The following is a 71,258-nucleotide window of genomic DNA, read 5'->3' as shown; positions in this document are numbered from 1 at the left end:
TGAATGGATATATTGAATGAGGGACGTGTTTCCCAGTGAAGTCTTCATAAAGGGACATCTAAGACTGCTGAGACATCCCATCTTTCTGAATATAAATCCAGGAGCTGTTGAATGCAGTCTTTTCACATGAGTTGTGGGCAACTCACTTCAGTGTTTATGGGAAGTGAGGCTATTGAAAGCAGCACTCTTATTGTCCAACTAGCCTGCCCACCGCACATTGTTCCCATTGTCCTCCCTCACTTCCTTCTTTCTTTCCTTCCATCTTTACCCTTTACTTGAATGCTGATTATGTGCAACCCATTATTTTAGGTTCTGGAGTGTCAAAGATAACTGTGTATTGACAGAGTCTTTTATGTTTATATCTTGGTGCTTTGACATCAGGAGCCTTGCTGACTCTGGAGGGACTGCCCCTCCCAAGTCTAGCCAATCCCTAGAGATAGTGAACAGTGCAACTGCTTGTGCACTTTTCAAATACAAACCCACACCCACAACCACATCCTTTATGGAGCTCTCACATTCTGGGCCACTGTCCACCTGCCCTAATCACCTCAAGGCCAGGTACCAGACAACCAGGGACAATTCCTATACTCCAAAGTCCAACAAAATTATTCAGACTTATTAATCCTAAACTTGCTTCCCCTCCCTGCTCACCTGTCCTTCCTGAGGAAATCACAATGAAGGCTCTTGCTGGTCTGCTGTTCCTTTCCCATGTGTACCCCAGAGTGTAGAGTGCCTTCTTGGGAACTGTGAGTTACTAGCTTTTCAATGGCGATCATCTCCTGATTTTTTCTATTAATATACTATATTTCAAAACAGAATGATACTCAATCCTGCCGTAAGGGAATTTACAGTTTAGTGGGGAGTGGGAAGCCTTAAAATGGTAAAGCAAGTAACATTCTATTTCATGATCTGAGCCCTACTTATGCAGGTGTGTTCACTTTGTGAAATCTCAGCCAGCAGTCACCATCTGCACACTTCTCTGTAGGCATGTTATACTCCAATGAACATTTTATTAAAAAGCAAAACATAAAATGATGGTTGGTTGAGACCCATCAAGACAATATCATAAGCTAAATAAACAAGATGTATCCTCAGCTTCTCACAACAGAATTGTTGGCTAATTATAGAGTTCTCCGTGACAAGATCTATACCAGTATTACCTCATGACGTCGGTCATTATCCTGACACTATTTACCCAGAAATCAGACCTGTGTACAGATAGCCTAAGAAAAGACTTATTCCTATTTATTCTTATTTCCATTTTTTATTATTTAAAGATGACTTCTAGTCAGTTTCCCTTCTTCCTCTTAGGCATTTAGAAAGAATAGGCAATAGGATAAAGAGATAGAAACATATCCCCTTGAACTGTTAGTAATTTGTTGGTTTTTCCATCTAAAGTCTGAAAGTGTAGTGTGTGACCAATTAAATAAAGATCATTTCAAAGCAGAAATCCTACATACATATTACCTTACAGAAGAAAAACTGGTCATTGTTCATAGTGGAGTAGGAGAAAATTAATGTAGAAAAGGTGTGTTCTTGGCTTGGAACTCTTCCGGCCCTCATTGCTAGGGAGAAGCAAACACAAATCCCAGAATGAGCATTGGCATCTCTCTGCTCAGCCCTCAAGAGTGCACACAACAGGGCAAGCCCTTCATCTCACTGGTCTCATGTGACTCTCCACCCTGTGTATTGGTTAGGTGACTTTCTCAAATGTGTGCAGCCAGTAGAAGCTGATGGGACTGGACTGGACTTAGTGTCTTCTGGCTCCAAGTCAGAGTTCTCATCATTCCTTGGGAGACACGAGTAATCAGAGATGAGCCCATTTATGTAGAGAGGGGATTCTGTGCATAGGACATCCCAAGAAAACTTGGGTTTCTGTAGCCCAGTGTTTTGGTACTATTAAGTCCCTCTTACAAAGGGGTTTTGATATTGTCAGGAGGTCTACACTACCGACATTCAGGGACAACACAGGCTAGAAACCCTATTCCTCTTCCTCCTAGTTCCTGTAGAAAAACAGTTTACGATGCAGTGAAGCTCTGTCTATGCCCTGCCTACTTCCATTACGGCAAGCCATCTTAAATCAAGTACATCTTCAATCCATGTTGTGTAGTTTAACCCCCCCCCCCCACCAACTATTCTAAATTAGGGACCTTGATGAACTTCTCCGAAATGACTATGAAGAGATCCCTCTGGGTTGGAAAAGAGAAGCTCTGAGTGCAGCTTTTGAGAGGGAAGTCAGGATTTCTTCTTGCTGGACCAGCCTTGAGGAGTCGGAGAAGAGGCAGCTGGCAGGCCTGGGCAGGTCTCCTGGCTCTCCAGCGTGTACCTCACCCATGGCCAACAGGGTTTGCTCATTTGCTTTTCACATTTCCTTGAACTTCAGGCACCCTTTGGATGAGGAAAGGTCCAGTGGAACTTCAAGAGATCAGACTGGAGAGGGTACAAAGACAGAGGGAGACACAGCAGCTGGTTAGAAGCCCTTCTCTCTGGCCTGGGGCTCTGTTGAGGGTAGGGGGAGCTGGAAGCTGACCCTGGGGAGCACAGGGACCAGGGAGCAAAGGCACAAAGGCAAGAGATGCATCTTCAGTCTCTGCTCTGTCACTGGCATGCTGCAGCCTCACCTGCCTCATCAGGGAAAGGGCTTAATAATAGAACTTGGTGGGGCACCTGGGTGGCTCAGCTGGTTAAGTGACCCACTCTTGGTTTCAGCTCAGGTCATGATCTCATGGTTCATGAGATCAAACCCCGTGTTGGGCTCTGTGCTGACAGTGTGGAGCCTGCTTGGGAGTCTGTCTCCCTCTCTCTCTGCCCCTCCCCTGCTGGTGCTTTCTCTCTCTCTCTTTCTAAATAAACAAACAAACATTTAAAAAAATAATATAACTTGGGCAGCCTGCTTTGCAGAGTGTTTGTGAGGTGGCCCAAATGAGTCAGCAAGTGACCTTTACGAACACTGTCAATCAAGGACAGATAAATTAGTGTGAGCAAAGACGATGGTGGTGATGATAATTTCAACCCCCAGCCTGATGTGAGGGACAAAGAGCACCAGCAAAACACACACACAAAACCACTGCAGAGATGAAAGCTGGTGGCTGTGGCTTCACCAGCCCAGTGCTATGCTTGGTCCAGGGGCAGAGCTCTGGTGCCAGAGCTGCGGGTCAGAGCAGGGAATGTGTACCTGATCCCCCCACCTTCTCCTTCTCCTAGAGTAACCACAATTCATAGATTTGGAAGCGATTAAGGAAAACTTGAGGGGGAAGTTTTGAAGGCCCAGCCCAATTAATTCCATTTAAAATGTCATCCATTTATTGTAACATTTCACAATTCTTTAAAGTATAGGAGGTGATTTCACAAATACTATATCAGTAATCCTGATTTTATCCCCATTTTACAGATGAAGAAATCGAGGCTGAGATCAAGTAAATGAATTCTCATGACACAGCTAGTAAGTTGCAGCAATTTACACTCGGGGTTTCAGACTTTTAGGTTCTGTGTTCCTGGAAACCCAAGTTCAAGGAATTACAGAGCTAAAGAAAGACATGGGAAAGAGGGCAGAGAAAGGGAAAAGGGGAGGGGGGAGGAGAGGAGTAAGAAGGGGAAGAAGGGAGGAAGGGAAGCACAGAAGTAGGAAAGGAAAAAGAAAAGGAAAGAAAGAAAGCAAAAGTCTTTTGAGTGAGCAGAGAGCACAGTTCACGCAATACACACAGGAAAAGGAACACTTGCGTCTGTGTCCCGACAGGTCTGCTGCGTGGTACTCGCACAGTGTCCACTGTGTCCCTGAGTCGTCACACACAGACCGCTGCTGGAACTCTCCGCTCTTCGATTTCTGCTGAAACCCCCATCCCATCCCGTTGTCTCTGCTGGAGGCTCCTTGGTTTGTTTGCTTGCAGATTCACTGAGCGGAGCCTCTACCGATGAGCCTCTGAGCCTCTGGACCCACAACTGGCCTTGCCTTGCCCCCTCCGCCCCCCACCGCGGGCCAGAGCAGGTGTCAGGGATGCCTGGCGGATATAGGGCGCCCGCCTTGGCTCTCCGGCTCAGCCCTCCGAGCCCTGGGCTTTGGCGATGCTTGAGGTCTACACGGAGTTCTGGAGGACCGAAGGTCGCAGTGACCAGAAAGGCAGAGGGGTCACAGGGACCTGCATCCCTTAGCACCGCCTGCACCAGGGCACCTTCCCATAAAGTTACCCAGGTGAATCAATACGTGCGTACAAATTAAGATGTGAAGGTATGGAGCGAACAAAAGAGCTCAGGTTCCGGTGAGCAGATAGCTCACACGCGGAGGGCGGCGCCCGTGCTAGCCATGCGGCAGTTAATGCCCAGGTTCTGGGGAACTTGGTCTCCCGCGCTCCCTCCAGACAAAATGCAAGAACTTAAACGACTGGAAACAACAATCACAACTTGTATCTCTCTGTGCCCGCCCTTACTGTTTTCTCCAATTTTGCCAAAGGTATCAGGAATCCAATTTGACCGCTCTGCGCTACCTGGGGCCCCCGCCTCTTCCTAACCTGGTGCCTGGGCGCTGCCCCACCGCGTGCGCGCTCAGCTCCAGGTGGCAGCGCGCCAGAGGCTGGGGGGCGGGAGTGGGAACGCCCTCGGCCGGCAAGGGGGCGCTGTCCACTAGAGGCCGCTGACCCGGCGGAGCACAGTCTGCGCCCAGCAGCGGTGGTGGGCTTACAAAGGGTGGAAGCCGAATTCTTCCAGAGTCCACGACTGCAGCTCAAGTACCCCAGATGAGATCCCTTCTCCTTACCCCCTTTCCCCAACGAGCTGCCCTCCCCGAGCCTGGCGCTGCCCTAGCTCCCCACGGCTCTTAGAGTATTCTGGCCTGGGGATTTTTTCTTGAGGTATTTCTGGCAGAGGGGTCCAACACGGGAAATGACCTAGGCTTCCCGGGGTAGGGAAGTCCGCCTAGACCGTGGACACATTCTCTCCGCACCCCGCCTTCTCCCCCGCTCCCTGCTCTGTCTCTGGCGCCAGCCAGCCCCGGCGCTCCACCTTGGGTTCCACGATGCTCTCCCGGCTGCTGGTCACCCACTTTCCAGCCAGCACCGCGCCCTGCTCCCTTTGCTGACCACACTGGCCGTGAGAGTAGCTGGTGGAGCACATGGGCCTAGCTTGCTGCTCCTGGATTCTGCCCAAAAAAGAGAGGCCCGTTCTGGGACAAAAATTATCCTGGGCTTTATAGGTTAAAACCAGGACTTAAACACGGAGAAGTTGAATTTCTCTATCCACTTGCCTTGGGGTTCGTGGGGCCCGTCCAGGAGCACGCGTGGCACACAAGACACCTGTGAATTCAGTGCTCACTAGGACATTGAATTTGGTCCTAGAATTTACAGGGCTTTACGTTTAGAGTTATATTAACATCAAGCATCATGTAGAACTTAACTTTTCACATATATTATCTCACCAAATCTTCACAACAACCCTGTTAGTTCAAGTCTTATCATCGTCCTCATTTTAGATTTAGGAAAAAGGGCCTAGAGAGATACCTGACTTGCCAAGAGTCACACATTAAGTGATCAAACACTGAATACAGGTCCTGACTCAGACCTCAAGGTCCTCCCACTGTCCTCCCACGACAATGCTACCTCCTTTCAGGGTCACCTCTGCTAAGCCCTGAACAGGGATAGGGCTCTGTAAATATTTGTAGATTGAATTCCAGGATCTGATCAAGCTTTATGATTGCCGCATTTTATACAGTAGGGTGTGTCTAAGCCTTATTTACTCATTCACTTATTCATTCACTTATTCGGCAGTTCCTGAGTGCCTACTGTGGGCAGGAGCTGAAGTAAGAGCCAGCAGAATGGCCCTGCCCACACGAAGCTGGGTATGGAAAGAGCTGTCCTCTGGGGCAGGGGGCAGGCATCTGGCATCTTGGAGAGGCTGCCAAGCTCCCACACTTCAACCCTCGGAGTTGAGCTCAAGCCCAGAACCAGTGGCCTATCTCTGGGGTGTCAAGAGAAGAACTCAGAAAGTCATAAGGGAACGCGGGAGGGGAGGGCCAGGACAACCATTCTAAGGAGCAGGACGGAGAAAAGAGAAAATACAACCAGAAGAAAATTCCCTGAGGGAAGAGCTAGAGAGGAGGGGGCTGGAGACCTTGCGGACATCGGAGACAAGGGTGTTGTGAGACTAAGGGTGTTAAAGAAGAGACCTTAGTGGCGGAGTGAATAAAGGGGAACTGAGAACGCAGACAAGCCCTCGGGACAGCCAGGGAGTCTCGGGGCGTCGAGGAGGTCCTTGATGAGCGCTGCATAGAATCCCATGCAGAGTGCAGACCCAACCCTGGCCAGTCTCTGGCCGCCAAAGCTGGCTGGGGGCGAGGTTGGTGAAGCCTGGGTCATTTTAGAAAAAGAGTAGAAATGTTCTCTCAAGAACAGTTCACGGGCTGCTCTGGGAGGATTCATGGTCAATGTCTCTCGCGCCTGGCCCTGACCAGCGAAACCTGTTTGGCTTCGGTTCTTCCTGGGATTCCAGGCGCCAGAGGAGTTGGTGGAGCCTGGCTCCGGGAGGCCGTCGAGAGTCGGGACAAGGGGCTGGAGTCTGGCTCCCGGTCCGGGGCGAGGTGACTGCGGGGGGCGCCAGCCTCCCGTCTCTGCGACACCTGCACCTGGAGCGGGCGGGACGAGAGGCGTTCCTGGGGGCGTCCAGGCAAGGATTCCCAGGAGGGACTCTGGAGGCAGAGGGGCGGGCCGGGGAGGGCGCCGGGAAGTGGCCCTCCCTCCCATCTCCCCCTCCTGGCAGGTCGGAGCGGGGACGCGGTGGCCCTGGACGCTGGGAGTGGGCCCGCGCCGAGACGGAGGGAGGGGCCGCGCCGCCTTCGAGAGTCATTGGAGGACGCGACCGCCCGAAGCTGATAAATAAGGGGACAGGCCGCGGCTGCCAGCCAAGTTGGACGCCCGACCCGTGCGAGGGCCAGGTCAGCGCCTGCCCGGCGAGGCGAAACGAGGGGACCCCCGTGCGGCCATGGCCTCGCTTTTGGGAGCTTACCCGTGGCCCGAGGGGCTCGAGTGCCCGGCCCTGGAAGCCGAGCTGTCGGATGGGCTGTCTCCACCAGCCGCCCCCCGCCCTCCGGGGGACAAGGGCTCGGAGAGCCGCATCCGGAGGCCCATGAACGCTTTCATGGTGTGGGCCAAGGACGAGAGGAAACGTCTGGCCGTGCAGAACCCGGACCTGCATAACGCCGAGCTCAGCAAGATGCTGGGTGAGTAAGCAAGCCGGCAGGCGGGGCGCCCCGGGAGGTCGGCAGGCTTGGGGGCTCGGGAAGGGGCGGGCCGGGGGCTCGCGGCTGCGGGCAGGGCGGGGGGCCCTCGAGCTTGCGGAGCGTGGGTAGGAGCCCGCGAGAGGGTATGCGCGGGGAGCGCGGGCGCTGTCTGTGCGGGCGAGGTTGGGCATCTGTGCGAGCGTGGGTGTGCGCGCAGTGCCCGGGATTCAGAGCAGGGACACCTCGACGAGGCCCAAAGTGAAACCGCGCGGCCCACTAGGGTGGGCCAGGAAGCCCACTGGCGGTAACAGGAGCAGAATTTGGGGTCCCAGGGAATAGCGGAGACCCGCGCGCACGGACGAGTTGGAACCGAAACGCAGAGGAGGCCGGGTGGAACCGGTGTTTGCTGGGAATGCCGAAGCGGGAAACCCACCATCCCCTTCACTTTACCACTGGCACAATCACGGAAGGTGGTTGTAACTATTATTAACGAATATTCGTGAAGAGAGAGCTTGTGGGAACGCAGCCCTTCTTTAACTTAATTTTTAAACCAAGAGCGAAAAGTACGCAGAGACTCGATTCGATCGTGTATTTCTCAATCGCAGGAGCGTAGATAATTTGATTGGGATGCTCAGGGCCGCCAGCGAGGTCTGTCCCGGGGGCCGCCAATTTCCCAGGGCTGCTGCGCAGTCCCAGCAGGGGCAGTCGGACTGGGGACAGGGACACGCCAGACCGGGGGAGCCCAGAGAAAGGATGTTAGGTCACATCCGAAAAACCGGAGTTCCAGTCGGGTTTCGTCAGGGCTTCTTCTCTCCCACGTCTGGAGCTGAGCACTTTCAGCGCCGCTCTGCCGCTCTACTCCTAACCTTTTTGCCTTTGGATTTATTTTTATTCATTTTAAGTGGTGGAAACCTTTCAAAGCATTTCATAGGCACAGTGGGCGCCAGGACCTGAGAGAAGGGACAGTAGGGGTCACCGTAGGCTGCCCTGCCCCTCCCCAACCCCACCCTGCCCAGAACTGAGCCTTTTTTTCCTTTTCCCTCTAGAGCTCAGAACTGTGGCGGTGAGGGCTGACACCCATCTTCCTGCCGGCTAAACCTGCTGGTCCGCAGAGAGGGTCCCTCCTGCAGTCCAGGCGTCCATTCAAAGCAGCTGGTTTCAAAAAGCCTGCTACCCATGGCCCAGCCCCCTGGCTAGATGTGTCAGTGTCTCCATGAGCCGCTTTCTTCATAAAAATATTTAAAATTATATTTCATGCTCCGGTGGCATAAAGACAAACATATTAATATACACAACAGTAAAGTATTTATCTAAAAGTTCATTTGTTTCTTCAGATTTCTTTTTTTTAAGTTTATTTATTTTAAGAGAGAGACACACACACACAGTGTGAGTGGGGGAGGGGCAGAGAGGGGGGAGACAGAGAGAGTCCCAAGCAGGTTCCCCACTGTCAGAGCAGAGCCAGATACTGGGCTTGACCTCCAGAACTGATACTGAACTCGAACTCAGGAACCATGAGACCATGACCTGAGCTGAAATCAAGGGTCCGACACTTAACTGATCGAGCCACCCAGGCACCCCTTTTTCTCCAGGTTTCTAAAGAAATGAAAACACTTTTTTTTGTGGACCTCTCCACATTTTTTCAGTGAGCCCAGGCACTGTGCCTCTTGCTGAAGTGAAGCTCTTGTGACCACGACAGAGTGAGGTTTCTGTTGCAGCCCAGGCCAGAGGTGGGAGAGGAACTCAGGCTGGGGAACCTTCTGCGACCCAGGCTGCCTGCTCCCAGGGAAAGGGCAGGCAGAAAGACCTGCCTGACAAATGCCTCTAGCGAGCTGATGCCTGTTGGCAATTTGCATTTAGACTTCCAGAGGTTATAGTTCATTTTGCAGGAAAGACACTGATTCCTTCCTGCTTAACCACACAGTCCCTGGTCCTGGGCAAGAGGAACCAACATATTTTTAAAATGCAGACTTTCTACACTTGTTAATAAGGGGGTGGCAGGATGATCTACTTCTACTCTATGATCTTGCCCAGCCCTTTCCTTTCTGACCTAGGAAAGAGTCCCAACTCTTTTGACTGTAAGTTTTCCCAACTTCAACATTAAAAATGTCACCCAGTAGCACTGGTATTTTCAGTATACTATGAATGAGAAGGAACATAAAGACAGTTTTACATTTAGTGGTATTTACAGTGAATATTTTATTAATACTATGACATCCATGTATACTTAGAAACTAGAGTCCCATTTTATATTCAGTCCACAGACAGGGTGTGGGGTGTGCCTGGATCTTGGGCCTCTTGCAACAACTTTGCAGTCTCAGCCACAGGCTGTGAACTGCTGACCAACCCCAAATCCAGAGTTCCTCACACTTTGCAAGTTGCCCTTTTAAGTGACAGCTAATTATATTAATTGACGACTCTGTCACAATAGTTATAAACTTTCATCCCAGTGGTAGAGTGCCTTTAATAATTGTCCTCCTCCAGCGCCCTTTGAGGGCCAGGCATCCAGAGTCAGCCAGTGCGGGTACCCAGGCAGCAGTTACACACACCTCTGCACTGGGCCCTGTGCAGAGGGCTTGGGGCAGGACATGTGGCCCCTTTCCTTACAGGGCTTGGGGATGGGGATGCTTACCCTCTGGACCAGTAGGTCTCAAACTTTAGGATACATCAGAGTCATGTGGGGAACTTTTAAATTTGCAGAATCCCAAGTCCGCCCTAGGAGGTAACAATCTAAGGGGTCCAGAAATGACTTTCAGAAAACCAGCAGCCAGAGGGATATTCAATGAATATAGACAGATGAGAGAGGTGCTAAAACAATTTACAAAAAGATACAAAAGGGAATAAGGATGAATAGAAAATACAAGTGAAACCAGCATTTTAGCATCCGTGGGATACAAGCATGGGATGCTTCTTAGAGAGTTTTGCATTGGATAGTATCGCAGTACATTTTATAGTGTGAAAAATAAAGTCCCAGGGAAGTTAAAGAATTTGCTTCTGCAAAGAGAATCAAAGACTGAGCAGCTGCCCCCTGCCATAGTGCAAGGGTACTAAGTAGGTGGCAGGAGGCCTTGACATGAGTGTGTGCTGGCACACCTGTGTGCCTTTGCATGCATGTGTGTGTGTGTGTGTGTGCCTGTGCATACAGGTGTGTGCATGCACTGTGTGTGTGTGTGCATACAGGGGGGTGCATGTGCCTGTGCATGCATGTATATGTGCATGTTGCAGGTAGATGCTAGCATTCTGGCCATGGTCTTTATATGGCAGAGTCATAACTGACCTTCAGATATGAGGGATAATGGTCTGTTACCCTAAGTGGGATCCTGTAATTTACTTACATATGTGAAACGATTGACTGAGCCTGAGTTCCTTCACAAGAAGACCTGTGAAATTTATGCCATAAATGAATATAGCATTATTTCCTGAGAGGCAGCGATAATCAGCAAAGGCAGAGAGTTTTCATTAAAATGCACAAATGATTTGTGGACTTGGTCCACGAAGGGTAAAAAAGAGCCCAAATCAATGTAGTCGTTATATATTTTTATCCTGTGTCTGACCCGGGGTCTGGTGGGCCCTTCACCGTGAATCCCACATCGCGCACATTCATAGGAGAGGTGATGTGTTGGCGGCCGCGGTTGACCTGAGTGGTTTTGTAGGATGCAAGCGGGAGAGACTGGCTTGGCCTCACAGTGCTAGGGTGCTAGCAATGGGGTACGAGGGGCGCGGTGTCCTCTGTGTCCTTTGTGGAGTGGGGGAACCCGCGGGTGGGATGAGGGCCAGAGGCTGAGGGCATGTGTGAGTGTGGATGCTGGGAGGCACGAGTGCCTGGGACAAGGGCACCGGCCTCCCCAAGCCGCACGGATGCTGAAAGTGGCCTTCTCTGACCTATGTGAGCAGGAAAGTCGTGGAAGGCGCTGACGCTGTCCCAGAAGAGGCCCTACGTGGACGAGGCGGAGCGGCTGCGCCTGCAGCACATGCAGGACTACCCCAACTACAAGTACCGCCCTCGCAGGAAGAAGCAGGCCAAGCGCCTCTGCAAGCGCGTGGACGCAGGCTTCCTCCTGAGCTCCCTCTCCCGAGATCAGAACGCTCTGCCCGAGAAGCGGGGCGGCGGCCGGGGGGCGCTAGGAGAGAAGGAGGACAGCGGTGAGTACTCCGCGGGCTCCGCCCTGCCCGGCCTGCGGGGCTGCTACCACGAAGGGCCGGCTGGCGGCGGCGGCACCCCGGGCAGCGTGGACACCTACCCCTACGGGCTGCCCACGCCCCCGGAAATGTCGCCCCTGGACGTGCTGGAGCCGGAGCAGACCTTCTTCTCCTCTCCCTGCCAGGAGGAGCATGCGCACTCCCGCCGCATCCCCCACCTGCCGGGGCCCCCTTACTCACCGGAGTACGCCCCCAACCCCCTCCACTGCGGTCACCCCCTGGGCTCCCTGGCCCTTGGCCAGTCCCCAGGCGTCTCTATGATGTCCACTGTACCCGCCTGCCCCCCGTCTCCTGCCTATTACTCCCCTACCACCTACCACCCTCTCCACTCCAACCTCCACGCCCACCTGGGCCAGCTCTCCCCTCCTCCCGAGCACCCCGGTTTTGATGCCCTGGATCAGCTGAGCCAGGTGGAACTCCTGGGGGACATGGATCGCAATGAGTTCGACCAGTACTTGAACACTCCTGGCCACCCAGACTCTGCTGCGGGGGCCGTGGCTCTCAATGGGCATGCCCCGGTCTCCCAGGTGACATCGACAGGCCCCACAGAGACCAGCCTTATCTCCGTACTGGCTGATGCCACGGCCACGTACTACAACAGCTACAGCGTGTCATAGAGCCCGGGGCAGCCAGCCCAGCCCTGCCCCGCCGCAGCCCTCTCCTTCCCGCGCACTGAGCAGAGCCGATGGCGCCGCGCTAGCAGCTTTCCTCCAGCCGCCGGGTGTGCAGGTCTGACCCGTCCTCGGGGCAGAACGGGGCTCTGCGGATCTGAGCGCCCCTTCACTCCCGGCAGCCTGCATTTTGAGGGTATTCCTTCAAATGGGTTCTCATTGACTGCACCCGGGGAATAAGGCAAGTTAGTTGCTGAAAGATGGTTTCCCGGTAGATTTTCCTTTCCTTCTCCAGGTCCCCGTCACGGAAACAAATGTGTGAAACCCCAGCGGCTTTCATACATCTCCAGCTTCTGACACAGCCGCATGGGGCACAGCCGTCCTGATCTATGGGTCCTCCCGGTGAGGAGATCCCTGAGCTGGGATCCAGGCGACCCCCGCTCCAGTCCCAGTTCTGCCTGGGAGGGTTGGTTCCCACTCGTCTCTCTTCCCCTTCCAACCCCTCCCCCCACCCCCACCCCCCAATCTAGGAAGCGGGGCACAGACTTGATATCTAAGGCCGCTTCCGCTCCAAGGTTTTCTGATCTAGGATTGTTTCAAGGCTAATTAAAAGGAAAACGAAGTTTGACTTAATAAGTTCATTGACGGCCAACCTGGTGATAATTCTGTGTGCATAGCCCAAGAACACGTGGCTTTCTGTGCTTGCACTGCCTTTCAAAATGATCACAGTCTTTCAAAAAGACTCCTCCAACTTGAGAAACAACACCCATCTTGATTTGGAAAATTAACCACTAGGGTTGCCTGCGTCACCGAGAATAGGATTGAATTCAAGCTATTGTTTTTTAAACATATTTTGAAAGATAAATTATTTTTTATTACACACACATTTCAAGAGAATATACACAGCCTGAATATATAGTGTTTGTGGGACACACACAACACACACACTTTCATGCACACCCTTAAATGCATGTCTGTGCAGCCTAAATCAGATACTCTTGTTGATGTTGGCAACTTCTTGTCAACTCCCTGTTCCTAATGACCCAAAGAGCTGGGAACCTACAGAGCAATGTCACTTACCTCTAATCTAGATATGTTGATTTCTTGAGCAAAATTTCATTATACTCTCCCCCTCTGCAGGTGCAAAAGGAATTTCCTTCTCTCTGTCTCTGAGTCCCCCTCTTCCTTTCCTGGATTTATTTTTCTCTTCTTCACCGTTCTTCCTCCACCCCTGAATTGGCCATGAATTCAAAGATCCCCTGATTTAAAAATCCTAAGCATGATTCCTATGGCTGCAGTGGGAGTTTGGTCTCCTCACCAGCCAGCTGGTTCTTGGTAACACCTTCAGCCAACACTTCAAAACAACTTCCTTCACTATACTTACTTCCCAAAGAACAGAAACGCACTGTGATCCAGAAAATGTTTCTGAGCCCTGACCCCACCCCAAAAACATTTTCATCCTTTTCTCAAAACTCCTTTGAAGGAACATAACTAGCAACAAGCAAAAAGGCAGTTGTCTGTCTTTTAATTGCAGCATATTATTATTGCCTGTATGAAATATGTAAGTGTTTTATATATTCTCCTATTTTCAGCTTATATTTTATACTGTTGAGAGATCCTTTGTTTTCTTCCAAGGAGTCCTACTGTAAAATTACTTATAAGATATAATTAATCTTTATGCTATTGCTGTATATACATTTGGTAATAAATAGTAAATCATTGACAATATGATTGGCTGATGCAGTCCAGAATGTATATTAATAATCTTGTAAAACATTATCACAGACGTTAAGCTAAACTGTTCCCCCCCTCCCTTTTTTTTTAGTAAGAACTACACATGCTTTGGAACGGTTGTAGATATTGATCTGTCTAAAATATTTAATTTAAATAAATGTTTTTGTACCATGACCATGCTATCATTTGAAATAGAGTTTTGTGAACAGAAAAGGTTTTCAAGGGAGGCATAGATATTATGCCCAGTTCTACTTTATAGTATCGGTCAAAATATTTTCTACATCAAGGTTTTTTAAAAAAATTATCTTGTAGGGGTGGTTTATTTTATTTTATGAATTATGGTGAAGAGATAAAGCCTAATTTGACATGTTGGAAACAATATTGTTATGATTCACTTCGAAAGAAAAGGATAGTTCATAACCTACCTGCAGAATAATTTTCTCCTCAGGATGACTTCACACTTGTAAAGTGGAATGAGGTGATTATCAGGCGCTCTCAAGATAGGACGTGAGTTCTGCCCAATTACTTGCTTCCTTAAGGCTGCTACATTTTTTCCTTCTTCAAAATAATCTAGAAAAATACCTAGTCTTCCCTCTTTCCTATGCATTTATCGATGTGGCATAACAAGACACCACAGCCTCCCCCAAACCCAGTGGAATGTTGTGGAGAAGGCAGAGAAGCACTCAGATTGGTAATTAGAGGATGCAACATCTTGTGAGGTTTAGGATTAAAATCCCAGCCAAGAAGTGCCTGGAAAAAAACGGATGATTACTCAGTCCCCTTGCGGGTCACCATGCCTGGCTCCTCTCCGTGGGGAAGCAGTTGTAACTTGTTCAACTCAAGGGCAGCCTCGTATTCTCCCAGGCTCTCTGGGCCAAGAAGTGGGTTCTGGGAGGGCCCAAATGGGCATATGTTTGTCCTTCAATTCCGATCATAATCTATAGTCATTACTTTAATAGCACTTTATAGCTGTAGGGAGATTAATGGCAGGTTTTATGAGCTAATTCTCATCCACAATCTCAGGTGAGGCCCTGTCACCCATCCACCCCTTTGTGCAGCCCGGGACACTGAGGCCCAGTGGGAGGGGGTGCAGTTTAGCTCACCCCGCTCAGTTAGGGGAGGCTGGGGTTCCAGCACTTCATAGATACCTTTGTTCATTGGCAGCATTGCCAAATGGTCTCATAGCTAGAGGCTTCATGCCTTTTTTAGCGCTTCACCATGGCATGGAATTACATGTAGTCCAGTTCATGCCTCTCACAGCCCAGGGAAAGAGAGAATGAACAAAGAGGAAGTATGGGGTCAGAGTTAGATGAGGCCCGAATTCATTGCCATCCAGGCCCAGTCACTGTGGCTGGACGACAGTGGCAGTCTGCAGGGTCATCAGCTGGCTGGAGGACTCCTCGGGCAGTGTCTGCACAGAACATCGGCCCTCAGCATTGCCAAATGGGCATATTTCATTCCAGGACTTACGGTGGGGGGTGGGGGAGTTGTCCCTGCCTCTGGGAGGGCAGGAAACAGGCAGGCAACAGGACTGCTCTTTCACTTTGGCTCAGCTATGAGCGAAACAGTTGTGCCCAGAAGCCAGGAGTACTTTAGAGTTTTAGCTGCTCATTCTGAGAACCCACCTGCCCCCAGTAACAAGAGCACTTTTTCTTTGCCTGATGAGAATTGATGGGTATGCACGGTTGTCCATTTTTTTCCCCAAAATATAGATGTTACTATTTCACTCTTCCTTAAGATACTTCAGTACCTGCTCATCTCCCATGGCGCCCAGGGTGAGCACAGAAGTGGGGTCATGTGAATGCAATGAGGATCATGCTTCCGGGCTTCTCACTTATCAGCCCTGGTAATGTATTCACATCCCCTGCCCCCTCGCCTTTCCAACTGTGTGAGCTTCAGGATCCACAACACCTGGCTTGGCCCCATGCAAGTGCCCCTATGGCTAACCTTCTTCCTCTTTCCAGAAGCCTTTCACAGCATCCCCCGCATCCCCCACCATGGTGTACCTGCTGCACGAAAAGCCTATTGTTCTCTGAAATATTTTCCTTTCTGATACTTCTGTGTTTATCCCAGTGGTCTTCCCCAACGGGGGAGACCCTCACTCCCATCACCTGTCTGCTGTCCAAATTCAGCTTACATGTCCCCAGCCCTGCCTGGCAGAGGGGCCAGTCACTGCCCTCATTGAGCAGGCCTTGGTTACAGCACTTAGTGCCTGGCAATGGAATCATCCACCCATATGCATCTTCCCCAGCATGGTAGACACATAGTAGCTGCTCAACAGTAACATGAATGGATAAATGCATAAGCATCTGAGATGTTCCAGTTAATCTTGGTGATAAAGATCTGAAAGCTCCTGGTCCCTAATTTTCCTGCCCATCTCCCTGGACACCAATACCCTGGAGTCTTTGTGTGTGTAGTTCTCAAGGCTCTGAGGCTGGATATGATGCATCCATGGCTATTCACTCTTATCTGCTAGAATGTAGCCTGTAGTAAACAGGTTAGGAATGGGCACAAGGGCACCAGAGGGGAATCTCTTCTCCCATCCCATTCTAGAGCACTGAAAAGAGCTGAGGACAGATGGTTTGTCACATTTGTAATTTGCCTACTTTCCTTTTGAAAATTATGCACTTTGTTTCATCTCAAGGAAAGGGCTTTGGAAGGAAGGGAGTGGGAGGGAGGGAGAGGAAGAGGAAGGAAGAAAAGAGATCTATGTACCTACCTACCTACCTACCTATCTACCTACCTACTTATCCACCTGTCATCTTTTTAATATATCCATCCAACCATCCATCCATCCACTTATCCACCCACCCCACATACCCATTTATCATCTTTACATCCATCCATCCATCCATCCATCTTTGTCTGCCCATCTATCATCTATCTTCTATTGATACTGAAATTCTCAAAAGAGACAGTCTTTGTAGAAAATTTAGAGAAGAAAAGATCATCTATTATCCACAACTTTGAGACATTACTGGTAAATTTTTAGATATGTCCATCCAGTCTTTAAATTTTTTTTTGTCTAGTTCTACATGTACATATATCTTTCATAATAGACGTTTTTATTCATTAATATTAAGTAAACATTTTCCTATGATATTAAGCTTAATTTTTCTGCAAAAGCTTGTTTTTTTTTCCAGTTGAAAAGTCAATATGGAACATTTTTGAAAAGCAGAAAAATTGATCACTCCATGACTTTGACGTAACTATTTCTTGAATATATTCATTTTGGTATACAGAACTCCCCAGTCTTGTATTTATGTGTTCAAAATTGTGCCTCATGTGATCATAGTGTAGATATAGATACCACTAGCATTTGGCTTTATTCTCTCAAAATCCTGTTATAGAATTTTTGCCATATTGATATTTGTCTTGGTATTATTATTTCTGATGATGGCTCAGTACTTCAGAGCATTGATGTAGCTTAATTTATTTGACTGCCTCCTTGCTATTAGATTTTCTATTTTTTTCCATTATAAATAACACTGCAGTGAACATTTACTTGTTCATGTCTTTGACTACATTTCCAGCAGGGTATCACCAGGTAGACAAATGAACAAGTTTATAGCTTTTTCCTTCAAACTGCTTGTTTGTTGGTTTTCTCAAAGAGCCTCAACTGGTAGCGAAGGCACAAAATGACTCCATTCAATTCCCAAATGAACTGACTCTTTCTTAGCAAGAAGAATTAAAACCCCTGAAGACTACATATGACTGACACTACTTGTCATGGTAACTTTGTCTTCCTGAGGACCTATTTTGTGCTCACTGCTGGTTTCCATTGGCAAATTGTGAGGGTTCCTTTCCCCAGACACCACAATGGATGGCATGCCCTTCTCTATCAAGTTACGATGTAGGGGAACAGATTATTCTATCAGCAAGGCAGCTGGGTTGGTTCCAGAGTCCTTCAGATCACCATCAGCACTGCTGGCTGCATTCAGAGGGCACTCAGAGTTCTGGACCTGGGGGAAGAGTCTGATCTTACCCCATCACTGGATTTTAATTGAGACTTGAGTAAATCCCTGGACCTGTTCTCTCGTCTAAGGAGCTGGTGAATTTGTAGGCACTTGAGAAATTGTAAACTTTATATGCATGTACAGGATACCTATTATCTATTTTATTTTTTTATTATTATTTTTAATGTTTATTTATTTCTGAGACAGAGACAGAGCATGAGTGGGGGAGGGGCAGAAAGAGAAGGAGACACAGAATCCCAAGCAGGCTCCAGGCTCTGAGCTGTCAGCACAGAGCCCGACGCGGGGCTCGAACTCACGGACCGCGAGATGGTGACCTGCGCTGAAGTTGAACACTTAACTGACTGAACCACCCAGGTGCCCCTATTTTAGATTTCTTTAAACAATTCAGATTTTTTTTTTAGGCTGGTACTAGTTTGAAAACTCTGGATCCATGTGATTGTCATACTGGGGTTTGCTTGTGTGGGAGAAATAAGGGGAAAGGACCCCCATAACATGCCTAGGAGGATCACAGATGACTCACTCAGTTTCCTTGTCTGGACACTCTTGGCGGAGAGCTTCCATTTGATCTGAGAGTCCTCTAGAAAAAGGCATCTTTCTCTCTGGAAGCTAGTCTAACAGCATCTACCATCAGAAAGTTCTTTCTCCTACCTCACCTAAATCCTTCTTGCTGCAGTCCAAGTCTGTGTGGGCTTGGCGTCACCTGTGGAGAGGGACACATTTGTCCCTGTCTTGCCCAGCTAGTCCTCATCCTGCAGGCTGGTGGCCACACTCTTTCACTTGTTGTGGGGCTGTATCTGAGGCCTGGGTAGGGTGTGGTTTCCTCCAGGTCCTCTCTGAGGTCTGCATTCCCCTTAATCAGAGAGTGAATGTTGTAGGGACGTGGGAGGGGCAGGAGGAGGAAAGCCTCATTGTAGGTTCCTTGTGCGAGAGAGGTGGGGAATTTCACCAAGGAGTGGGAGTGTGAGCTCTGGGCACTTGATGAATGTTCCGCATGCAGGCATAGGGTGTGGGCAATTCTCAGAGGGTCACACAGCTGGGTTGAACGGTGGGTTCCCTGGCCCTGCTCACCATCTTTCCACTGGTCACTCATCTCCCATTACTCTGAGGAGCTGCTCAGTGGGACAGTGGGTGGAACCTTAAAATAACAAATATGGAGGTGCCGGGGTGGCCCGGTTGGGTTCAGCCTCCAGCTCTTGATTTCGGCTCAGGTCATGATCTCATGGTTTGTGGGATTGAGCCGTGTGTTGGGCTCCATGGTGATAGTGCAGAGTCTGCTTGGGATTCTCCTTCTCTCTCTACCCCTCCCCTGCTTGCTCTCTCTCTCTTTCAAAATAAATGAACTTTAAAAACAACAACAACGTTCCACTGGATTCTGGAAAAACCACTGGATTCTGATGAATGAAGTGTTTGCAAGCTCCAGAGGCCTCAGGGTGCTGGCTGTTAGGTCTTAGAGGCTCTGAGGACAAAATCTAAAGGTGGGGCTGTGACTTCCATGGGTAATAGGTCATGTGAAGAGGTCAAGTGGCCACAGATGTCAACCTACTCCAGCCCGTGTCTCTCCAAACTGACTAGTTCTTAGCATGTCAGAGAATCCAGAGAGCTACATAGATGGCTCTTCCCTTCCTACCTGACAAGTCCGAGAATGTGCTTTTTCTTCATTCCCTTCCCTGAAAAGCAGAAGCACCACCCCCACATCCCAGGGTGCCATGAAGGTCAGGGAAAGTGTGCAGCCTTAAAATCTGCAACACAGAGTGTGATCAGCTGATTTGTCCTCATGATGGCCATCAGTCCATCCAGGTACCCTCATATAAACAGAATAGTTCTGTTTTACTGGAAAGAACATGAGGCTTGGAATTAGGAGACTGTTGCCCCAATTCTGTGACCTTCAAAAAAAATCACTGGAGGTCAGAGCTGGAGGGAATCATTGTTATCATGTTGTCAACCCCCAGGTTTGATTAGAAAAGAAGCCCAGAGAGGTTAGGGGACTGGCCTGAGAGCAAAAGCTGGTGCAGGGCTGTGGAAGGGAGAGCTGTAAGGGGGGGGGGGGGTCAAAACCCTTCACGACTGAGGTGGTCAGTCTTCCTTAGACAAGCAGGGTGGCTGGGATGAGGCTGTTGAGAGGCTACCCCCATGGCTCTCTCTGATGGATCAGGGGTTTTGGCAGTGGTCAGGGGCTAGTGGCCTAGGTGAAGGGATGCAGGGTAATGGGAAAAAGTGGCCGTGGGAATCAGGATGCCTTTAGGAGACCTCCGAAGAAGTTTCTTCTTGTGCTTCCTGAAACCCAGCAGGTCTTGATGGGTGCTGGCCCAGGAGAGGAAGGCTGGGAAAAAGCTTCCCACAGGACAGAATTCTGGTGCACTCTGATGGGAGGTAGGCACATGGCTTTAAGGTTACCAGACACTTCAGGGAACATGTGGTGGCTTCCGAGGGCCAGGTGCTGGCCCAGAGGGGCCCAATGAGCCTACCCAGATATCTCTTGGAGACATTGGAAACCTGTGCTGCGTTTCTGCCATCCCTGCCTTCCCTACCCTGTGTCCAGGTTGTAGGGACCCCGAGAGGCAGCAGGGAGGTCAGGGGCAGCAGACGGGCTGGAAGCCAAGGTGCCTGGGCAGAGCTCTGAGGGCAGCAGAACACAACACTCAATGCTACCTCTCCAGTGGGCTGGAAGATGAAGAGGAGAGCAAAGGCGTGTAGGAGGGGCCTTGAAAGGGCAGAGGAGTAGCCGGCTGCTGAGTGTTTTCCTGCCCATGGGAGCTGCTGAGACCAGGAGGAGAAGGAGGATGTGGCCGGAGCCCAGTGTTTCCTGCCTGATAAGCCAGCCCCTCCCTGGGAGCCCTGGCTGGCCCTACCTTCTTGCCCAGAGCCCTGCCCAGGGAGGGACTGGCTGAGGAGGAAAATCACTTCTCCAGATTAGCTTGCCCAGGCTGAGCCTTCCTCCCCCGCCCCTATCCCTGCAGCAGCCACAGGAAATGAGGCTGGGGCCCAGCAACCCAGAGGTCCCCACCTTCAGAGTACTCAGGCTCCAGGCTCAGGGACTCCGGTCTGTCTCGGGGCCCTACCGTCCAAGTCCCCCAAGAACGGAAGCCTTCTTGCTCCAAAGTCAACCATTTCCAAGGGGGGCAAAGCTTTCATGTGTTTGTCAGATCTCATGCCTGGAGTTGGGCCTAGAAAACTGGTCAGTTTATTCACAGTCAGTCCACACACCAGCCCCCCCCACCCGGCCAGCTGTCCAAGGGCAGAGTGCAGAAGGCTTGGGAGGCAAGATGTTGGGCTGATCTCTGAGACCAGCCCCTGCCCTGCTCTGCGCTGACAGGCTGTGTGGCTGGGGTGAGTCTCTGACCCTTTCTAAGCATTGCTCCCCACCTGTAACCAGGAGAGGAGAGTCACATAGAAGTGAAATGCCTCCCTTCCTCCCAGCATTCATGATTGAGGACTGGATCTGGGGTACTTCCGGAGCAGCAGGAATGGTGGTCATCCCTGAGAATGTTTGGGCACCCTGAGGGCAGTCCATCCCTACCGAGGTGGGGAGGAGGCCAAGGGAGAACACCCACTCTTCACTGTCTTCCTGGCTGATCCCACTTCGTGTTCCCCTCTCTTTTGCCTGTAAAGAGCATCTTCTTCTGGTTTCCTACCCACCATCTTGTCCTCCCAGGGCTAGACTCCTCCCTGGGAGCCAGTGTGCCTTGACTCCAGGTTGGGGGCAAGGGTTGTGTGTAGGATCCCAAGATCCCAAGGCAAGGGAGAGATGCTTCTCAGAGAACATCGTTTCAAAAGGAGGACAGAGTCCCAGGCCGGGGCACTGCTCAGAGACACGGTCACAGACACAAGGCCCACCAGGACCTCAGAACACCAGTAGCAGCTGAGCCCCCACCACGAGGGGCTGTAAGCTTATGGCCCAGGCATTCCTTCCTCACAGTCTGGACCCCAGACCAGCTTCCCAACCCACTCCCTGGCCCCTGCCTTCATTGGGAAGCTGAGTTTTGGTAACTAAAGTGTACAAAGGGAGTATTTAATGCCCAGTGCAGATAAACATGTACTTGCTTGGGGGAAAACATTTACACAGGTGTGGACAGATATCTGAGTATGCACACTCATGTGGATGACCAGGCAGCCCCTCTACCTTCACATTTGGGGGTGTTTTGCCATTTATAAAGCACTTTTGGGGCACCTGGGTGGCTCAGTTGGTTAAGTGCCTGAGTCTTAATTTTGGCTCAGGTCATGATCTCACAGTTCATGTGATCGAGCCCCTCATCAAGCTCTGCGCTGACAGCATGGAGCCTGCTTGGGGTTCTCTCTCTCCCTCTCTCTCTCTCTGCCTCTCCCCTGCTCACACACATTCTCTCTCAATAAATTCACATTTAAAAAAAATTTTTTAATTAAAAAATTTTTTAATATTTATTTATTTTTGAGAGAGAGATAGACAGAGCATGAGCAGGGGAGGGCAGAGAGAGAAGGAGACACAAAATCCGAAGCAAGCTCCAGGCTCCGAGCTGTCAGCACAGAGCCTGACGTGGGGCCTGAACTCACAAGCTGTAAGATCATGATCTGAGCCGAATTTGGATGCTTAACTGACTGAGCCACCCAGGTGCCCCAGTAAACACTGTTTTAAAAAAAGCACTTTCATGTTTGGTATTTCATGTGATCATCACAGCAATCCTGACATAGGAATGATTACGTCCCTTCACAGGTCCTGGAGCTGATGCTCAGATGGGGCAAAGGGGCTGAGTAAGGTCACATCACTGGTAAGCAGACGAGACCCTGCTGAAGGAGCAGGAGACAAATTTGCTCTTTCTTGGTTCCTGCCCAGGAGTGTGGGCTATTTCTCAGCCTGCTCTTGAGGTGAGAATCCACACAACCACAGCTGAGCCTGAGTAACCCAGGTGCAACGCAGGGAGGTCAGGAATCCCCTAGGCAGCGAGATCACCGGCATCCTGGTGGAGAGCACAGGGCCACCCAAGCTGCCAGACCTTTGCGGTCCTCTCTGATATGTGGTCTGGTCATGGGATACCTGCAGATGAGAGAAGTGGCTGAAGGCAGGAAGACTGGGGTTTACACCTTTTCATTTTATGCTCTGCAGAGCTGGCCCAGCCATGCACCTGCTGTGTGACCTTGGGTAAATCACTTTCCCTCTCTGGGCTTCCATAAATTCAATTCAACAGTTTTCACAAGCTAGAATACCCTGCTTCTCTGAGCCTGTGAAAGAGAAGCAAAACAAAAAAGGGGGGGGGAGTTCCCCTCCTTTGTATTCCTGGCCTCAGCCCAGAGTCATCTCTAGGGAGGTGGCAGTGGTAGGGTGTCACCGGGCAGGGGTCACCCTGAGCAGAGCTATGGCTCTGACATCCAGGCCCTGAACACCTCCTACCACGTCATCCAGTCCTGTCTCAGCTGCCTTGGGCTGCTGCCCACCCTCTGTCACCAGGCTACCTCATGAGGCCCCCAGATACCTGGTCTGGCCCCATTTCCATGTGTCACCCAGCCTTGGCCCCTCCTCCTTGGAACTTTGCCCCACCTTACCCACATCACCTGATCTTTCTACCTCTCCACACAGGGTGCTGGGCCAGACAGGATGAGGTAAGAAGCCTCTGTCATCTGAGCCTAGCCTGGCAGGTCCTCATGTAACCCTGACACTGAGGAGCACCTCCCTGTCACGTCTGACCTGGTACAAAGGCTACAACTGGTCTCCAGAGGGATGCTAGGATCCCACCATAGTCTGTAGAGACTCCTGGATGCTGTCCCCTCAATCCGACTCTAGGCCCTCACCACAGCCACCCACTGGCTATCCTCCTGAGACTCTCCCCCTTCAATCCAGTTAGAGATTCCATAAGTTAGATAGATCACCCTTTCGCTTAAACTTTGGCCTACAGGGTAAAGCTCAAACTTTTCAGAAGACATTCAGGCCCTACTCTCCTGGCCAGCCCCTTCTGCCCTGACTCACTTCCCATAGCACACCTTATGTTCTGGGCACAGCACATTTCTAAATAGGACTTGTTTCCTCATACCCCAGTGCCTTTGTACAAGCTGCCTCCTCAGGCTGGAATGTCCTTCTCCACATCTTGGCTCTGTGGATTCCTCTTCACATTTAAGGACCCAGCTCAAATGTTCCCCCTCTCAGAAAGCCTTTTCCACCCAGTCCTCACCCCAAGTGAGTTTGCAACCCCATCGTCTGCATATTCCCACAGCCCTCTCACACAGCACCCATGGTGTGATGAGGCAATCTCTCTGTTTTTAAGCCTCTATCCTCCCACTAGTCTGGGAACGTGTTTATCTGGGAAGACATCTTATTTATCTTTGATTCCATGGGACCTATTTCATGTCAGGCACATAGTAGGTGTCCAATCAATATCTTTTGGATGATAGAACAGCTACTCAGGGTTCAGACACTTAAGGGTATGTCCATAGACATACCTTGTCTATGTTCTTAGACAAGCTGCTTCATTTCTTTGTGACTCAGTTTTCTTGCCAGTTAGTGCTGGTTTATGTCAAGGGTTTTCAGAATATGGTAATAAAGAGAAGCCATGAGAATATTTCAGGAGATGATCAATGGTGCAGTACAAATTTCTAAGACAGTCACCTTTTGGTGATCCCTGGAAAAATTTAATTCTCCACTGGCTCTCTGCCACCTCCTAGCCTGCATTCAGACCCCACCCTTGGCCATGGGTCAGGAATGAAAACTATTTGTAATATTGTCCCCACAAGGGCAGATTAGGAAAAAAATTGGTGCCACATGTGGGAAAATGATATATATACACACACACATATATATATATATATATATATATATATATATGTGTGTGTGTGTGTGTGTGTGCAGAGCTGGCTGCTAATTCTATAGTAAGAAGGATGCTAGATTTGTTTTAGGAGTAAATTTAGCTCTTTGGTAAGTTACCCTCTCCAGGCCTAATGAAAAAACCTTTAATTATTCCCTTTATGAACCATGCTATAGAAGTACATACAGAAAGCTTGGAAATGCATAGATGCAGCAACAGAAAGAGGGAGAGAGAGAGAGATCACCCCTATAATCTCCACGCAAAGGACACCTTCTGTTAACATTGCGTTGTATTCCTGTCAGACATTTTTTGTTCTAGGTATATGTGTACACTCACACGAATGTGTTTTTAAACTTTATTTTAGAATAATGGGATTACGTTGCTTTGTAAACCATTTTAACCAGTGAAAAGGTAACCCAAACATGTTTCTGTATCAACGCGTGCCTCTAAATGGATGATAAACATTCTAGTGTGGGCTCTTGGAGCGCTTCTCTGTTCCCTATGCTATCAGCCCCCCATGAAGGCCCTGTGGTTTGCTGAAGTCCGAGTTGCCCTAAATGAGGACCCATCTCTTCTTTCAGAGAGCAGTTCACCTGCTCGTCACACCTGATGAGCAGAGTATACAATCCTCACTTTTCAGGCTTTCTCAACCTTTAGCAGGACCCCCTTTCCAGAAGTAGAGCCACCCCTAGGACTCCCTCCTGTGCATGTTCCCCAAGAAGTGTGCGGAACTTTCTTTCCAGTGGTGTGTGTTATGAAAACAAATCAGCACCGGTTTCACTTTCTAAGTATGGGTTATATCTTCCCGTTGAATGTCGGTTTTCAAACATCACGTTCCCTCCTCTCCCATATCATCCAGCCCCCTCCCCACTCAGCCAGCTGCCAGTCAGCTCTTGTGGGAAGGGCTTCTCTGGTGCAGGGAGTGTAGGCTCGGGTCTGGGCGGTGAGGGACACAGGGATGCCCACTTTCAATGCCACGCCGGTGCCTGGGAGGGAAGTGACTTGTCTGAGGTTTGCTTAGTGAGTCAGCAGCTTGGCCCAGCTGCCCTGAGAGTGCTGGGAATCAGCCCCAGGCCCAGGGCTGTGAGGCCTCAACCTCTGACGTGTGCTGTCTTGCTCAGGGCGGAAACCTCTCTTCCTGGGAAGGAGGGGCAAAGGCCCTGGGGTGCCCCTGAGCCTGGAGATGCCTCCCTCTGCTAGAAACTGCACAGGGTGCTTCTGGGTGGTATTTTCCGGTGTGCGTCTTCTTTGTCCAGCCAGACTGTGACTGTGCAGGACGTGGCCTTCCTGTCTCCTGTACCTTTCCAGGTTGAACTCCTTCCAGCCCATTGCTGCAGGGGAGAGAAAGTGTGCACAGAGGGCAGAGACTGGGACCCGGCTCTCAGCTCCTCCACTCACTAGCTGTGAGAGGCAGTGTGAGTCACTTCATTTCCTCGAGCCTCAGTTTCCTCAGCTAGAAGAATGGGGACCCTGCTCCACTCCGCCACAGGGTGGATAGGTGGACTGAAATCTCATGCTGTCATCTAGTGACTCAAAGCAGGCGCTTAACAAATGAGCACTGTTCCTTTTGTCACTGCCCATCTGGGAATCACAGTGGTTCCCCACCCTGGAAACATGGCTCTAAAGTCACAGCCTCATGTTGAGTACCCTTTCCCGTATTCTCCTCCCAATCCTTGTCTGCACCAAGGCTTTGTGAAGGGGTCATGGTGCCCCAGGGAGCACACAATTTATAAAACAAAGAGCTTGCTATGCAGATGCAGCTTCTGGACAGGGTCTCTAGTTCCCCTTCTTGAACTTGGAGTACAGGAGCCCCCCAGCATTCCCACACAGTTTTCTGAGCCCCTGAGATTCCAGCAGCCAGCCTTACCTCAGACACCACTTCCTCCCATCCACCCTTCCTCCCAGCAATGACCTTTGCTCAGGCTGCTGCTGTGCCCACTCAGGTGGCCTGCCCATCTTCCCACTCTCTGAACCCTTGCATCCCTGAAGCCTGCCCTCTGGAGCCCTCCTGGGCCTGCATCCTGCCTCTCCTGTGATCGGTCTGCCCCTGCATGCCTATGGGCCTGACGCCTTCCGTCACATATTGCCCTGTGGTGTTTTGGCCTCTCCTCCAGATGGAACCCTCTAGAGGAGAGAGATCAAATCAGTGTGATGGCTGATTTAGGGGAAAGGGTGGACAGTTAAGTTTAGGTCAGGGTTTGAATCTTGGAAAGTTACTTATCAGTTCAGGCGAGAACCATAGGGAAGTTCCTCATCTCCTCGGAACCTGTTTCCTCATCTGTAAGGTGAGGATAATGAGATAAAGTGCCTGGCACTTGGTAGGTACTCAGTATTAAGTTAGAGATGACTTTTATTGCACTATTTTGGCATCCCCTCTGGTCCTTGCACATTCCAGGGGTTCCTCAGCTGCTCCAGAAATGAGGAAGCAGCAGAATGTGGATGGGTGGCAGCTGGCACCAGTTAGGGGCTGGGGAGGTCTTGATGGGCACAAATGCACAGGGAGACCTGATCAGATCCAATCTGAGCTCCTCCCCCACGTTGGCACCCTCAGCCCTCTCACGGGCTCCCCTCCCTGCTCAGTTTGGAGAGTTTCCAATAGCTGCTCACACAGATTGGAGTGTGGCATGTCCAGGGATAGAGACTGGATAGGGACTCATAGGCAGAGTTTCCTGCACTCTCCCAGCCAGCAGCACAGTGTGGTAGGAAGAGCGGGCCTGGAGAGTTGAGCCTTGGGTTGGTGTTTTCCTTGTCAATGGCCACGATAGTGATCCCTTCCTTTCCCTGGGACTCACTTCCCTCCGCTGTACTGTGAGGTGGCTGAAGTGGCTCCCTTCAGCTCTGACATTCTATGACTCCTAAGTCAAAAAAACCTTCTAGTCCCAAATAAGTTAATGTCAAGGTAATATTATATTCTAAAATTTCAGATAGAGTGACAGTGGGTGTATGGGTGCAAGGAAGATTATTGTTGAGTAATGGTTGACAGCATTAATTAACCGTTTATTTAACCCTCATTTACCTAGTGTTCTGTGCCAATGTGGCAGATCAAATAGGACTAAAAATGCTTTGTCACTCCCTGCTCAATTTTCCTACTCCCTCGATTCTGGGCTGGACCTAACACTGCTCTGGCCAGCGTAATACAATGGAAGTGATGCTCTGTGTGCCCCTTTCATTTTAAGAGGGCTGTCAGCTTCTACTTCCTCCTTCTTGGAGCCCAGCCACCATGTTGCAAGAAAATCCAAGCAGCCACATGGAGAGGCCCATGTGGAGGAGAATCAGGGCTCTGCGTCAACAGTCCCAGCTGAGTTCCCTGTCAGCTGATCATCAACTTACTGGCTATGGAGCTCAAGCATCTTGGGAATGGATCCTACAGCCCCAGTTGAGCTGCCCTAGCCAATGTCACATGGAGTAGAGAAAAGCTGTCCACATCAACCTTACTCAAGTTGCAAAATCATGATTATTTTTTTGAGCCTCTAAATATGGGGTTAGTTTGTTATGCAGCAATAAAGAACAGAAATAGGCAAAGCTGGTGCTGGTATATGGGGATCCAAAGATGAAGACATGTGTCTCAGCCTATGCAACTTCCCAAAATAGAACCCAAGACAAAGGTTTGCTGGAAGCATATAGAGGTTTGGAAAGTGATCGTAGAGAGCAGGAATGAAGACAAAATAGAGGAACAGGAGGGAAAGCCAATCTAAGGTATGCTTCTGAGTTGTCCACCATTGTGGGTGACTGATGCTTGATCCCCCTGGGACTTTCTGAGGAGTCCTACAGGTTGTGTCTCAGAATTGTCTGCCTGAGATGGAAGAGAGAGGCATTTAGCCACAGCTCCTACTTCCAACTGGCTGGGTTGTTCCATGGATGTTAAGCCCCCTGTACTTCCAGGATGTGCATGCATGAGTGCTGTGCTGGTTCCTGACGGTGCCCCATGCAGTGACATCAGACAAGTCCCCAAGCAGGAAACAGGAGACATTTGGCATATGCTGGAGATAAGGTGTTGTGAGCACGAAGTGGACAAAATCTGTACGGAAAAGGTTTTTATAGCCCTGGCTCAAATCAGAGATGAGACCATGAGAAGAGGACGTAGCTCATAAGAGGTATCCAGGATAACAGGACCTGTGAGGATCTGTCTAGTGTCCCTTCTCAGCACATGGCAGTGGCTACTCCATGAAGCTGTCAGGCTATCTCAATTGCCCCTGAAGGCTGGGGTTTATTCTGGGCTTTGAGTCCCAACCACCAACTATCTCCTGGTTCAGATTTTGAAAGTAAGTGCCTCTAGACAACTAAGATGGTCAAACGGTGTTGTATTGAAGACAGACAGCACTGACTCAAGTTAGTGCTTCTTGCAGAGTCTTGAGCAGCACTGCTCGACTTGTGCCAATAGCTCTATCCTTTTTCTAGAAAAGTTCCAAAATCTTTGTCTATCTGTCTGGCCTAAATCATTCACAAATGCATGAAGGACATTTGGAATCCTCCGTAAGAAAACACCCAAGGCTGGTTTACATGAGAGGCTCTGGGCCGATTTGAGCTGTGTCGTTTCCTTTGCTCTGGGGGTCATGGAGGTGGCATTTCCAGGTTCTGCTGGAAGTCTGAAACCCACAGGAAGAACAGTATCCTGGGAAACTCTTTGGGAATGATGGGGACTGGATAACATAGTCTTACTGTATCAGGTTCAGAAAACTATTTCTCTGTTCTCACTCTGGCTGAGGTGCCCTGGAGCCTTGACTGGGAGCCATGTTGCCATGTTCTTAGAGTGTTAGATCAGGAAGGAGCCTCAGAAAGGATCCAAGGGTTACCTCGCTCCTCATTTCAAACGTGTGGGTACCGGGAGTGGCCTCTGGCTTCTCAATCCTTTGAATAGGTTAAAAGGACTTTATAGGAAATGTTAGAAAGCCCTTTGAGTTCTTCAGAGGACATTTTACAAGTACCACTGTGAGGAGGTATAATAAAGCATTTACGGTTGATAGAAGTTTGGATGTAATGCATTTTGTGGTAGACACCCTACTGAATGAGTAGGGGGTGATGACACTGCTGTTGGGGTAGACATTTTCTGAAGAGGGAATAATGGTGAGGTAAATTCTGTCCAGTGTTTCTCAAATCCTCCTTTTGACTTTGTGTGCACAAATTCCAAGAGCAGAGGTTCTGTCCCCTGGACCCTGAATGGTTTTCCAGCATCAAAGAGTGGATGCTGTGGCCTCATTCCAAGTCCAGAATAAAGAGTGGCTGTCACTCTTACACCACTACACATTTTTGCAGAATAGTATACATGTGTACAGGGACGGTGCCCTTTGAGGCAGCGGATGAGACAAGAGTTCTCATTTAGAGGGTAGAAATTCTGGTTGCTTCTGCTAAGACTTCACCACGTGACCTTGAGCAATCATTTCACCTGTCTATTGGCTCTGTTTCCTCATCTGTCATGGGGAAGCATTCTCTGCCCTGCCTGTCTTACTGACCTCAGTCAGATAAAGGGTGTGTGCACACTGGCTCAAACCACTGACAGGGGAGAGATGCCTCTAGGGTGACTGGATAAAGGAGCAAACTCTCAATCAATCAATCTCTCCTCTTTCTCTTCTGGTTCCCTGTGTATATTGTTTTCCTTCTCTCAGGCTGGAATCACAGCTACTGGCTGCTCTGATCAGAACCCTGCTTGCCCTCTAGAAAAATCCATGAATCACTCACCAAGGCTGGGGGCATGGTGGGTGGGGTGAGAATAGAGCATTTTGATTGGTCCAGCTTGAGTCATGTGTCTATGCATGGCTCAACCATTGTGGCCAAGTGCAATGGAGTACTATGTGTTCATCCTTTGGCCCAGAAGGGGGGCACTGTGTCTAGGAACCTCCATCACAAACACTTGATTGGAGTAGCAGGAGGAAAATAGTTCTTCAAAGAAGGAGTTATTGATTTGGGCAGTCAAAACTGTAAATTCCCACTGAGGTGTGGAGCTACTTTGTAAGCTTACTTGTAAGCCAGGTAAGTGTAAAGTGCCATCAATGTTTCTGTTGTTAGTCCTGTTCTGACTTTCTATGAGGAGGAAGAGGGACCGGGGCCCTGTTCCACTGTGAGTACCTTGGCCAAGGAGGATGGGGACTTAATTGCTTACCCATCACTGAAAATGCTGATGTCATTTGATAAAACCATTCTCCCCTTTAAAACTGAGAGCACAGGATGAATGCTTCTCCTCATGATGCTTCTCTTTTCTACTTCACCCACATAGTCACTTTTTCCTGAACAGGTGGTCTTTGGCAACGCTCAAGTCTATGGATCTGCAACATGCCCAAATGTGTGAGGTGGAAGAAGACATAACAGAGGTACAATGGCTCCTGGCTCTCAAAGGAGTTACAGACTAGCTGGAAGCACAGCTGGCCAACAAGCAACAACAGTGCAGAAGGATGAATGCTCAAGAGCTGGTGGGGTAGAGGAGCTTGGGATGCCTGGTTTGGGGAGACGAAGGTCTCTGCTTTTGTGGACTTCCCCTCCCTGCTCCCCTGCCATTGCCAGACCACATGGAAAAGCAGTAAAACATGGAGGTGAAGAGGATGAGCTCCGTCTATCCTGCCTGGTGTTGTTTAACCCCTGCTCATCAGCTTTCTCATTACACAGTGGAGATGATAATACTAGTGCTTACATCATACGATTGTCATGAAATTATAAGATGTTGCTACATAACAGTGCTTACAAGAGTGCCTGGCACACAGTATATGTTCAACACATGTCACCATGTGTTACATTCAATATTTACTTGTTCACTTTCTCTCTCTTTCTGTCTTTCTCTCTCTCTTTGTCTCCCTCCACTAAATTATAACCTTCATGAGGAGGGATTTTTTTTATTGTTTAGTGTAACAATCTCAGGGCTTGGAAGAGGTGCTAGCACACAGGCACTTACTAAATACCTGTGTATTGCATGTAAGGTGGCTAATAGTATACTTGGCTTGAAATATTTTAGTAACCTCCTCCCAGCCTCTATATCCCTCCAATAATTTTGCTCTCCTGTCTAAATCTTTTAAAGGCTCTTGGGGCTCCTGGGTGGCTCAGTTGGTTAAGTATCTGACCCTTAATTTCAGCTCAGGTCATAATCTCACGATTTGTGCAATTGAGCTGTGTCAGCTCTGTGCTGACAATGCAGAGCCTGCTTTCACTCCCTCTCCTCTCAAAATAAATAAACAAATAAATAAATAAATAAATAAATAAATAAACAAACATTAAAAAAGGATAAAGTCTCACAGATGAACATAGGGGAAGGGAAGGAAAAATAAGATAAAAACACAGAAGGAGGCAAACCATAAGAGAATCTTGATTACAGAGAATAAGCTGAGGTATGCTGGAGGGGAAGTAGGTGGGGGGATGGGTTAAATGGGTGATGGGCATTAAGGAGGGCACTTATTGGGATGAACACTGGGTGTCACATGTAAGAGATGAATCACTGGGTTCTACTCTTGAAGCCATGACAACACTGTATGTTAACTTTAATTCAAAAGAAATAAAGTCCTCTTTCTCCACATCCTTACCAACATCTGTTGTTGCCTGAGTTGTTAATGTTAGCCATTCTGACAGGTGTAAGGTGGTATCTCATTGTGGTTTTGATTTGTATTTCCCTGATGATGAGTGATGTTGAGCATTTTTCACGTGGCCATCTGGATGTCTTCTTTGGAGAAGTGTCTATTCATGTCTTTTGCCCATTTCTTCACTGGATTATTTGTTTTTTGGGTGTTGAGTTTGATAAGTTCTTTATAGATTTTGGATACTAACCCTTTATCTGATATGTTGTTTGCACATATCTTCTCCCATTCTGTCGATTGTCTTTTAGTTTTGCTGATTGTTTCCTTCACTGTGCAGAAGCTTTTTATTTTGATGAGGTCCCAGTAGTTCATTTTTGCTTTTGTTTCCCTTGCCTCTGGAGACATGTTGACCCAGCAATTGCACTACTAGATATTTATCCAAGGGATACAGGTGTGCTGTTTCAAAGGGACATATGCACCCCAATGTTTATAGCAGCACTACCAACAATAGCCAAAGTATGGAAAGAGCCCAAGTGTCCATCGATGGATGAATGGATAAAGAAAATGTGGTATACACACACACACACACACACACACACACACACACACACACAATGGAGTATTACTCAGCAATCAAAAAGAATGAAATCTTGACATTTGCAACTAGGTAGATGGAACTGGCGGGTATTATGCTAAGTGAAATTAGTCAGTCGGAGAAAGACAAATATCATATGACTTCACTCGTATGAGGACTTTAAGAGACAAAACAGATGAACATAAGGGAAGGGAAGTAAAAATAATATAAAAACAGGGAGGGGGACAAAACATAAGAGACTCTTAAATATGGAGAACAAACAGAGGGTTACTGGAGGGGTTCTGGGAGGGGGGAGGGGCTAAATGGGTAAGAGGCACTAAGGAATCTACTTCTGAAATCATTGTTGCACTATATGCTAACTAATTTGGATGTAAATTTAAAAAAATAAAATAAAATAAAAAAGAAATAAAGTCTCCTTTTCCCACAAATCAAGAGTTCACACTCTTTCCCTATTCTGTATAATTGGCTTCAGCCTGTGTGGACAGCTTTGTCACTTTCTCTTGCTCCAATCCCTACAACCACTTGGCACAGTCTACTCACTGTCCTAGCTCCTGCTTTCTCTCCTCCAACCTGAGCCTTTACATATGCTTTTATTTTCTTTCTGTATAACGTGCCTTCCCCTATTTCCCCCTCAATTAGAATCCTAATTCTCTTTCACAGTCCATTTCACACTGTCTTTCAGTTGAGAGCCTCTCCTTGACCTCTCCTATAGTACTACATTTCTCCCCTTGGTGTGTCTATTTTGGCATTTGTCTTGTTCTTCCTTGTGTTAGCATTGGGGGGGGGGGTATACATCTGCCTCCTGTTTAGACCTGGAGCCAGAGCTCATTCAGGGCACTAACTGTGTTTTTTTGTATCTTCATATGTGCTTGTTGAAGAACCTAATATGTTCTTCATATGTGCTTAATATGTGCTTGTTGAAAAACCTCAAAGTTACCCCAAATCCTGTCACCTCAAAGTTATTGGAGTACTTTACTTGCTATGGCCTACATATTTCACATCCCAGCCCATGAGTATCTTGCTTATTTACTTGCTTATTCATGTTCTGCTTTATAACATGAACTCAGGGGTGCCTGGGTGGCTCACTCAGCTGAGCATCCAACTTTGGCTCAGGTCATGATCTCACTGCTCGTGGGTTCGAGCCCCATGTTGGACTCTGTGCTGACAGCTCAGAGCCTGGAACCTGCTTCAGATTCTGTGTCTCCCTCTCTCTCTGCCCCTCCCCCAGTCACACTCTGTCTCTCTCTCTCAAATATAAATAAACTTAAAAAAAAAAAAAACCACAACAAGAACGTGAACTCAAAGATGGGAACCTTGTCTATCTTGTTTACATGTGAGTCCCTAGTGCTTAACAGTGTCTCGTCTGAACAACTGGTCAAGTGGTATTTGGGGGATGAATAAGTTCCAACTGGCTCTGACATCAGTGTCTTTGTGGGAGGAGTCTGACTCTGTCCAACTGAATTGCTCATCACTTTCCCACATCCCTCCTTCTCCATCATTTCTGCTTTCTGACTCTCTCAGTGCAGGTCTGACTTCTATATGCCCAGCAGCCAATTCTAGGTACATTTCTGTTCCATAGTTTTTTAACGTGGTGAGAACAGTGCTCTTACCAACACTTATATATTTCAAATGATATCACCTCAAAATCAATTACTTTTGTCTTTCATGTGGAACTTTAAAAAAAACACATTCCCAATAGTATTTACAATATTGAGAGATGTTTCACCTTGAACAGAATGAACTTCTAAAAGCTTTACTTTGATTGTCTGGATTAGATGAAAAAAAGTGAGTTGTTATTGGAATTAACAGATTTTTTTCCCATCGATACATCTGATTACAATAATATAAAACTGGCATCATTTAATCATGTTTACCATTCTTCCCTTGGTGGTGGTTATCAGGTAAACAGCTATCACTTCACTCCTAGCATGTGTGCAAGAAAACTTGGAATTGACAAATGTATTGGCAGCGTTGTCCAGAAAAACACAACCAATCGATAGAAGATTATATATATTTATATAAGAGTTGTATGGTAAGGAGTTGGCTTGCATGGTTATGGAGGCTGGCAAGTCCAAAATCTTCACAGTTGATGTCTCAGGCTGGCAGGCTGCTGTAGAAACAGGAAGAGCTCACAGTCCATTTCAAATGCTTCCAGGCAGGGAGAATTCTCTCTTACTTGGGGAGAAGGCAGCATTTTATTTTATTCAGGCCTTCAACTGATTGGATGAGGCTCACCCACATTAGGGAGAACAATCTATTTAGTCTGCTAATTCAAATATTAGTCTCATTCAAGAATGCTCTGACACACACCAGAGTAACATTTGACCAGGATTTAAACAGTGTTCTTAAAATCACTGATGAGCTTGGAGGTAGATGCTGATGCTTCTGGAGCAGATCTGTGTCCTGCTTTTTATGTAGTCAGTGCTATCACCACGGTTCTCTAGGAAGATGGTAAATGCTGATAACCATTTTGTGCATGTTACAGTTTTATCGTTAACTTTATTGAAAAAAGATATTTACATTTCCATTACTCATGCAGTTTCTTTTTTGTTGAACTTATTGCTACAGAAGGTTTATTGTAAAATGAAAACGCCATAGCAAACACTAAAATAAATAGTTCTAGATTTATACTGCACAGAATGTGGAAAAGTTGCCGCAGCAAGGCTGCTCCCATTACTGTCTATGGGCCCTTGAGCAAGACCACTGCCTTCTAGCTTCTGCACATCATACCTCTCACCCTGACTTTCCCCACTGACCCCGGGGGCCTGGTGGCCTGTGGTTTCCTGCACCTTGCAGGGCACGGCACAACTGGCAAGAACAGAAACACTGAGTCTGTATCTTAGCACCACTCCAGAGGGGGAATTACTCTCCTTGGTGGCTTGTGTCTATGTGCATTTCAACATCTAGAGGACAGCTGCATGCAGTGTCCCTGAGATGGCTGCACTGAGTCAGGAAAGGATTGGGAAGGAGAGGCAGGTCAGCCCTCATTGTCTTCCAGATGTATCCTGGAGTTGAAGTGAGAACTCACTCACTGCACATGTGACTCCCACTCCAAGAGATGCAATTGTGGCAGAAGCCAGAAGTACAAGTGAAAGGGCACCAATCCTATCTTGGCTTCTTTTAAAGCAACTATTTTTTTTACAATGTTTTAATTTTGTTTTTGGGAGAGACACAGAGAGAGAGAGAGAGAGAGAGAGAGAGAGAAAGCAGGAGAGGGGCAGAGAGAGACACACACAGAATCTAAAGCAGGCTCCAGGCTCTGAGCTGTCAGCACAGAGCACAATGTGGGGCTCAAACCCACAAACTGCAGGGATGTGACCTGAGCTGAATTCAGATGCTTAACCGACTGAGCTACCCAGGTGCCCCTTAAAGCAATTCTTAAGAAGAGTCCATTACACAATGACAAACTAGGGGCTGGGCACTAGGACAATATGGGTCAACAGTCACCATCCATGACAGAGCATTTGGTCACCCTACCTATAGGTGCTTTATCTTTGGGCTCTAAGGGATGCTCTGATCTCAACTCAGTTTTTAGTGTTGTTTCTCTGTTTGGAGTTTCCACATCTGTGTGGTGTCAGTGACCAGGACTTGCATGAGCGTGGGGGAACAGATGGGGATTCTGCCCTCCTGCAGACTTGGGGTCCTCCAAGAATTGCTGCCGAAGGCTGTTCAGTGATGCTTCCTAGGTGACTGGGAGGGAAGGGCTTCCCTATGGGACCACCCATTCTCTGTTCTTACCTTGATGTAGAAAGCCCAATTTTAACTCCTGGCCTATATGGGGCCTGAGGCCTCCACTCTTGTCCCCACGGAGGCCTTAAATCCACTTGTTGTGGCGTCTCTCCTCATTTCTGATCCTTATGACTTCCCTGTCCCAGCCTCCTTCATAAGTGCAACTCAGCTACCCATGAAACAGACATGTACTGAAACCAGAACTTCTGTATGTTTGAGTAGGAGCTGAAGGGGGAGGATTGCTTAGGATGTCCCCTCCCTCTCAGACATCAAACCTCTAGGCCTCCTCTGCTTGTCCTTGAATAGAAGGCACCAAATGACTGTGGAAGTCAGATGGGCATAGGGATGTTTGTCTCCCTGCTAATCGGAAACAACTTCTTAAAGGCAGAAACTTCTAGCACAAGGCTGAGCCCGTGGAAGATTCTATAGGGAAGGCCAGGGCAAGAGAGTTTTCTACCTCTGTCATACGGTAGAGGCTACAACTCTGCTTTTGGCCTTGGAAGGAAGGAGGATTGTTTTGTATCTGAGGAGTTTGATAAGATAGATTCTCCATACCTCTTTGGGCAGAGGAAGTAAGTTCCAGGATTTTCTTAACATTTTCATTCATTCATTCATTCATTCTTCCTTAACTCTCAAAACATTTTTTAAAAGTGTATTTATTTATTTTGAGAGAGAGAGAGAATGTGGGGGAGGGACAGAGAGAGAGGGAGAGAGAGAGAATTTCAAGCAGACTTCACACTGTTAGCATGCAGCCCGACTTGGGGCTTGAACCCATGAATGACAAGATCATGACCTGAGCTGAAACCAATGGCCGGATGCTTAACTGACACCAGGTGTCCCACCCCCCAAATACTTTTTTAACATCTACACCTAATGTGTGGCTGAAATGCTAGCTGTGATGCCAACCCTTCCAGGTTAAGGAGAAGAGCTGCCCCTGAGGGCAAAGGAGGGCCCTGCAGACTCACTGTGTGGACACAAGGCTCTAAGAACCACTTCTTCCCCCTTCACAGCCACTACAGGAAACTCTTATGGCTCCCATCTCTTTGCTAGAGGCCTGACTATTGCTGGGAGGAGGACCCTTGGCCAATCTGTGGGTCCACCAATGGGGGTGCTGACTAGGGGCTCTCTTGGCAGGAGAGCTGGGGAAGGTCCAAGTCCAATGGGGGCAACAACACCAATAGAACCCTGTCAACAGCTCAGGGTCTGAGTGGCCAGAAACTGAAAAGGTTCAAAGCTTCAGGGGTCCTGAGGGTCGGTTGGGGCACTGGCAGGACAAGGCTGGGACATTGGGTGTGGATGGGATGGTTGAACAATCCCCCTTGACTTGGGAGAAAGGCAAGGCAAGAGGGAGATATTAATCCTTTTATACTTGATTGACCCAGCCTAGTGTTGACCACTGCTTCCAGCGTCTTCTGGATACTCTAACAGTACTCTCAGCAAAGCTTCTTCCCAGGCTGGCCAGGGTACCTGATTCTCTCCTGCTCCAGCACTGTCTCCAGTGTATGTCCTGGAAGAGTGCCCATCTGCCCCTTCCCCCTCCCCCAAACACACATACATACTCACACACACATACACACACACACACACACACACATATTTTAAGCATACATACACCCACGCATGCACATGTGGGTGAGCACGCACACACACACGCACACACACACACACACACATCTCATCCACACAGGCTGCAGGAGTGTTTTGCAATTCTGGTCAGGCCTGGGCAGGATAAGATGGCAGCTCTCATATTTCCCTCTAGGTCATAGTGGTTTCAGTCACATAGTAGATGTGGATGTTTAAAAAAAAATGTGAAATATGAATACATGAATAAGTGAGTGAGTGAAGGGATGGAAATTTAAGAAGAACCTGGAACCTCCTTCCTCTGTCCAAAGAGGTCTGGGAAAGCTTACTGTATTTCTGATATAAGGCACACTCCCAGTGGCCTCAACATAAGACGGAAAAGAGTGGGGCAGTGCTCCTTGTGAGGCGCCTTCTCAGCTGGGGCACACCTGTCTCCTGGACTTCTCTCAGAAGGTGCTCCAGGCCAGTGACATGCCTGCTCTGGGGCTCCCTCTCTCTACCTGAATCCAGCTTGACCTCCAAGAGCAGGCTGACTGCATGGAAACACATGGAGCCAGGCACACTTTGGATGGCAAGACCCAGAAGGCAGCAGTGGCAATGGTGAGATGATAGGTGTGATCCACTGTGGCCCATCCCATCATCAGCAAATAAATGGGGCAGACCACAGAGGTGGGAGAGCAGACCGCTGGCCTGGGAAGAATCAGTGAGTGGTAATGTCTCTTCTGTCTTAATCCTGGGGGCCATAGTCCCCTGTCAGTTACACAGCTGTGATAAGCTGACTACTACAGGATTTGTGCCACTGTGTGGATGAGGCATGAGGCTGTAGGGGAAGCAGCACAGAAATAAGAGTCCAGGTACCCGAGTTCTAGTCGTGATTCTCTCATTGCATCTTGTGTGACTTTGAGATAGGTACTTGACTTCTTTGAACCTTGAGCTCCTTGAAAAATGAGTATAGGCAACCTTGCTTCATCTCTCTTCTAGGGGAGATGGGACCTCCCAGGGTTAGAATGAGAGAGAGACTTTAGACACCAGCCAGCAATGCCTTCGCCTGACACAGATAGAGAGCTGAGGTCCAGAGACAGAAGGGACATGGGCAAGGTCACACAGCAGACCAGAGGCAGAGCTGTGCTCCCAACCAGGTTTCTGGCCTCTTGGGCAGCACTGGTTCCCCTGCCTCAGTCTAAGCAATGTAGGTCCTCACAAAAGGAAGAGTTTTCTAGAGGCTCTAGGCAGCTCTAGGTCTTCTAGCAGGAAGACCAGCACATGAATTAACAGGCTGCAGGAGGTCAATCCTATTGTACAAATTGCAGAAAGGAAACAGAATCCCAGGACCTGTTCCCACACTAGCCAGAGAACCACTTTGTTAGCTGGAAGTCTTTCCTGGTGTCTGGTGTCACCCTCACCCTTATCCATTTAAACCCACTGGTGGTAGTTCTGTCTTTAGTGTCTAAGCTCAGCCTTAGTAAACAAGTGATGTTTGCCTGTCTGAGCATAAACTCTGTGCTTAGCAGAGAAAGACAGCTTTCTTCCAAGATGCAGGGAAAATTCATTTGGGTTGGATTTTCAGGGGGTAGAAGGTGGTTTCCAGAAATAAGAGAGAGGAGATATGATGACTGCCATTTTATTTATTTTAATCACTAGAAAGCTCTGATCTACTGGGTGCTGAGCACATCACATAATACTTTCGTAATTGTCAATGGCTTTTCCTCAGTCATAGTCTTTAGTCAGTGGACACCAGGAGCTCTCTACTTCTTTGCTTTTGCTTTCTTTCCTTTGTTTGTTTTGTAGAACTTAAGAGGTTCATCTTGGCCTGGCTGGCCAGTGATAGAGAGGTGGGAAGGGATAGGAGCATTGAGGTTCAAAGTCTTCTGAAGTTTCAGGTCCAAAATATCAAAAGTTATCTGTATCTCATATTGCAGCAGCTCCTTCAGGCATTCAGTCTGAATGTGAATGACCTCATCAATGAGCTTTTCTAACTCCTGGAAGAAATAGAACATGGCTGGTGATCAGAACTCTGGGGAGACTGAGGCTATCTGCAGATGTCCAATTCTGAACACATCCACTCCTTTTTATGTGTTCTAAACCTTACATTTCCCCCACCAGATCTCTTGGTCACCCTTCTCACCCCTACTCTGTGCTCTGAGAGGCTAACTTATAAGGGCTGCCTCAACCAGCTACCTTGACCTATGGCTTTAAGTTGAGTTCAGCCAATGGGAGGTACTGGCAGGAGATCTGAGCCTGGGAAGAGAATGAAGTCTCTCACCTCCTTCAGGATCCACTGTAGATTGGCCATGACTCTAACCCTCTGCCTACAGCCTCCTAACCCACAGCCCTCTCCTACAGCTCTCTTTTTGGATTCCAGTGACTGTTTCTTTCCTTCTCCCATCAGGCCTACTGTGGCAACAACCCTGTTGGACTGTGTCATTGACTACTAACATTGTTCTGGGCCCATAGGCTAGTCCCATCTTCTCCTATCTTCTGGTCAGCGAACTTTCCATTTGGATATCATCCCCCTTCCTTCCCTTCCTGCCCTCATCTCATTTTTACATCTCAAAGTTCTAGTAGCAGCCTAGTAGCAGCACTGTCAGAAGGGACAGTGCAAGTTGCTCAGAGAGTGGGAATGTCCTCCAGCCAGCCAGCCATGGAAAGAATGGAAACTCAGTCACCATCTTCCATGTTAAAATGAGACCCTGTCTGTCATCTCAGTCAGGATTATGGCACCATGGAATCCTGGAGACATGGACCATGTAACTGTGTGTCTCCAAATTTCCTGCTTGAGGAACCAAACAGCAGAGGAGAGTTTGTGCTTGTCTTGAGGGTGTCAGGGGACATACTTAGAGTAGCTGATGCCTAGAAGACATTTCTTTGAGATCTCTTATTTTAACTAAAACCTAGTGTAAAATCTTATATTTGACCCAGAATATCTCCTTGGTTGTTTTATATAAAAATAATGTTCTTACCCTAAGTCCTTGGGGAGGACTGTGCTCCAAGAGGATGTACTGTGTTTATCCTATGGTGTTCAGTGTCCCCACCTCTGGCACACAACCAGGGGCACACAGTGGAAGGGACTCTAGTCCATGAGCTCCACCAGGCAGGGACCAGCAGCAAAGTAATGGGGGTTGGAAGAGGACCTGGGAGGGGCAGGGAAGGACAGCAAGAGTGGGAGGGAAGGCAACACCTCCCATCCATCGCCTTGTCCACATGTTCTAGAGCAGGGTCCCCCAGAGGAGACAGGCTATTGCTTAGGTTCTTTTTTTCTTTAAAAATATTTTTTGATAGAAAGCACAAGTAAGGGAAGGGCAGAGGGAGGGAGGGAGGGAGAGAGAGAGAGAGAGAGTGGCAGAGAGAGAGAATCTTAAGCAGGCTACATGCTCAGCACGGAGCCATACGCAGGGCTCGATCCCATGACCCTGGGATCATGATCCAAGCTGAAATCAAGAGTCAGATGGACACTCAACTGCCTGAGCCACCCAGGAGTCCCTATTGTCTAGGTTCTGTTGGGTCTTTCTTTGCTGCACATCTTACTGCACTAAGATTACCTGGCAGCCCAATGTGCTATTTCTCTGGGAGACTTGACTTAACCTTAGAAGAGTATCATTTATTCTATTGTGTTAATTGCTTTTTAGAGATTTTCCCCATGTTATAATTCACAGGGCTGTTCACTCTTCGGCTGACTTTGAAACACACAGGCCCTGTGACTCTCCACCCCCACCCCAGCATATACCAACATACACCCTCATGTGTACATGTATGCAATACTTGTCTCTGTGTTCAAAGATAATGCAACAGTGATGATATTAGTGCCTATGTTTAGTTAAAAAATAAATTTGGACTCTTCCAGGCCCTTAAGAAGTTGATTGCCCTGGGGCCAAGATAGTCACCATTTAGTAAAGAGCTGGTCATTGAGACTCTGGCTCCTTGAGCCTCTGTGGCCTTAAGACTGGTCAAGAGGGCAGCCCGATTTCTTCTATCCATGCCAGACTATTCTAGGTTCCCCCTGGACCACTAGCCCCACCCCTTTGCCTACCTCAGCATATCACCCACATTGGGCTGTCCCCAGTGGACCTTCCTTCGTCATCTTCCCCCACCCCCAGGCCTCAATGGATGCCAGCTCTGCAAGTAGATGAAGGGCACTGAGACCATCTGTGGTGGTTCAGATCCTGGGCTCTTCATTAGACGTTGGGATCCACCAGGGCTCAGTCCAAATGTAAACAATTCTACTTGCTAGCTTGGTGACCTTGGGCAAGTGGATTAAATTCTCTGAGCCTCAGTTGTCTCATTACTAACATGGGGACAAGAATTATACCTCACAGAGATGTTTTGTGAAACGTGCATGCAAAGCCTGTGGCCAAAGCTCAGTGACTGTCCCCTTCTGCCCCGTCCCATGTGTGCAGACCATGGAGTCCTGTCTGTGAGTCTGACTCCAGCTTTGATGTGCTCTTGGTAGGAATGCGCATTTGTATATGGTAGGTGAGCATCCTCCCACTTCATGGGTCCAGCCTTACCTCCCTCTTTAGAACCCGGCTGGGCTGCTCAGACACCTCAGAGAACGTTTTCTGTAGCTTATGCTCCTGCTCCAGGTGCAACGCCTCCTTCAGGAGCAGTACATTGGTGCGTTTCTGCACCTCAGCCATACGGAGCTCCGTCATCTGCTGCTCAAGCTGCCAGATGTCCTTGTCCATGCCCTTGGCCAGCGGGAGGGGCTGGGGCGGTGCACATACTTCCAGGTGGTTGACAGCCAGGTTGACTTCCTGCTCCTGGCCCAGGACATACTGGTAGAGTTTGTAGTGGCGGATGAAGGTGTTGTGGAAGTAGTCACAGAGGGCCAGCAGGTGGGTGGTATTGAACTGCCCCTGGTAATCTCTGAGTTTGTTCCCTAGGATCGTCACCGCCTCAGTGATGGAGCAGTCTGTGGGGACAGAGGGGCTGAGAATTGAATGTGAACTGAGGTAAAGCTGCATTGATAGGTGATCAACATAGGTTCTGAACCTAGGCACCCATCCACCCATCCACCCATCCATGCACCCATCCATTTCCTATCTGTCTGCCCATCCATCCTCCCATTCATTCCCCTACCCACCCACCCATCCATGACACCCATGACCCCAGAGCCCATGTCCTACTAGTTATTCTATATTACCATTTATCAGTTCTTAAAAATTATGGAGTAGAGGCACCTGGGTGGCTTAGTTGGTTGAGAGTCTGACTTCAACTCAGATCATGATCTCATGGTTCATGGGTTCAAGCCCCTCATCAGGCTCACTGCTGTCTGCACAGGGCCTGCTTCAGATCCTCTGTTCCCCCCTTTCTCTTCCCCTCCTCTGCTCATGCTCTGTCTCTCAAAAATGAATTAATATTTTAAAAAATCTTTAAAAAAGGCTATGGAGTATATCACATTTCTCCTTTTACCTTGACTTCTAGGAAGTTCAAAGCCAAGTTTAAGTAGTAACTTACCTTTATCTCATTTTTTAAAATGATTATCTCACCCCTTACCAATATTTTGACCTTTAACTCTTATTTTGAAGGTTTACTTCAGCTGTTCTTTATGTTGTTTCCACTTGAAACCCTTTGGAAAGGAAATGAGGGTGTAAAAAAAGGGATTCTGATAAGAGTAGACTATGAGATGGCTGGAGAGACAGATGTCCAGGCAACTGTTATCTTGGAGATGTGTGTCACAGATTTAGGCAAATATTGCTTCTATCATGCAAACAAAGATCAGCTCTGGGGTTACACCATGGGCAATGCTCCTGAGCAAACCATCTTCTCTCACCCCGTCCCATACACTCCTTTTGCTCACAATTTTATCAAAAGCTCACGGTAGTGTGATCAAGGAGGAAGGACTCTTCCCAGCATGTGATTGGGTCTTAACACAGGGGGAGGTTCAGTAAAGGGTCATGACTGAATGATTGGTATGCCTTGATGAACAGACTTTGGGCAGAGAGAGGGGCAAGAAACAAGGAACAGAGAAAGAACATGCCTTAGCATAAGGAGACCTGGGTCCTCACACAGATGCCATCCCTGAAGTGCACTGTAAATTCAATCAAGTGTCTCTTGCTTCCTGACTCAGTGTCTACCTCTGTAGAATAGGAGCTTGGGCCAGTTGACCACCAAGTCACATGATTTGGGGGATTCAGTTTTATCTACTGAAGGGAGAGATTAAGTATTGCATGCAGGGAACCTGGCTTTCCTCCTGGAGTGGAGGCCCAACCTGTCTGTAGATCCCCCTCCTCGTTTCTCCTATGTGAGGCTCCCGTAGGGCCCTAGTGAAGTCTCTTACCTTCCTAGCCAGAGGGCTCCTTTCTCCTTTAGGAGGAGCTCAGTCTTGCCCTTGTAGTTGCTTGTAAAGTCCTCCACACCCCACCCCCACAATGAACATTGTATGCTCATTTTGGCTTCTCACTCTTGGCTCTGTATGGGAATATTACCCTCAAATCTTCCCGGAGTGCTGAGATGGTAAGTTATCACTGTCTTATAAAAACATTAGTAGATGGAGCACTACTCCACTTTTAGCTTCATTTAGAATGTGCTTGGGAGTGTCACTTGGATTTAGACTTCAGTCTTCTGGGCAAGGGATGAAGAAAGGCCTCTCCAATGTGCAGAACAGGAGGTTGGTAGGCTGTGTTTTCCCCTTCTTTCAAGGCAAATCATCAGGCTCAGAGGTCCAAGAGAGTGCTTCTGTTTCAGGATGGTGTAGAGGGAGGGCACTGGATTTGGAGGCCTGAGACAGTTCTGTCCCGTTTTAGTTGTGACATTCGGCCTTCATTCCCACAGATGTAAAATGAGGGATAATAATATTTAGTTGATAGGATTTTTATGAGGATCAAATGGGATGACTTGTCCAAGTGCCTGATACAGAGCCTGCTACAAGGTAGTGATCAATAAACAGTGTAGGGAAAGAAGAGTTTGTTTCTGCCCTGTGAGAAAAGTCCTGGCCACATATATCTTTCCTTCTTTCCATTTCTCCATCTATTCATCCATCTATCAATTCACCCATCATGCATCTATCCATGAATTCATGCATGCATCCATTCACCCTCCATGCATTGCATGCATGTATCCACTCTTCCATCCATCATCCACCCATCTATCCACCCATTCATCCACCCATCCATCCACTCATTCATCCATTCATCCATCCATCTATCCATCCATCCACCCATCCATCCACTCATTCACCCACCCATCCACCCATTTATCCATTCATCCATCCATCTATTCACCCATTCACCCATCCATGCACCCATCCATTTCCCATCCATCTGCCCATCCACCCTCCCATTCGTCCTCCTACCCACCCACCCATCCATCCACTCAAGATTAATTTGTCAATTGTTACTGAGTGCCTATTAATTACTAGAACTATGCTAAGTCAATACTATGGCAATACTGTGACAAATAAGACACATTCTTTGTTTATAAAGTGCTCACAGGAAAGACAAACAAGTAAATGTTACGATATGTGTGTAAAGAGAAACAGAAACAGGTGGAGAGGAAGGTTTAGTTGAGGATAGGGATTCCCCTGGAGGAGATAATGCATGAGCTACATCTCAGAGGCTTAGTGGGAGGACTGAGCCAGTAAAGATGGTGAGGGAGACACTTTCTGGGTACAGTCTGGGTGAAAGCATTGGGGCAAGAAACTGTATGACATGGGTGGGGAAAAAGCCTGGGTTTGTTATTTTTGGCATATAAAAATGGAAGCAGAAAATGGCAAGTGTTGTGTGGAAAGGTAGGCAGAAGACAGATGGGAGGGCCTTGAATGCTGCATTCAGAAGTATTGCATTGTAGGAAGTGCAGAGTCTGCCTAGCATTGTAGGAAGATTGTACACATGGCCATGCTTGCCTTGAGCTAAATAACATTGATGGTCATGTGGTGTTGGTGCATTGCATTGTCCGGTCCAGATGGGATTGTTGTGGCCTGAGAATGCCAGGTCAGCAGGTGTGGGCAGATTTGAGTGGCAGGACTGATGGTCCGATGTGGAGTGTGGTAGCGACCTGCATAACTCCCAGATGCTTACATAAAAAGAGTGGTGGGACCACCAATAGAATATGATACAGGTGGCACATTCATCTCTGACATGACCCCTGCCCTCAGAGAGATTCCAGTTTGTAGAAGAGGTGACAAAAAGATGACATTCTCTTTTTATGCTCAGTCCCCAGCACAAGGCTTTGTGCACAGTTGGAGCCAATGGGTAGCTAGTGAGTAAATGAGCAAATTCTGATATTAAGTGCAGTGACAGAGTTATTCATTTATACATCCAACAAGTATTAGGGACTTTTCATGTGTTAAGACCTGTTCCAGGTTCCAGGGAGGCAGTGAAGGGCTAGGGAGAAAACACACAGAGTATAACTCTGTTCAGGGTTCTGCAGTCTGGGCGGGCACGGAATAAGAAGAAGTGACTTTGTTAGGGAAGTCAAAGAGCAGTTCTCTGAGAGGGTGATGAAGAATCTGAGATGAACAGTGTCAGAGGAGTTACTGGGCAAAGAGAGGTAGGAGAGAATGAATTAGGCAAGGGCAACATCATGTGCCTGCAGTTGGAGAAAGCATGGCCCATTTGAGAAACCAAAAGACTGGGGGTGAGGGGCTGGCAGGCTAGAAGGCAGCTGGTGAGAGATTCCCTGGTTCTAGAAAAGGTTGGGTGGTGGACAGTAGCCCAGTGGTGCAGGACCTCCTAAGACCCTATGGGAGGAATTTGGTCTTCAGCCTAAGAGTGATGTTAAAACAATGACCCTTTTGCAACATGAGTCAGATCTTGGTCTTCCTCTGCATAAAACCCTCCTTTCCTCTTCTCCTTCTGCTTCTGCCTGGCACACTGGCCTTCCCTTATTTTTCCACCATACCCTGTATTCCCTTGTGCCAGGCCTTAGGCTCGGATGGCATTCCTGGCTGACGACGTATTCTTCACTCCCAGGATGCCACCTTCTCACAGACACCTCCCAGACCACCCTACCCCCAGCCCATCCTCCACATATTTAATGTATGAAGGAAAAGTTAAAAGTTAAGCTTACTGAAAATAGTTAAAAAAATTAATTTTGTAAATTTTTTGTCAAAGAAATGGCAGTTTTGAATGACATTTTAAGATTTGATTGCATTGCTATTATCGTTATGCATCTACATAAATTGCTTCTTTGCATGTGTAATTTGACAATTACAATTTACATAAGTGAATAAATTATATTAAAATTACTTAGAAGTTACAGTTGTAACATTAAATGAGATGTTGATAGGTTTTTAATTTTGACTTTAACTTAAAAATTTTCTTTAGTCATCTTTAACCCTGCATTACATACAAAGAGTAAGCTTTATATGTGTATAAAGCAGACATACATACAACACAAAATCAGATATACAAAATATTTATGATATTAAAACTAGATAGTAGGTCATTAAGGAGTAGGTCATTAGGGAAAAATGTCTAGAATGCCTCCTCTGTATGATCCAGCAATTCCACTTCTCAATATATACCCCAAAGAAATGAATTAAAGATCTTTAAGAGGAATCTGTTCTCCCATATTCAAGGCAGCATTATTTACAGCAGCAAAGATATGGAAACAACCTAAGTGTGCTGATGGATGAATAGTTAAAGAATTGTGAGATATATAGATATAGAATATACATATAATTCTATTCTATGATCTATATAATCTCTATATAGGATATGTAGACAGAATATCTATCTATCTATCTATCTATCTATCTATTTGTCTATCTATCTATCTATCTATCTATCTATCTATCTAATCTATCATCTATCTAGAATATTATTCAGCCTTAAAAAAGGAGGGCACTTGTTGGTATGAGCACTGGGTGTTGTACATAAGTGATGAATCACTAAATTCTACTCCTGAAATCAATATTGCACTATATGTTAACTAACTAGAATTTAAATAAATTGAAAAAAGAAGTAAATCCTGTCATTTGCAACGACATGGATGGGCCTGGAGGACATTGTGCTAATTGAAATAAGCAACACACAGAGAGACAAATACTGCATCATCCCACTTATATGTGAAATCTAAAAAAAGTGGAACTCAGAAGCATAGAGTAGAATGATGGTTGCCAAGGGCTGGGGGGAGGGAGAAATGGGGAGATGTTGATCAAGGTATATAGAGTTCCAGTTATGCAGGATGAATAAGTTCTGGGGATCTACTTAGATAGTGCTTAGAGCTAGCAATACTGTTTTGCATATTTGAAATTAGCTAAGAGAGTAGATCTTAAATGTTCTCACTACAAATAAAAGTGGTAACTATGTCAGGTGATGATTATGTTAATTAGCCTGATTGTAGTAATCATTTCACAATGTATATCAAAACATTATGTTTGTACACATTAAATATTATTTCAATATTAAAAAAATGTTTATTTATTTTGACAGAGAGGGAGAGAGAGAGAGAGAGGAAGGAGTAGAGAGGCAGAGGGAGAGACAGAATCCCAAGCAGGCTCCACACCGAGCATGGAGCAGATCCTGATGCGGGGCTTGAGCCCATGAAACATGAGATCATGACCTGAGCTGAAATCAAGAGTTGGATGCTCAATTGACTGAGCCACTCAGGTGCCCCTATTTTTCAATGTTTTTATTTGTCAGCTATACCTCAGTAAAGCAAAGAGGGGGTATTTCACACACACACAAATTCAGGAAACAAATAAAACAACTTCTAGGGGAGGCAATAATGGCAAGAAAAGAGATGCTGCTTTTGCATGGTAGGGTGTGAAATGCATTCTCCCCATTTTCTGCTTTGCTTCTCACTTGTGTCACAGATACTCTGCAGCCACCAGGACAGCGACCTAGGCATTCCTTGACTTCTCTCTTGCGCTGGGAAATATCTGGCTACGTGGCTGATCCTGAAGACCCTTTCATTACTGAATAGTGGGGAGGAGCCCAGGGCCAGTGGAAGCCCTGTGTTCCACAATCACCTGGATCTTTCTAAAAATACAGAGCACCCCCCATCTCAAAAGAAGGAAGTGCTGATTCCAGGGTGGGATTGGCTTGGGAATTGTTGCTCCTCAGTTATGAGCCAGATTGAGCCGAAAGAACTCAGATGTTGACACATGGGGGCCATGGAGTTATGAAATGCCCAACTGGCAAAAGGATGAAACCAAAGCCCCCAGATGCTCTGTTCTGCTGAGTGACCTTTACACAAGACACCTGTCTCAGGACCCTCTCACCTGTCACATGGTTGCCAGGTCCCTTCCTGCACAGATGTGAGCTTTGTGCTGCTGGGATCCTGTGGGCATTTTGTTCTTTTCTCTTTTGCTTTTGGAGAGGGTTGGTTAAAAATGACACAGAATGTACAAGTCTCTGTTGTTGTTGTTGTTGTTTTTAAGGTGCTCAAATACATTACATAATGACATAACAAGAGTTGAAGATTCCTCTAAAAGCAGCATGCAAGCAAGTACCCATGTTTAGGATAAAACTGGGCACCGAGGTGCAGAGAGGAAGAAGTGAAAGTACGAGGAGATGGGGTAGGTGCTCTCATGGGGAAGGCATCCTGACTCAGGATGTAGGGGGACCAGGATCCAGGGAAGGTTTGGGCTCCTTTGGAGCCCAAAGGAAGAATGAGGAGTTTGGCAGAAGATGGCAGGGAAGGGCCCTCCAAGGTGGAGAGCCTGCAGAATAAAGGCTGGAAGCAAATAGGGTACAGTGTGGGCATGTGCTTGATCCACATGGTTCAGAGTTTCTGGGAAGAAAAGCTGGAGTCTGGGGGACTCTCCCAGGGTAACAGAAGGGCTTGGCATCATCAGTTTGCAAAGGGCAAACTCGTATATGTCACATGAAAGAGCTGGACTTCAAAACAGAAACCAGGCTCTTTAAAGAGGATTCATGGACCCCAATGTTGGGCTTCAGGACCAACTGGCATCTTCTGAAATTGTATCCAGAATTTCACATGCACTTTTTTCCCCTGGGGGTGGGGTGTGTGCATAGAAAGAATCATCAGATTTCTGAAAGGAAAATTAAGAACCGTGGCCAAGAACTGCAGAGCCACTCAGAGGTCTTAAGCCGAGAAGGGAGAGATCAGATGGGCATTTAAAAGGGATGGTGGTGGTGTGTGATGGCAAAAATAATCAGTAAAGGAATCTCAGAGACTGGGGGACCAGGGTTGGTTTCTGATAATCAAAGCTGGACTCCAGGTTGGTGTGGAGGCGACTGTGTGAAATTTGTGAGGTGAATCATTGCCTCTTCTCTGGGCTCTGCTGAGCCAAACAAACATACTGGAAAATGCCGTCCCTCCTCCAGCCTGGCTTATGAGTGGACGGGGCTGGGATCACCTGCATCCTCCAGATGTGGGTGGCCACAACTGCCTCATTTGTCAAGGCCATGGTTTTCTCTATTCAGCCCCTGGGCAGCCATGCATAGAGGCCAGGTTTGAATCAAGAAGTCTGAGGGCCCAGTTGTGCTGAGTGACCTCAGCAAATGTTGGCAAGTGCTCCCAGCTGCCTGTCATCCTGGCAGGTGCCCAGTTATGGGTATGAGCTATGGCCTTAGCCTCAAGGTCATAAAATGCAAGAGTGGACCTCATACAGGGTCACTGGGGAAGGAGTCCCTGGGCTGGATTCTAACTTCCAGCCCCAAGACTCCTTGGCCAGCTCTGGTTTTCAGCAAAGATCATCCTAAGCTGGCTCATGAGACACACTTTCTTGGCCCTCAGACCATTCTCTATTTGCCGCAGGTAGAGAAGTTCCGATGACTCAGAAAGCCAAGGATTAAGTCTCAGAGAGAAGCCTCTGGCTGCCGGGGGACAGATCTGTACGTGCAAGTTGCTCTTCAATAACAGGGAGTGGCTTTCATTTGCATTGGCTGCTGGGAACTTCCTGAAGACAGTCCCCAAGCCCCTGGAGGCCAGCACCTGCACGGGGACCCAGGCATGGGAGAGGAGGAGAGCAATGAGGAGGAGAAGAGCAGGGGGTGGGATGACAATATCAGATGCTCCAGAATCAGGGCAAAAAGGCACTGGGCTTGGACCAAGCACTCTGGGCGCCTGCCTCCTGCTGCCCCTCATGTTCGGGGTCTGGGGCTAGATGACAGCAAGGGAGATGTGCCATGTCCTGGAAGGGTTGGGAACGGTGAAGAGGCATTGTTCCTTCTGGGTGGGTGTGAGGGGGAGGATCCAGGTGCCACCAGTGCCCCCTGACAAACCAGTTTGGTTGCCCCTGCCTTGGCTCAAAGGGGAGGAACCAAGTCAGGCTGCAGCCTGGCTTGCTTACCTTTCTGTGCACCTACCAGGGTTGACCTGGGATGGTGGAAAGCAGATGAAAGCACAGAACCTTCATCTCCACCCCCCTCCTGCATCCTGAAAGCTGCCCCCTGCCCATCTTTCTGCTCATGGTAAGGTTCTGCCAAACTCATTTACACCAAGGTGCCAATAACAGTGACAGCTCACGTGCTTTCCTTGAGGCAGTGGAGGACTCTAGCTGAGGGAGCTCCCGCTGGGTGCCGCATGCCCTGGGTCATCTCGTTCCACCCAATCCCTCCTAGCTCTGTGAGGCAGGGGTACAAGCACTTTACTCATGAGGGAAACTGAGGCTCAAGGACTCAAGGGATTTGATTAAGGACACACAGCTGGTGGAGTAGGGAAGCCAGAATTCAAGCCGCTGCCTGGCACAGCCATCTAGTCCCAAGCAGCTTTGGGCTGTCTTTGTAGACCCTTAGAGATGGACACTGGAAGGGGCCCCCAATCCTTTCGGACACAGTTTTCCAAAGGATGTTTTGCAATAGGTATTACATAGAAACCAGTACTTCAAAGCCAGAGACCTTGAAGATATGTTGGATCAAAAGATATGAAACAAGGCCCTTAATATGCTAGTGGGCTCAGCAAATGGCCCAAAGGGGTTGAGCATCTGCAATATTTCTCAAATTTATTTGAGGTAAATGGTCTTTCGGACCAAGGAGCATATTTGAGCAACTATTGAGCTAGTCTAGTCCTTTCATATTAGAGATGGGAAACTGAGACCCCTCTCTGCCTCTATGAACCTGACTGCTCTAGGTAACCACACATAAGTGGAATCATAAGGTACTTGGTTTTTTGTGGCTGGCTTATTTCACTTAGGGTAATGTCCTCAAGGTTCATCCGTGTCAGAATTTCCTTCCTTCACCAGGCTGAGAAATATTTCATTTTATGTATAGATCACATTTTGTTTGTTCATTCATCTGTTGATGGACAAGTAGCCCATACAGATGGGTTGCTTCTGCCTTTCAGCTGTTGTGAACAATGCTTCTGTGAGCACAGGTGTGCAGATATCTGTTCAAGTCCCTGTTTTCAGTTCTTTATACAAAGAAGTGGAATTACTAAGTCATATGGCAGTTCTATGTCTAATTTTTTGAGGAGTCTCCCTACTATTTTCCTGCCCATGGTATTTTGTTTTTGTTTTTAAGATAAACCAAGAGTCACCTTAAAGAAAAAAATCTACTCCAACAGTAGGACTGGAAAGATTATGTTGATCTTTTAAAGATTTCCTTGCTATTCAAAGTCCTGGGACTCAAAAAGGGCAAACACAGGGCCATCTATTTTAGATTGTCATGAACTTTGGCCGAAGCTCTTCTCATTGCTTAAAATGGTCCCCTGACCTTGTCTGTTTAGTAAATGCACCCCTCACTGTTCCTCACTTCCATTCCTCAAGAAGTTTGCATGATATTTTTACTTTAAAACATTTTTTAATGTTTATTTATATTTGAGTAAGAGACAGAGTGTGAATGGGGGAGGGAAAAAGAGGGGGAGATATAGAATGTGAAGCAGGTTCCAGGCTCTGAGCTGTCAGCACAGAGCCTGACCTGGGGCTCGAACCCACAGACTGTGAGATCATGACATGAGTTGAAGTCAGATGCTTAACCAACTGAGCCACCCAGGCGCCCCTGGAATTCCTTTCTTTGTTTTCATTGAAAAGGAAGTGTTTTTATTTTTTATTTTTTTAAGTTTTAATTTTAATTCCAATTAGTTAACATACAGTACTATATTAGTTTTGGGAGTACAATATAGTGATTCAACACTTCCATACAACACCATGTGCTCATCACAACAAATGCACTCTTTAATCCCCATCACCTATTTCACCCATCCCCCTTCCCACTTCCCCACTGGTAACCACTAGTTTGTTCTCTACAGTTAAGAGTCTGTTTAAGAAGTTGGCACGCTTAATGCTACAGAGCTTTGGCAGGAACAACAGATCTGGGGCCAGAAGGTCTCAAGGTTAATGCTGGTTCTGCCTTTATACTGTGTGATAATTTGCAAGTTACCTAACCTCTCTGAACCTCAGCTGCATCATTGCTAAATCCACCTACAGTTGCTGTGGACTTTAAAGGAGATGATTCATGAGGAGAGCTCAGCACGTACGGACTGCTGAGTGGATGTCCCATCTTCTTCACCCCCTAGCACAGTGCCCTGGAAATGTTTGCTGGAGGATGGCTGACTGAGTGCAGTGGATTAGGCTGATTCAGGGAGGAAGGTTCAGAAGGCAGATCAGAAATCTTCAGATGGAAGTCTCAAAGAGACAGGTTTCAGTTCAGCAGCAGAACTTTCTAGAAGCAAAAGTTTTATCAGCAGAGCAGTCTAGCTTGAGGAGTTAGGAGGCATTTGGCTGGTAAGAGGATTCTCGAATAATGTGTTTGTTGTGGTGGTGGTAGTGGGGCTTGGATCAGGTGAGATCTTGGGTTTCTTTTTGATTCTCAGATGTTATGGTTATTTCCATGGAGCTGACGGTCCTCCATAGCCATATTTGAGGAACTGTGGGTACCTTGTGGCCAAGCTCTGCAGCTGTCTCAAGTTTAGTGAAGGGAGTCCTGACTTTTGATCTTTATCATTATCCTGTTGTCATCATCCCTGAGTTGAAAACGACCAAGGAATCCCACTGTCTCGGGGACTTAGACTAAAAATAGACTATATTGTATCTGTACCGTGTCCCCTCTAATGTTGGGGGCTCTGAGACTGACCAGTACGTCCAGCTGACTGAAGAAGGACATGGGAAGTTAGAGGTAGAGCATGAGGTCACTCCAAAGGGCCAGAGGTTGGGTTTAAGGCACCAGAACCACCCACCTGCACACAGGTGGCACATCCAGGCCAGAACACATTACCCAAAGGGCATGGCTCCTCTTTGCAGCTGGGCCTGTGCCACCCACCACATTGGAGCCATCCTGTTGAGGGTCAGGATCCCAGGTACATGCTGTAACTCCAGGTGACCCACTTAGGAACCCCACCCCCAGGTGTTCCACACCTGGTTCTTCCAGGTGTCTCCCTCTTCCTGCATGCAGGCAGCCTCATTCTTCTCATCGCAGGATGCTTTCCCAGGCTTCATGCTTCTCAGACCCTCATGTGCTCTGTGTACAGATCCCTTTAGTCAAGATAGAAGGGTCACATGGCAGGGCATGTGCTCTGCTGTCAGACAGACCTGGGTTCAAATCCATTTACTGGGGGTGTGACTTAGGGCAAGTTACTTAACCTCTCTGGGCCTCAATTCATCATTAAAATAATGGGTATGATGCAAGGTCATGGTGAGGATTATAAATGCTACATGCAAAAATGCCAGGACCATAAAGTCCTCACTGTTCCTCCCTCTACAGGATGTATGCTCCTCCAGGGAAGGTTGGGGGAGGTTTCTATTTCATAGTCTTGATTTCTGGCTTACTAGCTGGCACAGTCTCACCTGGAGAGCTTTGACCTTACTTAGCGTTATGGGGTGAATTAGCACAGCATCCCACACAATTCATATGTTCAAATCCAAACACTCCGTGCCTCCTAATGGGACTGCTCTTGGAAATAGGGTCTTTAAAGAAATAATTAAGATTAAACGAGGTCATGTGGGTGGCCCTAATTCATTATGACTGGTATCTTTACAAAAAGAGGTTAGGACACATACATACACACAGGAAAGGCCATGTGAGGACACAATGAGAAGATGGCCATCTGCCAAGGAGGGAGGCCTCAGAAGAAACCAACCCTGTTGACACCTTGATCTTGGACTCCCAGCCTCCAGAAATGTGAGAACAAAAATGTTTGTTGTTGCAAGTGCCCCATCTGTGGTATTTTGTTATGATGGTCCTCACAGACTGATACGCTCAGGGAGGTATCTCTGAAATGGCAGTTGCCCATTTGCCCCCACAAAATGCTCTCTCAGGATTTCAACCAGTGGCCTCTGTGGCAGCTTCCATTCTCCATCAGCAAGGAAGTTGCCGCCAAAGGCCCCTCCTTAGAGTCTAGTGGGAGAGGCATTGAAGTCAGGCTGCCCCAAGGAAGTTAACTTCCAAGAAGAGTGAAGGTGCATTTTCTCTTTGGGCTGGTCCTGAATTGCTCGAGGCTCTCCCACATGGGATGCGGTACTTGGGGGCTGGTGGAGTAGACCCTGGGCATGGCCATGAGTATTCTGGTAGGAAGAACTCACACAGATGACATTAGGCAAGTAATGCGTCCTGCCAGCCCCAGGCTGCTGGGGGAAGGTGGGGTGGCTGCCTTCCATGTTATGGCTGCCCAGATGACATTTTCTGGAGAGTCAGGAGTGGCCATGGATGGAACTACAGATACAGTGCTATGACCCACTTGCCTGGCCACCTCATACCTCTACCAACTGGCCATCAAGGCCCACTTCCTCATGGCTTCAGGATATGAGGGCCAGGACAGAAGGAAAGAGGTACTTCTAGACCAGAAGTCTAGGTAAAGTATCAGAGAGAAGACCAGGGCCTGCCAGGCACTGCTGATGACAGCTGCCACAGAGGCTGTTCCCCTCTAACCCCTCACCTGCTGCTACATGTGAGTCAGAGATAGGATGTGCAGGGCCTTCTGGGCACCCTAAATCTCTGCCACTCCTGTATGCAAAGTGGGAGACCTCAAGGTTCCCATATGTCCCAACACCTCTCTCCAGACACTCAACAGGGTGTGCAAAATCTGTCTACTTCCTGCGATTTCTTCCCACCAAGACAGAGTTGGCAGCCTTCTGTTCCTCTGTGTTGTGCCTGGTGACTTCCTCCCAGGCCCTACAGAGACAGAAGGATGGGATCTTCCCAGGGCTTCCTGGATGCTGGCAAAGGAGATGCAGTTCACAAGACTCTCACTTCTAGCTTGGAATTGAGACCAGAACATCCTGGTGAGCCATTTGCCAGGGCAGAATCAGCTTATGCTTTTGAATAAAGGTCCACTCTTTCCCTCCTGGTACTGAGGACTGATTGGACCAGGAAATAAGCCCAGCTGGCAGCTGGCCTGTCAAAGCTCTGAATCATTGTTGTACAAACATGACCCTCCTTAAATACTGTCCACCAGCTTTGTTATCTAGTATGCAAACAGAACTCAACCATCCTTAGCCCCATATTAACAAAAAACAAACAAATAAACAAATCCCTGGAGAATCTCCCTTCCAAGAAGAGTGACAATCCACTGTGGAAATCAGCTTGCACGTAAGTTGGCTGGTCAGTAGGACCCTGCTGTCTGCATCCTGCATCCCATGACCTATGAGGAACTGACTTGCTGTCTTACCAGCTCTTCCTGCCCCTTGCTGTCTAGGTCCCCTAACAAGGGCAGTGAACAGATGCCTTCTCCCCTATGCTGTTGGGCAGTGGCGCTTCCTCACATATGTGCCCAAGGGCAGGTCATGGATGCTGGGTGTCTCCATTAGGGGCCAGGTTTGAGGTTCTCTGGACCTCCATTCTGTTGGCCCATGATTTGAATGCATCTGCAATCCTGCCTGCAAGGTGAGGGGAAGACAATAAATGACACAGACAGCGAGTTCTCCGAGGGGCAGCATGTAGCAGCTTCTAGCCCTGGATTTCCAGCACCTTCTATTCATCTCACCTCCCTTCCATGTGTGATGGGCACATGGGGGCTAACACTTGTTGAGCACTCACTGTGTGCATGTTACTATGCTATACATTTTGCAGGCCCTGTCTTGTTTAATCCTCCCAACTGCTCTATGAGTTAGAACTATTATGCCACTCATTCTAGAGCCAAGGAAATGAAGGTGTAGAGAGATATAGTAACACATTAGTAAGTGGTAGAGGTAGGATTTGAACCCAGATCTTCTGACTGCAGAGTTTGGTGCTAATCACCCCACCGTGCAGCCTCTAATATCACCTGGACATGCAACTCAATGAGGTCACCCTGGATGAGTCAAGCACCCTAACCTCCTCTCTGCATACAGGGCATATCATCTCCATGGGCATCAAATATCTATTCATTCATTCATTAATTCATTCATTCATTTTCTTCATTTAGCACCCACTGTGTGCCATATACTGTGTTTGGCATGGGGGGTATTAATAGAGGGAGAAAAGTGAAGTGGGCATAGACCCCTCTCCAGGAGATCCAGCCTCCCCAGGGTCTAGCCTTCCTTGCTGTCTAACTATAGCTCTTTGGGGGAAGAGTTTAGATCTGAATAGAGTAGGAAGGAGGACACCTTGATATAAACAGCGTTTGAGAAGGATGAACAAGGTGGCCACCACAAGCAAGAGGGTGCTTGCAGGCATGTGGGTGCCCAGAGAGATGTAGCCGCAGACATCCAGGTATAAAGTGTTGAGGGCATTGGGAAGGTGTGGCCATGGCTGGGAGTGGGCCTGACGTGGGAGGTTCTAAGGATGGCTCTGGGTGGCAAAGTCTGGGTACCTGGAGGGTGAAGGGATGGGATAGGGTGTGAGAGTGTGAGAAGGCCCTGGGCTGATCTCAGAGATCAATGTAGGGGGCATCTCAGAGGTAATGGACAGCATGGGTGGACAGGGCCTGGGGAGGGGCAGGTTAAGTTGAGAAAGGATTTGGAAACACCTTCCAGCAAGTGGGACTGATGTCAGGTGCCTCTTTGTTCAGCTGGACACTTATTCATTTGGCCCCTACTGGGGTTGGATCCAAGGTTAGGAGAGGAGTTTACCCAGAGCTGGTAGGCACCTGAAGGAGCAAAGTGGGCCAACTCCTTAGAGAATATGGTCCAAACCTGGGTAGTGTGGCTCAGATAACACCAGGTAGGAGAGAAAGAGAAGATCAAGATTGGGTTAGGAATTGGGTAGAATGGGAACAGAACTAAGTAAGCAAAGGCAGGGGTTTTGGGAGCAAAGTCAAGAGGAACAAACCAGGCACCCTCAATGAACAGGACCGAATGGCTGTCTCCTGCTGCAGGTGTAAGACCTACATTTCTGGAAGGACAGCTGAACCCATGGGAGTGCCTAAAACCCCCGAGGAATGGGTATTATAATATTAGTGGTCAACCCACTGCACGTTCACAGGGCTTCCTATGTAGCAGTCACTGATCCAAGTGATTTACATAGACTCATCTAATCCTTGCAAAGATCCCATGAAGTTGGTGCCATTTTTGTCCTCATTTTACACATGAGTGATCTGAAGCACAGAGAGGTTAAGGGACTCTCACAAAGTCACACAGTGAGGAAATGGCAGAACCAAGCCTTGAAGCAGGGCCCCAGCAATGTTGAGGACCAGTCCAGCCTGATACTGGGGTTGACTACAGACTGAAGAAGAAAATCCCCGGGAGTAAGGAGGCTTCAGATGAAATTCTATCCCCTGTTTTGGGGGTATTGATGAACTTGTTCATGCTCTCGCTAGTGTCCCTGGGCTGGATTTCTGGGAAGCAGTGTGGGCATGGCTGCCATGGAGATGCTATCTGGGCCAAACCGACAATCTTCAGGTGCAACAGCCACCATCCTGAATGGCACCATGAGGGGCCCAAGGTGAACAGGACCTAGCTCAGGAGGCCTGGTTCTAGTGTGGCTCTGTACCCCTGGGTGCTTCCACTGCACACCGTTGTCTACTCCCTGCAAACCCATAGCCAGCCTGGTGTTGCTCTTGAGTCAGCTCTCACAATAAGTCAGTTACCTGGGAGCCGAGCTGGGAACAGTCTTGTCTGCCTTTTTTCCTGCGTCCCCACTTCCCGGACAAGCCTGCCAGTTTACTTTACCTCCGGGGCCTGCCTCTGGCTGAAGTGCCAGCCCTCTTGCTTTCAGTCCATTGTCCTGCCCACTCCCCAGGTCACAGGGTCTGCCAGGCAGTGCTGGCAGCTGGGTTTCTCTGCTGCCCTTGACAGGAGCTGATGCTGCTTTTGTACATCTGGAGGCTGATCCATCATGGATGCTGCATAAAGTACATGCAGCCACATCTGATCATGCCATCTCTGAATCACATCCTGTTCTCTCAAGCCTTGGGTCTTTGTCCCTGTGGTCCCCTCCTAAGAACAATAGCTGACTCTCACTGAGTACTTACGTGGCACCAAATGCCATGCTATGGGCTTTATGTATGTAACCTCGTTTAATCCTTAAAACAACCCTAGCAAATGGGTGCTCTCGCTTTTCCACTTTCTAGATATGTAACCAGAGGCTCAAAGACAATGCGACTTGACGAGGACCACACATCCAGTAAGGGACTGAACGAGGACTGGAATGTTTGCTTTGAGTGCTGAACCTCCTGATGGATTCTATCTTCAGTGAGTCCAATTTCAGGCATGAGGAGCCCACCTAAGTGCTTGTTCCCACTCAGTGTTTGTACCAACCATGTTTCTTAAATTTTGAGATGATTTAAAGGTAAGAGAAAGAACTTGTAAGGTGGAGAGCCCAAGACCAAGATTTAAAAGTTGTTATGAAGAAAGAAAGATGGGCCAACACTGACAAGATGGAATCCATGGAGATAATTGTAAAGTCCTGCAAGTTCACTCAAAACTGCCATTGCACAAGGGCAGGATGGGAAAAATCATTCACATGTGGAACTGCCTGCCCAATATAAATCAGTGTGACTTTGATGTTGATAAAGTAAGTGCACCTATATACTATATAAACAGGAGCATCATCACCAGGACAGAGGAGGTGATAAAATCCCCGACCAATTCACTGACCAATTTTCAGGTTGTTTTGTATTTGTATTTGGATGACATTTTAAGAACAATATTGACAATCACAAGTATGCCCAGAGAAGGACAGCAAGAAAGAGAGCAGTGATGGGAAGGTAGGAGGAAAGGGCCTGTGGAAATGATGTCACATTAAAATGATAAAATTGGGCTGCCTGGGTGCCTCAGTTGGTAAAGCACTGACTTTGGACCAGGTCATGATCTCCTGGTTCATGAGTTCAAGCCCCGCATCGGGCTCTGTGCTGATAGCTTAGAGCCTAGAGTCTGCTTCAGATCCTGTGTCCCCCACCCACCCCTACCCCCGTCCCTTCCTCACTTGTGCTCTGTCTCTCTCAAAAATAAAATAAATATTACAAGAAGAAAAAAAAAGTGATAAAAGCAACCGGGAGTTGATAGTCACATTAGATAAAGCGGATTAAATATCTGCAGGACTTGCATTCTGGTTCCAGGGGACAGACTTTGAACATTCTAGTAAAAGGTGCAGAAGGCAGATGTAGCTAGATATAAATAAGACCTTCAAATAATTGGTATGGTTTTAGAAAGGCATGAGTGGCCTTGGAAAGAGGGAGCACACTGTTGCTTGGAGGGTGTCTGCAGAGGCTGGAAGAAACTTGCTGGCTGGTTGAGGGTCTCCCTACAGTAGAGGGAATTGAGTGTCCTTCCAACTGCAAGGTTTTAGGAGTCCACAAGACATATATAGGCTGCATTGGCTGCATGCACTAACCAGATATGATGAAAGCTCCAGGGTGTTCTAATCTCCTCAGTGTGAAGTTGGGTCTGCATCGTCATTGACTGTTTTTCACGGGCTCAGCCTGTGGAAGGCTCTGATGGAAACTTGAAAGAGCCCGAGTTCCCACCTGCTTGGGGCAGACATTCTTCTTCCCACTCGTCAGTGTTTGTTCTGGCCACAAGCCACTGCAGAGCTCAGCCGAAGGGGGTGAACTCTGGTACCTGTGTATTGCTGTGAGCAGCAGGGAGTGGGACCCAGAGGGATTCCAGGAAGGGCCCAGGGGTGGGGGTTAGGGGGTGGCTGGTGGGAGATGAAGTTTCCCAAGAATCTCTGAAGCCAGCCCAGGAGCAATGCCATGTCTGGTTCAAGCCTTCAGACAGGGATCACTGGTTTGGAGGAGAGAAGTAAAAGGGCACATGGGCAGCATAAAAAATAAAAAGAGGCTGATCCACATGCACATAAGATGTGCGATTCAATGGCAGCCACTAAATGGCTTGAAGCAGAGGAGTGATGGGATTTTATTTGTGCCTGAAAAAAAATCACTGGGCAGTTCAGTGAAGGGCTGCAGAGGTATAAGATTTGAAAGCAGTGGGCTGGTCAAGAGACGGAGGTGGGTTAGAAAGGGTGGCAGACAAGGAGCTGGTGAAAAGTGGTGAGCTTAGGGAAGGACATTGAGGCACTGCTGACTAGACTGGTGGATGAGCTCTGGTCACATAAGGGATGGGGACCTGATGCACAAGGGACAAAGCATCATGTGTCCTATTTGCTTGGCAGCTGTTGGAGACCTTGGTCAGAAGTCCAGAGAATTTCAAATGTGCCACATGTTAAAGAAAATATTATGCTTAAAAATTTTCAAAATAAAGAATCACAGAAAAGTTTCAAAAAGAGTTCATCATCAGGGCTATGTGGTATTGGCAAAAGAAAAGACAAAGAGATCAATGGGGCAGGCAGAAGAGAGAGCCCAGAAATAGACCCACACAAATATAGGCAACTGACAGGGAAGCAAAGACAACACAATGGAGCCAAGATAATCTTTTCAACAAATGTGCTGGAACAACGGGGCATCCACATGCCAACAAATGGAGTCTAGATACAGACTTCATACTCTTCACAATAATTGACTCAAAATGGATCACAGATCCAAATCTAAAATGCAATACTATTAAACTTCTAGAAGATAACATAAAAAAACCTAGATGACCTTGGGTTTGGTGACTACTTTTTAGATACAACACAAAGACATGGCCCATAAAAGAAGAACTGGTTGGGGCGCCTGGGTGGCTCAGTCGGTTAAGCGTCCAACTTCAGGTCAGGTCACGATCTCGAGGTCCGTGAGTTCAAGCCCCGCTTCGGGCTCTGTGCTGACAGCTCAGAGCCTGGAGCCTGTTTCGGATTCTGTGTCTCTCTCTCTCTGACCCTCCCCCGTTCATGCTCTGTCTCTCTCTGTCTCAAAAATAAATAAACATTTAAAAAAATTTAAAAAAAAACCCATAGAATGCACAAAACCAAGAATGAATCCTAATGTAAACTAGGAACTTTGGATGATAATGATGTGCCAATGTAGATTCATGAGTTGTAACAAATGTACCACTCTTGGAGGGATGTTGATAGTGAGGGAGGCTGTGTGTGTTGGGCGGGCGGAGGGGTGGGGGAGACAAGGTTTCTGTGGGAAATCTCTGTACCTTCTGTTCCATTTTGCTCTAAGAAATAGTGTACTAAAAAACAGCACAACTGGAACCATAAAATTCCTACAAGAAAACAGGGGGAAACCTCCTTGACATAGGTCTTGACCATGATTTTTTGGAATAATACCTAAAGCACAAGCAACAAAAGCAAAAGTAAATAAGTAGAGCTACATCAAAGTAAAAGGCTTCTGCCCAGAAAAAGAAATTTTGTAGAAAATTAAAAGGCATACTATGAAATATGAGAACATATTTGCAAAGCACATTTCTGATAAGGTGTTAATATAAGGAACTCAAACAATTCAGTAGCAAGACTCCCAATAATCTAATAAAAATGGGCAATGGATCTAAATAGACATTTTCTCAGAGAAGATATTCAAATGCTTAACAGATCCATGAAAACAGGCTATCACTAATCATTAAGGAAATGAAAGTCAAAACCACAATGAGATATCACCTCACACCTGTTAGAATAGCTAGTATCAAAAAGACAATAAATAACAAGTGTTGTGGAGAAGAGGGACCCCTCATGCACTGTTTAGTGGGAATGTAAACTGGTGTAGCCACTGTGGAAATAGTACGGAGATTCTTCAAAAAATTAAAAATAGAACTACAACATACGATCCAGCAATTCCACTTCTGGGTATATATGCAAAGGAAATGAAACTGCTCTCTTGAAGAGGTACCTGTACCTACATGTTCACTCCAGCATTATTCACAGTAGCCAAGCCAAGCCATGTACACAACCTATGGTCCATCAACAGATGAATGGATAAAGAAAATATGATATTTTTTGGCCATAAAAATGAAGGAAACCCTACGTTTTGCAACAGCATGGATAAACCTTAAAGGCATAAAGACAGACACTATATGATCTCACATGTGGAATTAAAAAAAGAAAACTAAACTCATGGAAATGAGACAGACAGGTGGTGGTTCCCAGAGGGGGGGGGGGCAAAATGGATTAAGGTGGTCAAATAGTACAAACTTCTGGTCATAAGAGAAATAAGTCCCAGGGAATTAATGCACAGCATGGTGATTACAGCTAACGATATCATGTTGTATGTTTAAAAGCTGGTAAGAGAGTGGATCTTAAAAATTTACATCACACAAAAAAATTGTAACTATGTGAGGTGATGGATATTAACTAAACTTACTTCGGTAATCACTTTGCAATATATACGTATATCAAATCAGTATGCGATACACCTTAAACTCATACAATATTATATGTCAATTGTATCTCAGTAAAACTGGAAAAAAATAGTACAAAGACATTTTTTCCAAGTACTTAAACAATCAGTGGCCCAAAAAATGCCCCATCATCTCAGAATGCTTTCATGTAAATTACCTAACATAGGGCATTCATAACCACAGCCATCAGAATCGGGAGATCTCCCTTGACACACCACTACTGTTTAACCTCCAGACCTCATCCAAATTTTTCCAGCAGTCCCTTATATCCCTTCATAGCAAAAGGACCCAAACTGAGGCCACATGTCACGTTTAGTGGCCACATCTCCTAGGTGGCTTTCAGTTTAAACCAGCTCCTCTGCCTTACTTTGGCTCTCAGGACCTTAATGTTTTTGAAGCTCACAGGAGAGGGACTTTGTTCAGTGATGCTAATTTAATGCTTTCTCGTGATTAGATCAGGTTCTGAGTCTTTGCTAGAACCATCACAGAAGGATGCTGGGTTCTTCTTTTGCATTCTACCAGGTAGAATGTGATTCTTAGTGTGTCCCTTTACTGATGATGTCTACTTGGATCGTTTCATGAAGGAGGTGTCTGTCAGGCTCACTCACATAGAAGTAGTCTTTTCCCCTTTGTGATCAGTAAGAATGTTGGGAGGGAGTATGTAAATGTCCCATTTCCCATCAAGCATCTACCTACTGGTTGTGGTACTTATTGATTATTCCTGTCTGAGTATTACTATCATGTTGGCCAAGAGGGGCTGCTCCAAATATTTGCTTAAGGAATGAATCTGCATCTCACAGCCCAAGATGAGGATGGGTGTGATCACATTCCCTCGTGCCAGGGAGTCACAGGGAGAGATATTCTTCCTCTTCTCATGAAGCCCAGCACAGGGCAGAGGTGGGAGAGATGCTCCCTCTATAAACTCACTTTACTGCTTTTCCCCTCATCCCTGCCAGCAAGCTGCTGCCTGTAAAGGATTCCTCCAAGACATTCAGTAGACCAAAACCTGATACTTGGAACAATTGTGGTCTTTCAGGAATGCAGTGGGGGGGTGGGGGGGGGGTGGTCAGTGAACCAGTAGAGTGACACATTTGATTTCTGTTAAGTGAAAACAAAACAAAAATTATGAATCTTGGCCCCTCCTCTTTTCACTAAAATAAAATCTGATTCCACTGGGAGCCTACTCTCAGCTAGCTGCCTCAGAGGTACTGATCAGATAAGGAAATTCATATTTAAGCATAAATGACTGACTGACCAAGAGACAAACATCCTGGCTGCTGTGTGAACAGCTTGAAGTTGTGCGAAATTTTCAGCCAGGGAGATAAATATAAAGACTCAGCATGGACACTCAGTTTGCTTCAATTTCCAGAAAGCCTAGACAGGAAGTTTGTTTATGAGCATGGGAGGATGCTAAATGCCAGAGAAAGAAAGAAAGGGACTTCCAGCTCCTCACAGGGTTCCTGAGGCTGTGGACTGCAGGGGGGTCCTGTGCCCTGCATTCCCCTGCAAGCCTCGCTGACCCCTGCTCTGGATGCCCCATACCTTTTGTTTCCTTGAGCAGCTCTTCTGTGAACTTGACCACCTTGGCCACTTCCACCCATGGAAAACCTTTGCCCACGGCAAAGATGATGCTTTCATAGAGGGTATCCAGCAGAATGCTTCTGCGGGAGTCTCTCACTTCATCAAACTCTTCCCAGTTCAACAGTCTCCGTAGGTGCTCCCTACCTTCTGGTTTCTGCAGGGCATGATATGAAGGATGGAGAGTGAGACTGAGGAATCAAGATGCCATCCTCACTGAGAAAATCACCACTGGGGTCCTCACAGGGCTCTGCATTGTCCTGAAGAATGACCAGAAATGAGTATGCCTGGGGAGAATCATGCTTTCAGTTTTGGACAGCTCTCCCTCCCCTTTCTGGGAATGCGCTGTTCCTTCTAGCACTGCTCCTTCCTCTCAGAGTTCTCATGCTAGTCATTGCAGCTTCAGCAGGCTTCAAGTCCTGAATTATGGCTCCTCCTTCTTTTCTCTAAAACAAAAGTTGACTTCCCTGTGAGTCCACTCTCAACTAACTGCCCCAGAGGTATTGATCTGATAACGAAATTCATACTAAAGTGTAAATGACTACAAGGAGGCTTGGTGAGCCTATGTTTTAAAAGAAAGAATATGCATTACTTGGTGAAAATTTGGGCACTCTAGCAGGTCAGGCAGGGAAACCTGATCAGGGAACTAGCCAAAAGATCCCATTTCACTTGAGAGTTTGTCTGGCCTTTCCAGAAAGATTCTTATAGGTTATCAACAGATGTAGGAGAAGCAAGTGTCATTAAAGGAGGGAGTAAGAAAAGGTGCGGCATGAAGTGGAGAGCCACTGAACATGGGAACATTGGTCCCTTGGGGTGAGGGAGGTTCCTGGCTGGGGGGGGGGGGTGGGCATTTGTGGGGAAACTGCTCTCAGGGGAAGGTCCAGAGCCCAGGGATTCCTCTCTCACCACCTGACCCAGGCAGCCATTCCTTGCAGTGCTCACAGATCCCCAGGTTGGTGTCAGCTGGTTGGGAGATGTAGAGCAGCCAGTGAAAGCACATGTCCCAGGGCGGGGAGGGAGGCCCCACCAGGAAAGTTTTGCCTGGTGCCTGCCCATCAGCTCATGGCTGAAGGTCAGAAGCTAACCTGTGCACATAGTTGCATGACTCCTCTTGCCTGAGCTCTGTAACAGTGCCCTGACACCCCTCTGTGGAAAGCCCTATTCTGGAAGGTCCAGGCCCCTCCTTACTCACACCAGTCACCATAGAGTTGGGTCTAGGAAATTGATGAAATCTGCCCCCTCCCTGCCTTAAAGCAACAGCCCCCTTCCCCCACCCCCACAACCACACACATTCCCTACACACATTGGCATATAAGCCCAAAGGGCTCACAGGGCCCTGAGGCTGACTGATAAGAGGTAGCATCCCATGGTGATCAGCCCCTAGGGCCTTCCTGGCCCTCCTCAGAGTGGAAGCAGGCACAGTACCTTTATGGCCATATCCTCCTTCCCTTCAGGCAGGCTCTGTCCCCATAGGTTGGGAAAACAGCCTCCAAGCTCCAAGGGCTGGTAAGCCTTTGGTCTGGCATTCCAGCTAGCACCCTCCCCCCCCATTGTGGGCCTCCTGGGCAAGGAGTCATGTCCAAGGTGTCTATCTGAAGAAGCACTGTTGAGGGGCCACTTTACACACACACCTCACTCTTACATCACCGAGCAAACTCCTTTTTAAAAGTTGGGTTTTCTCTTCACCTGAAATTGGAAGACTTTTTTTACTCCCTGGGGTGTTAAGAGTGCCATGCCCCCTGCATCCAGTTGCTAGGAGACTTAGCCAGTACTGACTCAGATTTTCTGGAACCCTGGGGATGAGTGTGTCAGCTTTGTGAGGTCATAGGGTCTGCTTTGAGGTGGTTTCTTCCAGGTTTCTTTTCTGCTGGCCCCTCCTCTCCAGCTGGGTTCTGGGTCTCATCCCCCAACACCTGCTTCAGGGGCCTTGGTCCCTTTCCTTTGTCCCACCTCTCCTTCACAGAGATGAGCTTTCTCAGGCTTTCCTATAAACACTCACGAATGCCCCCATCTTACATATCCTTCTAACCCAAGCCCCACTTCTCTCCTTCCTTTCAAGGTCAAGGATTTATCTCCATGAAAAGACTGACCTCCATTTACTGTCTTCATGTGTTTTTGGACTTTATTCCCACCAAGGTCTAGTTTCATCCCACTTCTTCACTGGCCTGTATCATCTGTGACTTCCTGTTCCCTGTATCCTGACTTTGCTTTGGGGTGCAGGAAACAGCCCTGTGGGGGTGTCCCCTAGCACGGTGCCCAAGCATCCACATGCTGAGATTAGTAGGGATCGAGTCTTCTCCTGGCTAGCTTTGCCCTCTGCATCCTGGAAGCCCTGGTGCCCACTGACAAGGGTGAGTCCTGCTTTCCCTGCCTCCTTGACTGTAAGCCATGACTCCTTGCCCAGGAGTCTCCATGAAGAAAACCTTGGATGCTGGCTTAGGTTGGTGGCTGAACTGTCTGATCCTGCAGCCGCCTCCATTGGTACCTTCCCAGGTCTCCTTGTCTCTTTGCGTTAGGGCCTACCAAGAGAGTTCCTGGCCAGGAGTGACAGCTCCCAGGTTATAGCTTTTCCCTGAGTCAGGGAAGAAGTAAGAGAGCCCAAGCGTCTAGCATCTACCACTTCAACTACTCAAAGTATTATTACCATCAGCCCAGTGACTCCATCAAGCTAGTTCTGTTCTGTACCACTTTCGTTACCCTCATGGTCATATTACTTCAGGGCCCCTTGCTGTCTTTCCCGCCATGAGGAAAAACTTGGTTAGGGCACTTTGTTCCACTCCTGCAAATTACTAGGGTTAAAGGAATGGGGAGGGGGTGCCCTTCCTTCCCACGAGGGTCTCGGGCTCCTGATTCCAACTTACCCATTCTCTTTCTGGCAACCTTCACACTCTTGTTAATCTTACAGAGGGTGTCATTTTGCAACATGTGGTTGCTGCATCATGGATCCCTTTCCATCCTTGTCATCTTTGGCTGATGTTTCTTGGTTTCTCATAAGCTGCTTTCTCCTGAATGACCTCTCTCTCCATGCATTCACTCTCTGCCTTCTGTGAAGACTTCTCTTCCTCTATTTGTCCCTGACATGTTGGTGTCATCCATTGTTCGATCTTTACCCTCTTCTCTTTTTAAACTTCATGTTCTTTTTAAAAGCTCTATTATAGTAACACTTAACATGAGATCTACCGTCAATACATTTTTAGGTGCACAGCACAGTCTTGTTAACTACAGGCAATCCATCGTCCAGCAAGCCTCTAGAACCTATCCATCCCATGTAACTGAAACTTTATGCCCATTGATGAGCACCTCTCTGTGTTCCTTTTCTTCCAGTCGCTGGCAATCACTGTTCTACATGCTGGCTCTATGAGGGTGAATATGTTAGACATCTCATATAAGCAGAATCATACGGTATTTGCCCTTTTGTGATTGGTTTCTTTCACTCAGCATAATGTCCTCAATGGTCACAGGTCACATATTCTTGAGGGATTTTTTTTCTAGTCACATGACTTCAATGTCCATCCATTGCAAATGACTTCCAAATTTATGCAATGGATGTGTCCTCTCACCTCTACCCCCAGCCTGGGGAGTGTTAAAGTGCTCAGTCTTCTCCCATAGAATGGATGACTGGGGAGTTTTGCTAGGTTTTTGGGGTCCTTGGGGGCTCAGGATTTTCATGGGGTGTTTTGCCAGGGGGAGTGGATCCTGACACAGTGGTTTGAGGGGGTGAGTCTCCGAGTCTAGACCCACTGGGTGGGAGCTGTCCTTGCCCACAGTCCTGGGGTAGGTCCTACAGGTCAGTCACTGTGCCTGGAAACTCAGGTGTTCTTTCTTGACTTCTCTCCTAAGTGGCATTGATCTGGGGCTCAACACCCTGGACCTAGAGGCTGCTCTCATCTCCTTTTCCATCCCTCTCAATTTTCTCCTCATAGCCACAAGTCTCTGTTACATCAGAAGCTCAAACTAGCTTAGACCAAGTGAGATTTTATTGTTGCACAGAAGTAAAATGTCTTAGGGTATATTTAAGGTGAGGCTAGATCCAGGTGCTCCCATCTGTATTCATTCCCAGGATCTTCCCTGAGATTGTCCTTTGCCACCCCCTTCCTAAAATGCACTTTTCACTCCCCTCACCTGGCTAACTCTCATTGATTTCGCAAAACTCAGCCTGCACATTAGCTCTTCTGGAAAGTCTTCCAGATCCTTCTTCCCCAGGGTGGTTAGGCGTCCCTCCAACTACTCCAGCCAGCAACTGGTGGGTCATTCCTGACTGCCCCTCCCCTGTTCCTTCCCAGACATTCCAAGCTCTACCAACATTTTCTTCTATTTATTGAGTTCCTTCGCTTCAATCCCCATTGCTACTACCCAAGTATATCCCTCATCAGTTTTTTCCCCCACCCCCATCACCCATTCTCTACACTATTGCCAGAGTAAATAAACATACAAAACAAGTCTGATTATGGGATGGACGTTGGCAAGAGGGAACTTGCTAAAGTGATCATAATGTCCTGCATCTTGTTTTGAGGGTTGGTTACTCCAGCATGTATCCTCACTTAAGATCTCTGAATTTTATTTTTTTGTAAATTGTATCTTCCCTTTTCGCTACACACAAATATATAACACACATAAAGTTGAACTATGTCAGTTTCTTGCTTCAAACTTGCAATACAATTGTTGCTCACAGAGTAAGCCCCAAAGACTTCATGAGGCTTAAAAGGCACTGTAATGATCTGGACTCTTCTTTCTTGTCCAGTCCATCCTGGTGGCTATACCCACTGCCTCCGGGCCTTACCCATCCACACTTTTCCAGTCCTCCTCTGTCCTCCCTCCAGAACTTTGCATACACTGTCTTCTCTCCTAGAACACTCTCTCCTCCCTCATTCTGCCTCCATCATTCTGGTTCCTCATGTCTCAGCTTAATCATCTCTTGCCCGGGGAAAGCTTTCCTGAGCCCTTGTGACATGGTCTGTGGCACTAAATGCATCACCAGCAGCACTTTGCACATTGTAAGTGTTCACTTAACCATTTGAATGATTTGTTTTAATGACTGTTTCCCCCTAGATTGTAAGTCATGAGAGTATTTCATTTTATTGATGACTATTTTATTCCCTGTTCTCCAAGCCATAGTAGGCTTGTTGAATGAATGTGACTATCTTTATCATAATGACAGGACATTTCACCTGTTTATTGAGGGCCTCTCCCTATAGCTTGCATGTCCCACAAAGACATGGACAATGCCTTCTTCCTCTCTGGGGCCCTGATGCCTTGTGTAGGGCCTGGATGTGGCTAGTACTCAGTAAGTGTTTGTTAGTTGAATAATTGAAAGCATCATGAGGTGATATTGACAGGAGAGAAACAGGTTATGGACCTACCTATGAACGTGGCTCATTTTGGCCACACCCAATGTTCTTTAGTTAAATATGGACTTTTCTCAGATCTCCCATGAGATCCATACAAAAGCCACAGAGTCCAGCACTCTTGAACTTAATGGTACTTGATATGCCTTTTCCTATTTACTGTTTGTGGAATGAATGTGTGTATCTCAGCTCATCTATCTTACAGGCCTGTTTGGTCATAAAAACAACAAAAAACAAAAAAATTTCATGTACTTACCAAGGAATGCTGAAGAGTACTTTCAGTTAGTAAATAGAGTTATATTCCAGGAGCTTTAACTATCTCTTTTTAATCCTTGCAATAATTCCATAGGATAGATATAATAATGGTCATTCTCATTTCACATATGAGGAAACTGAGGCTTAGAGAGATTAAATACCTTGTACAAAATCACAAAACTAGCGTTGAAACCCTGACTTTAACAGTTGGCCATACTAACAGCCATTGCAGATTGCCGGATTCAGTAATTTTCTAGATAAGACCTGGATGTTTAGGTTCACAGACTCCAGTTAGTGTTCAAGTAGAGTTTACATAACTGCTTCCTTCAGAAGGCTATGATATACACTATAACCTGGAGATTTTGGCTATGTTTGAGTGATTCAGGGCAGATCTGGTCATTACTTTTTCTTTTCATCCTTTATCACCAACTTTTTTTGTAGTAGTTACCATGTTACAACATTAGATCCTCAGACCTTATTCATCGTATAACTGGAAGTTTGTGCCCTTTTACCAATTTCTCCCTATTTCTGTTTCCTCAACCCCAGCCCCAGCAACCACTTTTAAACTCTCTGTTTCTATGAGTTTGACTTTTTTTTTTTTTTTTTTTAGATTTCACATATAGTGAGACCAGGCAATAACTGTCTTTCTCTGTCTGGCTTTTTTCACTTAGCATAATACCTTCCAGTTTTATCCATGTTGTCACAAACAGCAGGATTTCCTTCTTTCTTATGGCTGAATAATATTTCATTACACACACACACACACACACACACACAC

General features: G+C 47.5%; 2 protein-coding genes across 2 annotated transcripts; one reads left to right on the top strand and one right to left on the bottom strand.

Moving 5' to 3' along the window:
* The first annotated feature begins 6,858 nt into the window (after positions 1-6,858).
* Positions 6,859-13,920, top strand: SOX7 (SRY-box transcription factor 7). The gene is made up of 2 exons (XM_019440925.2): positions 6,859-7,204; positions 11,096-13,920. The coding sequence occupies exons 1-2, from the start codon at positions 6,967-6,969 to the stop codon at positions 12,016-12,018; spliced, it is 1,161 nt and encodes a 386-aa protein (XP_019296470.1). The 5' UTR covers positions 6,859-6,966; the 3' UTR covers positions 12,019-13,920.
* Positions 13,921-39,495: 25,575 nt separating this feature from the next.
* CUNH8orf74 (chromosome unknown C8orf74 homolog) lies at positions 39,496-66,431 on the bottom strand. Its single transcript, XM_053900699.1, has 4 exons — positions 66,306-66,431; positions 64,845-65,037; positions 42,394-42,797; positions 39,496-39,867 (listed from the first exon to the last, which is right to left on the bottom strand). The coding sequence occupies exons 1-4, from the start codon at positions 66,429-66,431 to the stop codon at positions 39,634-39,636; spliced, it is 957 nt and encodes a 318-aa protein (XP_053756674.1). The 3' UTR covers positions 39,496-39,633.
* Positions 66,432-71,258: the final 4,827 nt, after the last annotated feature.

Source organism: Panthera pardus, unplaced genomic scaffold (genome assembly GCF_024362965.1).
Source record: "Panthera pardus isolate Hobbes unplaced genomic scaffold, ASM2436296v1 HiC_scaffold_13, whole genome shotgun sequence".
Lineage (NCBI taxonomy): Eukaryota > Metazoa > Chordata > Mammalia > Carnivora > Felidae > Panthera > Panthera pardus.
This window is presented reverse-complemented; position numbering and strand designations above follow the sequence as displayed.

Bases quoted from the DNA above. Each gene is read 5' to 3' on its own strand.
- SOX7 (XM_019440925.2), top strand. From the start codon at position 6,967: ATGGCCTCGCTTTTGGGAGCTTACCCGTGGCCCGAGGGGCTCGAGTGC. The intron at 7,205-11,095 runs GTGAGTAAGCAA...CTATGTGAGCAG, and splicing joins CGAGCTCAGCAAGATGCTGG to GAAAGTCGTGGAAGGCGCTG.
- CUNH8orf74 (XM_053900699.1), bottom strand. From the start codon at position 66,431: ATGGGGGGGGAGGGTGCTAGCTGGAATGCCAGACCAAAGGCTTACCAG. The intron at 65,038-66,305 runs GTACTGTGCCTG...CATGCCCTGCAG, and splicing joins AGGAGGATATGGCCATAAAG to AAACCAGAAGGTAGGGAGCA. The intron at 42,798-64,844 runs GTATGGGGCATC...CTGTCCCCACAG, and splicing joins GCTGCTCAAGGAAACAAAAG to ACTGCTCCATCACTGAGGCG.